This window comes from Mercenaria mercenaria, chromosome 15, assembly GCF_021730395.1.
Source record: "Mercenaria mercenaria strain notata chromosome 15, MADL_Memer_1, whole genome shotgun sequence".
NCBI classification, from domain to species: domain Eukaryota; kingdom Metazoa; phylum Mollusca; class Bivalvia; order Venerida; family Veneridae; genus Mercenaria; species Mercenaria mercenaria.
In genome coordinates, this window is record NC_069375.1 from 61,656,250 (window position 1) to 61,709,993 (window position 53,744).

General features: G+C 34.1%; 1 protein-coding gene and 1 long non-coding RNA gene across 2 annotated transcripts; one reads left to right on the forward strand and one right to left on the reverse strand.

Moving 5' to 3' along the window:
• Positions 1-20,569: 20,569 nt before the first annotated feature.
• On the forward strand, positions 20,570-25,018 carry LOC123540348 (uncharacterized). The gene is made up of 4 exons (XR_008367253.1): positions 20,570-20,824; positions 22,223-22,305; positions 22,848-22,936; positions 23,214-25,018. It is a non-coding gene; the product is annotated as an uncharacterized LOC123540348 (long non-coding RNA).
• Positions 25,019-40,318: 15,300 nt separating this feature from the next.
• On the reverse strand, positions 40,319-51,118 carry LOC123556438 (uncharacterized). The gene is made up of 6 exons (XM_053525401.1): positions 50,998-51,118; positions 48,376-48,949; positions 47,684-47,842; positions 45,950-46,363; positions 41,200-41,281; positions 40,319-40,365 (listed from the first exon to the last, which is right to left on the reverse strand). Exons 2-6 carry the CDS (start codon positions 48,934-48,936, stop codon positions 40,355-40,357), a joined length of 1,227 nt encoding a protein of 408 aa, XP_053381376.1. The 5' UTR covers positions 48,937-48,949; positions 50,998-51,118; the 3' UTR covers positions 40,319-40,354.
• Positions 51,119-53,744: the final 2,626 nt, after the last annotated feature.

Here is a 53,744-nt window from a genome sequence, read left to right on the forward strand (position 1 = left end):
TTTGCACCGCTATTTTGGGTGTTTAGGTTACCACCATTTGCACCGCTATTTTGGGTGCACTGATTTCCACCAATTGCACCTGTATTTTGGGTGCTTTGATTACCACCATTTTCACCGCTATTTTGGGAGCTTTGATAGCCACATTTAGCACCACTATTTCGGTGGCTTTGATTTCAACCATTTGCCTCGCTATTTCGGGTGCTTTGATTACCACCGTTTGTACCGCTATTTTGGTGCTTTGATTACCACCATTTGCACTGCCATTTTTGGTGCTTTAATTAACACCATTTGCACTGCTATTTTGGGTGATTTAATTGCCAATGTTTGCACCGCTATTTTGGGTGCTTTGATTACCACCATTTGCACCGCTTTTTTGGGTGCTTTGATTACTTCCATTTTCACCGCTATTTTGCTTTGGTGACCACCATTTTCACCACAATTTGGTTGCTTTGATTACCACCATTTGCACCGCTATTTTGAGTGCTTTTATTATCACCATTTGCATTGCTAGTTTTGGTGCTTTGATTACCACCATTTGCACCGCTATTTTGGGTGCTTTGATAACCACATTTAGCACTATTTCGGGTGCTTTGATTACCATCATTTGCACACCTATTTAGGGTGCTTTGATTTCTAGCATTTGCGCCACTATTTTTGGTGTTTTGGTTACCACCATTTGCACTGCTATTTTGGGTGTTTTGATTGCCACCATTTTCATCGCTTTTTCGGGTGCTTTGATTACCACCGTTTGCACGGCTATTTTGGGTGCTTTGATGACCTCCATTTTCACCATTATTTTGGTTGCTTTGATTACCACCATTAGCACCACTATTTCGGGTGCTTTATTACCATCATTTTTTCACCGCTATTTATTGTTCGGCGGGGCAGGAGCGTCAGGTGGGTTATGTATGCCCTGTTCTTTGACTCCGATGGAATTGTGACTCGAGTCCCTGCCCCTGGACACAGTCGTGTTATTTTTACAAAGAAAACGTCCTCTGCTGTTCTCGACCACTACACAGCAGAGCGTCTAAGGACAGTGACCCGTGGTATTAGGCTGCTACATTACAACGCCCTAGCCCATGGTTCAGCCGTAGTACAGGGATACCTCAAGGAGAATTATATTGAGGTTTTACAACACCCACCAGCCCTGATCTCTCCCTTTGTGACTTTTGGTTGAGCCCATGTATAAATTATGCTTAAAGGGGCGCCGCTTTGAAACGCACAGCGCAGTTGGAAGCGCTCTATACCAGTGTATAAACAGTATACCTAAAGAACGCTTCCAAATGACTTTGGCGCCTGAAAAAAATGTGTACAGTCAGGTGGAGAGTACTTTGAAGGTATCACACAGTCATGTCTTGGAAAATGACTGAGGTATGGATAGCTCGCTACTGTGGCCACTACTAAAAGCTCCTCGTATAAGGAGAATGATTTTTATGTTATTTTTGTATCAATGGAGAGGTTGAGAGCGTTATTATAATAGTAGCTCGATCTGGCATTCTGTATTGGCTCGAGTGAATTTTTGCCAGATCGGATCGTTCCAGGCGCGCAAGCGCCGAGTGTGATCCGACCGTGCAAAATCCACGAGAGTCGAATACAAAATCCCAGATTTTGATACTGTTATAATGACCATTTTAATATAAACATCCACCTTCTTGTTTGGTGTTTTGTTATTGAACGAAATCTTCAACGTTTATGGATGTTAAAATGTAACTTAGCGAAGTTTTTATGTGCGCTATTTATAGAACTGTATCAGGCCATAGGCATGTTAATGAAAGTATTCTGGTAACATACAATACAAAAGGTACAACACGGATTTTTTTCTGCCTTAACATATTTACTTGTGAAATACAAGCCGACCTTTATACGAAATTTATACAGGTATATAATAAATAGTCCGGAAAATCCACTGTTAAAATAGCCAATGGTAAAGGTTTCCATCATAAGTTAGAGGCGGTTAGAACCGGTGTTTTGGGGATGGGTTTTTTTGGGGGTGGGGGTGGGGTTCTTTGATTTATTGGAAGATCGCCCACTGTAGTAAAATCGTAGCGAGAAAAGGGCTATGGTACGGAACCCCGAAAGTGACACCCAACATTTTTAATTTAGATATAATCTTATTTGTAATTAAAACACGAAATATTATTTCATAAATACGAAATACAACTGCGTTTTTATGAATTATTACACCCGAAATTTAGTTCAATGTAACATCTGTACAAGTACAGATTATTTCGAACAACAATAGGCTATTATTATTTCTTAATGTTTTAAAACATTTTTTAACGAAATACGCCTCGTAAATAGAGGATATTACATGAGTGTCTTTTCATATTGAATTTATTAAACGAGATGGATAAAATGATAAAATGCGAGGCTCTGCCGAGCATTTTATCAATTTTATTCAACGAGTTTAATAAATTCAATGTGAAAAGTCACAAATGTAATATTCTTTTTATCACATGTTAGCCTTTCCTGTCGAAACCTCAAAAATTCTACTTTCTTTTACTATATATACAAGTCAATTTGACCAACGTCTCCGATACTATAAACGACGTGGACGTCAAAGCTTTATTACACTAGTGTATTATCATTTTTATTTCATGGCTTTATTACACACCCGCGGCGTCAAACATGTGATAAAATTGTTTACATAATCATAAATCAGTTTTACGAAATAATATATCTTATTCTGAAAATCATATTTCGTTTTTTATGAAATAAAAATACAAAGTGATATAAAAGTGTCCCCCTACTAAATAGCTTTTACAAATGTCCTTAAACCTCCATGTGTCTACAGTGACATTCCTGACACATCAGCTCATTTCTTCTATTTCGCTCCCTTCTTTCCTATCCCATCTTTTTAGATAAAGTCGTTACAGTTCAGATTTAAGTTGATTTAAACAATTCAAATTTTGTGTCCGAAAATGCATTGCTTTTATGTCATAAACAATATGGATAAACGAAGAAACTGCAAGCAGAACATGCACGAAAAATTATTCATTCAGTTAATCTTTGAAATTACATCATGTATAGGGAGAGAGTTTTTTTTTTAAAAAAAAAAAAAGCTTCTAGTTTCGTACTCAATCCTCTATGTTGATATTTGTAACTTTGTACCGACTGCATATTTATGTCAATAAAATATTGTTTAAACCAAAAGTGTCGCATGTCAGTTTAATAAGTGTTCCGTACTATTGAACAAAATTCGATGCGAATTTCCCATTTGGATCGATGGAACAAGAACCATTTGTAAATTAGAAAAAAAAAACCAATAGTTTTCTACTTATTTTTTACTTCGAAAACTGATGTAATTGTGAAAATATAGTGTAGTCCCCCAAAAAAAATTCATTGTATTATACACTAGTCAAAATTAAATTATTCAGGATATACAGGGAAACTAGTTGATATAGTTTTGATCTAAAATGGTATCGCAATGAAATTTATTTTCAAGAAAAAACTAAATACATAAAAATTACTATTGCAATCATAACAAATCCTATTTATTTATAGTTCTATAGACAATGCAAGATTCAAATCATAAACCGTCTGCGCCATCGGTCGATATCGCTTTTATCAGGTAGATAAATCCACACATTGGGCTGCGCCCTCGGTCGATATCGCTTTTATCAGGTCGATATATCCACATATCGACCTCACCGAAAGGCAATAATTGTATATTGTTCAATAAATACAGGAAAACTAGTTGATATATATGAAAAAATAAATGCACAAAAATAACTTTTTCAATCATAAAGAAATAATCATATTTATTAATAGTTCTATTGACAATACAAGATTCAGATCATAAACTGGCACAAAAATGACGAAATATCAATGACATATATCAATATCAATATATGTTATTTTTTATATTTTCGACTTATCAGGCCACTTAACATATATTTCGTATAGACCAGTCATATAGCACCCACTATAGACCGGCGATTTATATAAAGAGTCATGTAATAATTTTGACCGGCGAATAATAAGTGTATACCATAGATCACACATCAAAGTTCGTTTGGATAGAATATAATGTTATCTGTTCGACTAGTTGGCTATCCTAAATGATAAATAATTCCACTGTGTTGAAGATAGAAGTGTTTGCACATCCACAGTCGCACAGCTTTGGTAACTGAAACACGTTTTCTTAAGTAAAAAGTCTCGATACCGCTTAAAATGAAAACAATGAACATGTCGGTCTTAGTTACATGAAACTTTTGCACTGCCATTATATATTGCGTACCATATTTACATATTATAGAATACATTTGAAATCATAGTATGTCTAAGAACAAAACATTTCAATTAATTCGTTTGATTTTAATGTCCATAGGCGTTCTTTGAAGTCTCCGGCCAAACATAGAGAAACAATGTTTGCTCCCTTGAAATGTAGCTTATCAAATGTAGAGTTCATTAACTCACTGTACTTTTTCACACAAGAATGGCAAAATGCTTGTGCATGTATAATCATAAAACAATTGATTGGAATAGTGTATTATCATACATAAGAAACTGTCCGGTTCTCCTGATGCCCAGCGAAAGAAAATTTTCTCTGAGCCGTTTTCCAAGAACCACGGCGAGCTTGAATCCTTGCGATGACCATCGATAAAAACGTACTTGCTAAATCCCTTCAGGACAGCCTTGACATCCCCGTATTTCAAGTCGGTATCAATGTTAATCAAGTGGCCCCCGTCCTCTCTGCATTGCTTCTGCGCGTCATCAAATGTTTTTGCACTCACATACAGTTTAACACAGAATCCATTCGCCGTAACGTTATAGTCCTTTGGACAAAATCCCTCACAGATACTTATGTCCGTTTCCGTTGTTTTATTTCCGTGTTGCTTTGCGGACGGATTTCTTCCACACATTCTCGTACGTTTTCTGGTAGCAATATATCCTTCTGTAACCGTTCCACAATCTGACCACTGTGTCCAGTCATCGCATGGATGAAGGTTTTCAAGATTCCGTATCGCCATTCCAAGCAATGTTATCATCGGCTTATTAAGCTGTCTTCCAAGATTCAGCAATATTTCCCCGTCAATATCTTTGGCGGCAGTTCCGTTACTTTCCATCAAAGACGTAGCACAGTTTATTTTCACATTTACCACGGCAAATAGGATAAAACGCAAGGTTCCTTTCTTCATAGCTCCTTGTTTTATACACTAAATGATTGACTTAATTCGAGTTTAGAAATTGTTGTCTTCTTGTGTTTTTTTTGTGCATTCAATTCAAGCTCAGCATGTTATATAATCGAGTGAAATAGAACAGAATCCCTTCAAAATTTAAAACTATATGAATTGTTTTCACTTGAAATTTCTTATTACTTGTTTGCGCAAAGCTAAGTTCCAGACTATGAGGGTAGTAATGTTTAAACTTGTTTTTCTTGAGATGTTAGATTAAGGTCTAAATTAGATCAACTTAAAATAAGATTTGTTTACGTTCTTAAGTAATTTTGACTGTATAAACAAATTCTGAAACAGTAATTCTAGATCTGTTATTTTGAAGATTACATAATTGCCCCAAAAGAAACCCGAAATTGGCTGTAACAAATCGGAAAGATACCAGTACATCGTTTAATGTAGAATTCGGTTTTAATTGTATTGTGAGAAAGTTTCAGAAAAAGTCGTTTCCTAAGTTAACAGTTCTAATAAAATTACGGTTTACTGCGTTAAGTTTTATTTCCACAGATAACTCCTGAATAATTTTGCCTTGACTGTGTACATTTATGCAACTTTGCCAAATTTTTTTCAAACACCTAATCTCTAAATACTTGTTATGTTGCACAATTTCCCTCGACATATTAACCTGGCATGTTTGATGAAATGGAAAAAAGCAAGAACATAAAAAATGGAAAACTAATCGAAAACCAGAAGTAAAGTGTTTTCAGTAGTGTGTCTGTGTAGAATTTATAACAAACATACGACCACTATTTAAAAATAAGCTGTCATATAAGCAGTTTCGAAGTATGGTCACGTCGATTAAAAAAATAGTCAGGGTACAATTTAATTTATACATTATTTAAGTCGATAATAAAGGTAGTTATACAACTTACATTAATCACTCTCGACACCTCATTCCTGATAGAATCCATCGCCACGAGCGTATTAGGGAAGAGGTCAGTTTCAAACAAGGTCTGTAAACGCTGTCTTATAATGTCAAAATGTCTTTCTGATGAACTGTTATAGTTGGAGCCATAAAGGGAGGTAATAAAAAGCTATAGAATCAATAAAACATTCTGGTGTATTCAGCAATATTCAAACCTTCGCCAAATGTTAAAGAAAGCATTTATCGGAAATAGGAATAAGGATATTTAAAAAATCTGAACCAAAAGACCTCTACTAAGAAAATAACCAGCATTTACACAACAATTATGGATGCCACGATTACCAGCATTTGCACCACTACTTTGGTGCTACGATAACCACGATTTGCACCTCTATTTTTGGTGCTACGATAACCATGATTTGCACCACTATTTTTGGTGCTACGATAACCATGATTTGCACCACTATTTTGGTGCTACGATTACCACCATTTGCACCTCTATTTTTGGTGCTACGATAACCATGATTTGCACCACTATTTTTGGTGCTACGATAACCATGATTTGCACCACTATTTTTGGTGCTACGATAACCATGATTTGCACCTCTATTTTTGGTGCTACGATAACCATGATTTGCACCACTATTTTTGGTGCTACGATTACCATCATTTGCACCACTACTTTGGTGATACGATAACCACGATTTGCACCTCTATTTTTGGTGCTACGATAACCATGATTTGCACCTCTATTTTTGGTGCTACGATTACCACCATTTGCACCTCTATTTTTGATGCAGCTATTACTACTATTTGTACCAATATTTTGGTGCTACAATTGCCCCCATTTGCATCGAAGTTTTAAGTGCCACTATTACCACCATTTGTACCACCATTTTGGGTGTCCCGATTACGACCATTTACACCACTATTTTGTGTGCGAGGTCCACTATTTTTGGAGCCACGATTACCACCATTACAGCGCCATTTTGATGCCACTTTTAACACCATCTGTACCGCAATTTTGGGGACCGCTATTACTACCACTTAATCCACCGTTTTAGGTGTCACGATTACCACCTTTTACACCACTGTTTTAGATGCAACTATTACCACCATTTGCATTACCGGTTTGGAGGCAATAACCACCGTTTGAACCACATTTTGGGTGCCACGATTACCATTATTTGCTCCACAATTTAGGGAGCCGAAGTTATCACTATCTGCATTACAATTGTGAGTGCTACAATTACCACCATTTGCACCGCTATTTTTGAGCTGCAATAATCACCATTTACACCACAATAATGGTTGTCAGGACTATCATCATTTGCACCACAATTTTGGGTTCCAGGAGTAATGACATCTGCAGATTATCAATATTTACACTACTGTTTTAGGTGCCGCGAATACCAACATACGATTATCAACATTTGCACCACAATATTACATCACCATATTGGGTGCCATGATACCATTGTCACCACCATTTTGGGTGCTACTATAACCACCATTTGCGCGATCAGTTTAGGTGACACGATTTTGATATGTGCCATTGTTAAACTATTCATAACTAGGTTATCACGAGTCACGACCATTACACTGACTCGTATGCACGAACATATCCTTGTAAGCTTTGTTAGAAAGTTTGAATCCCGCTGTGGGACCTTGATTCGATTGTCCTCACTTTTAAACATGCCGTTTATTACACCAGGTACAGATGACTAGCGATTTTGATTCGCAAGTCAACAACACAGGATTTGTCAATATCAAGAAAAACAGTAAAAACCCCTTTCCTCCGGGTTTTATCGTAATTATTCACTACACTATCTTTCTCCCTAGGCCTAAATTATAATCTTAAGTTATATGCAAATTTCTTTACATTAACACTTAAATATCAAAAGAGACGAAAACGTTCTCTTTTGAGGTCATGTCATTAACTGTAGAATTCTGCAAAGTATAATATTTTTCTGATTCAGATATTTCGTATTTCAAGCTTTCTGCGGACAGCACGATTTCAGGTCTAAAAATTGCTTCCAGCTGTCGCAAATGAAGCAAACAAATGTACTAAATTTAAAAGTGTTTGTTTAAACATCACATGATTCCCCTTTGAGACATTTAAGAAAAAATATCTCTTTTGATTTAATTATTTTTCGATTTCATTGAGGTGTTCTTTTTGTAACTGAGCGGTTTACGATGATGCATCTTAATGGAGCGGTATTGTTATTCATTACAAGTGTTTTTGTTGAGATTTTGATTCATCGTCAAACGTACGTCTTCAACTGGTATATTCCATGAGGATATTTGTTTGAGTTAATATGTGAGTGTAGAGGAAGAGGGGAGGGGACAGTGGTAAAGGTAAAAATTGATCACTTGTTCCCCACTGCTGAAGGTTCAGTCGACGCCATAGCGACTTCATGTCCCTTTGTTTAAGCGTCATACGGTTAATTTGAGGACAGTCCATGTATCTGAAATAATGATCAAAAGGGTACTTGGGATCTTCGATGCAATCCTTATTCTTGTGACTAAGAAAACACCTATTAAAATAAACAGAGAAATAAGGTTAAAAGGTACATTACATTTGACAATGGGTTCATGAGTAAGATGTTCTTCAGGTCTTGCCCGGAACGGTTTTGTCGTTGGCTTGACAAAGTTATACACACTTCTTTCGTGTATACGTGAGCATGCAGTCGATCGGCTCGGGACCTTGATATATGATATGTGTACACCGATCATATATTCATATATTTATGTTTTCTTATGAAATGCGCACCCTTTTAGTGTATTTCTGCTATATAATAATGTAAAAGTGTATATGAGTGTGTGTAACTCGGGTTTAACGTCTCTTTCAACATTTTTTTCAGTCATATAAACGACGGAGTCTACTTGCAGAAGTGAGCACAATGCCCATCCATATAGTGCTTCCTTACTGAAATATCACGCCGAAGACACGTGACATGATACCCCACCCAGTCACATTATATCTTATTGCTGAGCGCCAAGCGTACCATTTTTTACGTCTTTATGTCGAACCCACGACCTCCCGCACTCGAAGTGGGAGCTCTACCACTAGGCTACCGAGGCGGTCTATAAAATGATCGAGTCTATAAAGATACATAAACGCAGATGATAGGGGACCTTCGTTTGACTTTGGAGTGTGGCGTTAATATGTGCTTTGACCCAGTCCCCAATATTAACACCCGAAAAGAAATGTTATTCTCAAACAACAACTGCTAAAACAGTAAAATAATATTTTTTAAAAGATAGCCGTTGCTGTGTTAACTCATTTAAAAGTGACAAAAGTTTTGTTCTATGCTATTTTTTAGATCAATTTAGTTTTGAGTATCTCGCTTGAGTTGCTCCCTCCTACCCTTGCCATTCTCCGCCGAGATTATATGCAATTTGCAGTACGCGCGCTTACCGAATGAGAGAGATCTAAGGTAACCAAACTGATTACAGTCTCAAAAGAGACTGGAGTAGCCCTTCCGCAGACACAATATCCGTCGTGGAATGCACGTGATTCTTTCCCGCCAAAATGCTAATAACGTGTCCACAACGTAATTGTTTTCACAAGCCTGCACAATCAATCTCATTTCAAATTTATCAGGAGTGCCCTCAGATGTTAAACAAGAGGTTCCTACAGTTTGGGATTTTTTTTGTGTGTGTGTGCTTCAGTAGCTTTTATTTCATTAGAACGGACAGCAATAAACAGCAGACAACTATGTGCAAATGAATAGTTTCTTGTTGTGTACGACGCTTTCTATAAGATAAGAAAACGGAAGGTAGGATTGGGTAGGGGGTCTGTAGGCATGCCCCACAGAAAAATAATGAAAATACATGTATATTCGTGCAATCTTATGCATTCCGGATGTATTACCATGTTTTTTTTTCTTTTTGGAGGAGAGAGTGGGGGAGGGGGTTGAGTGAAGGCACGGGCCAACAAAGCCTATATAGGGTACCACGCGAAAGTAATTATATAAAAATAGCCCAGAATCTCACGTTTCACGACATGAATTACAGAAAATTAAAATCCTTAGAATGAATGTTATTTCTCGTCGTGCTTATCATCCCAAACAGTGCTAACTGTAAAGCGTTAATATAATTCATCAATAATGATAAAGATTTTCTTTTCATTTTTTCCCTATAGTTTTGAAGTAAATGAAATTAAGAAAATAAATCTCCAAATGGGGAAATTTGTAAATATCACAGTCAATTATTCTTACGTACAGCACCTATGTAAGAATACTTGACCGTGATATTTACAAATATTGAGCGATTTCAATTCAACGCCGATTTTTCTAGTTAATTATCATTATAATACATCAAAATGATATATTTATGTTGAAATTTGATCATTCCTATCAAGATTTGGGTAGATTTGGGTAAGATTTGGGTAGATTTGGGTAAGATTTGGGTAGATTTGGGTTTTTCGTGCTGCCCCTCTGACATGCACTTTTCGTTGGCGTGCTCTGCGTTTTAAGTTCTTTAAGGAGGAAGTTTGTTCTAACGAATTCTGATTTAATTACAATCATTATCCTTTTTTTTTTTTTTTTGATATTTCTAGAAATTATTGGCAACATTTCGTCTGCTGCAATATCAATGTCCGATTTAAAGCAAGTCGTTCGCACATTTTTGAATTAAAGTGAACTTTGGTGTAAAGTCATCAGACTCCAAGGCTGAGTAATACTGTTAGGAAACCTGTCTTAGAAACAACCTGATCCTTTGTTAATTTCAAGAGGTGCTAAGAAAGAAAGAAAAAAACACGACCAGATGCCTGAATTTTGAAATTGATCAGAACCTCATACCGTTAGACTCGGGTTTCGTATAAGGCATTATTTTCTGGAACGTTTGGAGTATGTGTGACTTTAGCTGAAATCGATCCTCATTTGATGCAAAAACGAAATAAAAATCTTCAAAAATCCAAACAAGTTACAAGTTTTCCGGATAATAAAGTGCATCCTTATCTGTCTTTACGTGACTATGATAAGCCACTTGGAGCCTTTAAATGGCCCGTAAATATCACCAAATTATTATCAGAATAGCTTCTTTGTTGAAATTGGCAAAATAGAGAGCATTAAATTAAAAAATAACCCTTCCTTCAAAGAATCGTTCAAAAGCGTCAAGAAGAAATTTTTCCTGACCTATGAATCTAAGAGGAAAAACAATTTTGCAGGAAGGGTAAACGATATAAACAAAGCCACAGAAGAGGTATTTCTGCGATGTTTTTGTTTTCGGGCTAACAAAGGGGTATGCAAAGGAGATTTATTCTTTCCAAAATAACTGAAGATATCAACTAACTTTCTGTTACCATTTTTGGGATCTTCTTAGATGTTTCATTCCTCCACCCCCCCCCCCCACCACCCCCGATATTTGCGGAGGGGACATGGGCCAAAGTCACACGTAGCTGTTTTTTTACAGTTCCATATACATATTTGCCCAATATCAAAAACATCTCCCTGAAAATTGGCAGTTTAAATAAAAGCAAAGCATGCGGAGATGAAACTGAAATGGGCCAACGATTGGGCTCTCTTTATACAATTACAAAATTCACCGCGGATTATAAAGTGTATATTCATTTTTACAATAATAGAATTCCGCTTAAGTCGGTACGAGGGGACATAAAGGGTGTTGAACATTTCATTAACTCCCATGAACAGACTCAATCAAACCGAGTCTGCTATTGTTTTGCTTGATTGCGTTCTATGCTTACAAAGGATCTTCTTATAGATTTTATCATTTAATCACAAAATGTGCTACATTGTATTTATATTTAGCACTTGCAATTTGATTTTGCTTATATTTCTGTTTTTGTTTTGCTAAAAGTCTAAAGTACCTAGATCACAGGTGAAATTATAGCCAGAAACGAATTGAGAGTTGAGTGGGAAGGTCGAATCTATATTTAGAATTTATGCCATTTTTGGGGAACACAATTTTGAAATGTAAAATTTTGTACCCATTTGCCGCTAGACCCAAACTTCGCGAATGTGATAGTATAAAGGCAACATATTTACATAGAGATGATTATTTTGCGAAAGATTTTGCATTTGAGTTAAAATGAATCACTGTGTAATCAACATTCTACACAGCACTATTGACATTAGAACTGACATTATACTGTCATTCCTCAGAAGAAAAAAAGCTCGCAATGGTATAAATTTGTTGGGTAGAATAATAATGATAACGAGTCTGTCGATAATGAAATAAAATGTAATAGAAATTTCAAAATGCGATAACAAAACACCATTCTTATCAAATGTGACAAAACAATATTATCTTTTTCCCTCAGTGCTTCCAGTACACATTCTCATCCATCAGATGTTCGTCAAAATCCTGAGTTCATCCGGGGAACCATGGTAGACCTCTGGTATGCGAGAATGCCAGTACAGAAAGTAAACAATGACTGTAACTTAACAAATCAGATATAAATTTTAGTTTTGTATTTGCGGATATAAATAATAACTCGAGTGTTGACTTTATGTTCATAGATAAAGTGGTTCCCGTGCAAACACGAGGGCATGTTCATGTTATGATTAATGATAAAGCAACAATTCATATTACTTGTACATTTATTTGCTATTTAATATCTTTATTTTCCGCTTTAAACGCTAAAATATTATTAAGATAGCGCAGTCTGATTTAAATTTGTTCCTTTGTTTGCTTTGGGTTTTACGCCGTTTTTCAACAGTATTTCTGTCATGTAACGGTGGGCAAGTAACTAAATAGTGTTCTTGGATTCTGTACCAGTACAAACCTGTTCTCCGCAAGTAACTGTCAACTTCCCCACATGAATCAGAGGTGGAGGAATCAAATCGTCACGGAGAACATATGTCCGGCCCTCGGATTTAATAGTCCAGTCAGATAAAAATGCAAGCCCTATCATAGCAAAGGATCAATTCGTTTGTTGTTAGTTCGATTTTGTATTGCGGCGGTAAAACAACTTCCATATACTTGGACTCAGCGTTGTTATGTTTTGTAATCTTTCGTGATTATGGAGTTGCTGGCAATAGAGGGCGTGACTGGTGTTGCACATATCCTCTTACAGATTTTCTTTGTAATGGTTTTTTTTCAGGGATTTTCCTAGCCGTTTTCCTTATATCCCTTACATAATGTCTTTCATTTTTTTTTTCATTTTCATATTTTCATTGTTATTTCCTATTGATATATTTACCTCGTACATAAATTAAATGTATATAATTATATTTGATTTGATAATTCACTTTTCTCGTCTGTCATATCGGCTTCGAACATTTTTCACTCAGAAGCTGGATTCAGTGGTTTATTGATAACATGAAATAATCTTTTGCAAAAAAAACAACAAAAAAAACAAACAAAAACGCACACACTTTAAAGCAAGCTTTAATGTTTTGATGCAAAAAGGAAACTGCCATTGCAGAGATTACTGATATAGCGAAAGATATCGGTATACCTTACCTCCGAGCTCTTTTGTTAATTTGCTTTTTTATGTAGCACAATATACTTTCACAAATAATATTTTTTTATGAAAACAGGGTAAGTGGGAAAGTATAAGGCAGGTCGGATCACCTGACATCAAATAGATTCAGTCCATCTGTCTAATAGTAATATACACTTCATTTACAATATATGTATTCGTTTTTATTATATACCTATATAAATTCTGTAAAAAAATCGGCCTGTATTTCACAATTAAATATGAACAGACAGACACAAATTCCGTATTGTACCTTTTAAATTCCGTATTGTACCTTCCGTATTGTATGCTGCCGGACTGTTTTCATTAATATGCATGACCCGACACATTTCTATAAATAGCGCACATAAAAACTTCACTAAGTTCCATTTAATATCGATAAACATTGAAGATTTCGTTCAAGAACAAAACAAGAATCAAAATGGTAAAGGTATATAATAAAAGGGTCATTATAACAGTAGCCAGATCTGGGACTTTGTATTCGGCTCTCGTGGATTTTGCAAGGTCGGATCACACCCTGCGCTTGCGCGCCTCGTGAGATCCGATCTGGCAAAATTCACTCGAGCCGGATACTGCATCCCAGATCAAGCTACTGTTATAATAACCCTATTATATTGTAAAATCATAAGTACAATTGATTGAACAATCAACATCTTCTATTTATTTATAGGTCAATAAACGCTGTCCTAACATAGTGTCAAAATATTTTCTGTGTTCAATTTCAATCCCTCAAAACTAGAGATATTATGTGGTGCGCACGAGATAAGATGTCGTACGCTCGAGATAAGTTTTCGTGCGCTCGAGATATGATGTCGTGCGTACGAGATAAGATGTCGTGCACAAAAGATAAGATGTCACGCGCTCAAGATAAGATGTCGTGCACATGAGGTACGATGTCATGCGCTCGAGATAAGATATCGTGCGCACGAGATTATTTAATCTTAAACATATGCATGTCCTAAACATAGCACCGTACGTCTGAGCACTCTTGGTATTTACAAGATATAGAAACGAAGTTCGAGCGGTTCTTTTTACATTTCACCTTCTGTTGGTTCACTATTTATGTAGCACAATATACTTTTAAAAATAGTCTTTTTTTGTGAAAACAGGGCAAGTTGGAAAGTATAAGGCAGGTCGGATCACCAGACCTAAAGTAGATTCAGTCCATCTGCCTAATAGTAATATACACTTCACTTACACTATAATATGTGTTCTTTTATATTACGTGTACTAGTATGTAAAATCGTAAGAACATTAGATTGAACAATCAACATCTTCGATTTATCTATAGTCAATAAACGCTCTCCTAACACGGTGTCAAAATGATTTTTCTGTGTTCAGTTTTGTCCCTTAAAATTAGCAAGCGTATTGTCTTACTGTAATATTTCACACAAGAATGGTCTGGTGCTTGTGCAAGTAGAATCATACCAATATGAAGTGCTAGGGTGCATCATTATACATAAATAACTGTCAGGTTCTCCAGAATTCCAGTTGAAGAATCTCTTCTGTGAGCCATTCATCGCTATCCACGCTGAACTTGAATCCTTACGTCGGCCATCAATGTAAACGTAGCTTCCAAATCCCTGCAGAACCTTCTGAACATCGCCGTTTTTCAACTCTGAGTCAATGTTCATTACGTGGCCACCATCCTCTTGACACTGCTTTTCTGCGTCATCAAACGGTTTTGAGCTGACATACAATTTTACACACAATCCATTCGCCGTAATGTTATAGTCCTGTGGACAAAATCCCTCACAAATAGTTACGTCAGTTTCCGTTGTTCTATTTCCCTGCTCTAACGAAGGCGGATTTATTTCACACGTTCTTGTTCGTTTCCTTGTAGCAATGTAGCCTTCTTTAACGGCCCCACAATCTGACCACTGTGTCCAGTCATCGCAAGGATGAAGGTTTTCAAGATTCCGTATCGCCATTCCAAGCAAAGTTATCATCGGCTTATTAAGCTGTCTTCCAAGATTCAGCAATATTTTTCCATCAATATTTTTCGCGGCGGTTCCGTTCCCTTCCGTTAATGACGTACAGTGTATCCGTTCATGTATCATAATAAAAATGACAAAGAAAACGTTGCTTAAAATTCCCTTTTTCATGTCTTGTTTGTATACTTCAGAAACTGTTTTTCTGTTGACACTTAAGAAAGTCCAAGTGTTTGAAATTCAAGAAAATCTTATAATAAAACCAGGTGAACTAACGAAAAGACGAATTAAATATCTATATTCAACGATAAAAGTCTCTTTTCAGAAAATTTCAATTTCACTTATTTGTTCAAGTCTTATTTTCAGACTGTGAGATCTACGAAATTTTATGAACTTGCTTGTCGTGGGATTGTTTAGAATTCTGATTCTATTATCTAAATATAATTAACGTAAAGTAAACATTTTTAAAGGTACTAAATTGAAATTGCATAGACTGACGACAGACACCTAAAATGAATATAAGAAAAAATGGTACCCTTGCGCTGCATCATGTAGAGAACGAAAACAAACAGATTCAGATGATGAAACTTATCTTTTGCCTTAGAGCTGAATACGCTAATCTGGAAACATTTAGCGGCATTTTTTGCCCGATATCGTAGACCACAATCATAAAGAATATGTTACGAATGTGCGCTTCCAATCATTTTACGTTTTCAAATTTAATGTATATTAATAGAAAATTTTTATAGAAACCTTAAAAAATTATCTGTTTCTGATGATTTACTCTCATAATATGAATGCCACCTACATTGTTCAAGTGTCAAAAATTAATACAATACGGATACATGTAGTCAATATGTGATGTTGCCATTTTGAAACTACACGTGCTCGAAAATCGCTCGTCTCTAAAAGGCGATTGAAAAGCAATCTCTGAATCTGTTTGTGTGGATATCGGGTGCTTTTCAGATCAGGTGTTTTTGGCTTATGTTGTTTTCTGTTCTCCTTGTCCTCCCTCTCTTACCAAATTTTATAGAAGCTCAGGATGACCTACACTAATGTGACATTTTATCATTTTTTTCAGAGTTCGGATGTTTCAACTGTTCGTCTGCTGCTGTGGCAGTTTTGTATTTAAAGCGAATCGTTAACTAAATTTCTAGGAATGCTCGATGACTTTTCATCTGCCGCATTTCGCGCGTTTTGCGAGAATACATTATCATGGTATGTTTAGATTTTTAATTAGTAAATTTTATAATTAAAGTAATTGATACATCATATAGATTTCTTTCGAAGTATTCCAGACATGGCTCCATACCGCGAAAGTGCTTTTAACTACTGAATAAAATCAACGCTACAACGTTGTATTTCAACTTTTCATTTGTTATCAAACATTTCACCTCTTAAAGTGGAGTTATGCGAATTTTTCAAGCAGAAATCCAGCTGAAATAGATGTTTATGTAAAAATTGTGGGGAGAATTATAGCTTTTAACCTAATATACCAAACTCTTCCAGTTACTAGTACAAAATAATAACTTTCCAAATATGACTTTTCTTAAAGTCAAACTGCACGCAGGAGTTGCTTCCTTTCAACTTCAGAAATCTTTACCTATAGGTAAAGGAGACCACTGCGTAGAAGATCGAAAGAAAGAACTATTATTTTATTAGTCCGATTTCTTTACTTTATATAGCATCAGTTTCAAATACTTATGCGGCATTATCGATGATTTAATACATTTAAATGTACAGCAACCGAAAATTACTTTTATAGAACATTACCCAAAACACACTGTGTACAGTAAGATGCGCATCATGCCACTTTAATTATGTCTGTTCAAATGTTTGGTGTATCATTATATCGTGTCTGATTGTAAGTGTGAAATAACGGGAATTTTTCTAAAATATATTTGGGGATATTGTGATTAAAAAAGATATTTTTTTTCTGTTCTATATTGAAAATAAAAGATTGTATTGTTGTTGTCCGCTATTCTGATGACAGCTGAATCTTGTTTATATCATTAATAAAATATAGATATTGAACTTCATAATGTTCTCGTACAATGTTTATTGAAAAAAAAAAACGATTAAAAGGTGAAAAAAAAGTGAATTTAACAAGGCTCGAACCTCGCAAAGCAACGCCTTTTGGCCATGCATTCATTTACGTTTATTAATAAAACTATGTTCCTACCCTATTTTGGCAAATCAACTGTCCTGCATAAATTAGTCACGGTTCAAAAAACGTGGTCGACCTATACATGAACATTTTAATTGATTGTTGCCATCAGATCTCTAACAAATTGGAATGACTTTTAACCAACAAACATGAATTAATCAGTTAATGTATCATGACAGTACAAATAAATGTTCACATTTTTCTAAGATTTTTATTTTAAAATACACTGGTCAAATAGCAACAACTATAAAACGGCAATGTAGATATAATCACTATATGTGTACATATATTTAACAGCAATGTATGCATATGAAAAACATAATGTTATCTCCTCTGTACTCAACAATAGTATTAAACGGGAAAACATGACGTGTTCTTCGTTCCTATATTACTTTTTATAGAACAGAAGAAATATAGTTTTGTTAGAGACTAGAACATGGTACATCGTCATACATAATAAACTACATATCTTCATTACACTTATACTGCAGTGTGTGAAATAAATCTGAATTCCAACTTGCCCATAGGGCAACCTAGAACTGATTTCAACTTGCCCCCTTAGATTCCAACTTGCCCTGGATCTCTTCTTTAAAAACACGTTCAATCCCAGAACGTTCGGGCTAGTGCCTTTGAAATAGTACTAGCTAACATTCAAGTTAAATTTGCTAGCCTGAAAATAATTTGTATTTCAGCATTGTATGAAATGAAACAGCATTGCTTTGTCGAAATACATTCCTGTAAATGAATAGTCATAATATTTTCTTTATTAGTTATTCTCTGAAAGTCTGAATAAACGAAAACACAGCCTCCTCTGGCAACTCTGGCTCATCATAATCCTAATCATCAAAGTTATATTTCTCATTCACAGAAGGGCTTCCATAAGGATTCAATTTCACGGAGTCAGTACTGCCTAACATTCAGATTTTGCAGTCCCTTTTAAATTTTTTTGGAGTCCTATAGTATTACTTTGTACAATGACCCTTATCATCATCATCATTATCATCATCAGGAATATCATCTTCATATTTAATTGGTTCAAAACATGGTGTAAAGTAATAGAATTTAAAGAAAAGGACCCCTAGCATAATAAGAAAACATTATAGTTAATAAAAACTATTTTATAGTTTTATTATAAATATAGCAACAGTCAGCATTAAAATTAATATTAAAATCAACAAACCTACTGTTCTTCCTCTACATAATGAAAATCCACCAAAAACACTAAAGTACAGTTTTATACTCTTGATGTAGAATTATGTCAAATTACGTCAGTCACCTGGCAATGTCCAACCAGTTAACTTTCATCCCACATCAAAGAGCAATACCGAAAATCAATAAAGGAAAATTTGCCTTTGAAGTCAGCTGCCATGTGCTGGTGGTTTATTTCAGGCTGTCAAAATGTGTCATAGATACATGTGTCAGTTGTGTAACCTAAATAGGAGAGGATTGAAGTGTGTGTGTGTTTTTTTAGTACTGTAAAAGTAGGATTTATAATTTTCGAAATTTCAAAGTAAGTAGCAAATTTATTACTCATCGGAAAAAAGTTTTTAACTTTGACTTTGAACTGTCAATTTACTCACCAATTTGCAAATAAAATTTATTCATTTATCTTTTTTGTGCTGGAATTGTCGGTATCATTGCGACAATTATTTGTATTGTCTTCCGACTTCGGAGCAAATGACTTACCAACTTAATCCGAGCCAAATGCATGTACTTCTTTTTATTATCGGCAATCAGCGCCTTCTCAACATGACAGCTGATCTGAATGACGGTACATTTTTCAGATGGTCTCTTTATAAAACACGATTTACTTTATCAAACATGATGCTTTAGGAGCCAGTCAGACATCAAGAGTTAAACACCGCTTTGATAAGTTTCGGGGCGGAGCTAATCACATCATTAACTGAAGTTACGTCACAGTGTATTGATTTTGTTCTCCTTCGAAAACAAAAGTGTACACAATTGACATTTGTTGGATATTAGTGTCGAGCGTGAAGACTGGATTTTATACTCGATTGATCTGCAAATTACTCGACTCGGGCTTCGGGCTGGCGGTTTAAGTCAAAGACTATTTTCACAGCTTGCCCGTCGGGCAATTCAACAGTCAGTTTTACTTGCCCGTCATGGTTTTTTACTTGCCAGGGCAATCGGGCAGGCGCTTATTTCGAACACTGTATGTAACTGATAATATTAGTTACACTGCTTGTTGGTGACAGGATACGGGATATACGCCGTCTCGAAAATCCATATCAGGCTCGAGCGGCGTATATCCCGTATCCTGTCACCAACAAGCAGTGTAACGATTTTATCTTGCCGGCTACCTTTTACATCCTCACTGTACTGATTGACACAGATTTTATATTATAATAAAGCTACTTACAGTTACAGTGCAGACTGGAATCCTGAAATCTTCCCTGGTTTTCATGCTTTGATTATAGTTGATTAATACCAGCCATAAAATGAAAAATGAACTGTATTTTGACAGAATCACAAAACACAGAAGCTCATTTATACAGGTTATGAACTGGTTTTGAAAAACTGTTAGCCTACGTTCCATCCTTTCGAAAAATCATCAGATTAGACGATGTCAGAAAATTATGTCTTTTAAAACTTCCGCTTTAGTCCGTTTCCTGTTAATTCCTTTATCTTGCAGATAGATTAAATAATCCTACAACAAACTGCTGTCTTACAAATGCGTTAATTCCTTTGCTTTCCGATGATTTTACTAAAACAACATCAACTTGTCAACGGTCAAGGTCAATCGCGACCGTGCCATACAGAGTTACTGTTCTTCTATATATAATTTCTACTCATTTCACGAACCTAACTTAGATAGGAAAAATAAGAGCGGCAAGACAACACTATTTTTTTTTTATCTCGGAAATGATATCTATAGCTTGGGCTTATTAGTCCAGTAAAGCTAGAGAAAGGTTAGAACTAGTAATTGCAAAAGTTTGGTTTTTGGTGCATGACGAAAGTACATACTTATAGCTATTTTCAGAAAAAAATCGCCGTCCATAGGTGCTAGGGGATTTTCTCTACGGGTCATTAAACTTGACGTAAAAATTTGCATTGTTACATAGAATTCGGATTTTTTTGATGGCGCTAACTGTGCACCTTGGTGACGTCATCGGGTATATGTCAACAAGTTACAGCCGCCATTTTTTTTAAACTCCATGCATCCTTTGGTTCGAATTGCCATTTTCCAAAAGAATTATCGAGATGTGAACAAAGGTAAGTGTGTTTCTGACGTATTTATAAATAACTGACATGTGTGCAGCAGGATATCCAGCTCAATTTGTATTTTGTCCCGATTTCGCATTGTGTTTGCTGGTAGACTCACAGACACTTGGGGGTCAGTACCCCTCCCCCTCCCATGCCGCCCCTGACAACCTTCAGTCAATACATTTTTGTTTTTTAAAACAAACTGAGCACATGTCTTGATCATCCAACGACTTCTGTTACCATTTCAACATGTTTGAAAAATTCCCATACTCTATCAATGCTCAAAAAAACTAAAGACAACTTACTTCGCAATGTAAACACGATTTTCTTGTCCAAGGAATAGGAGAATAGATCCCAGCTTGATGTTGCGCAGTCAAATTTACTTCGCAGAGCCGGGACACAGACGATATTGTTAGCGGTTAAAATAAAAATACTTGCTTAGAAAGTCAACAGCCGCGATGGTCGAGATAGTACAGACGCTGGATTTGAAAGAACTTTTTTAGGCAGGGCCACGGGTTCGCTCCGCGCTTCGGACATTCTTTTTTTCCTTTTTCTAATATAACATTTTCATTTTCTTTTTAAACAATATATTCTCAAGATATAAAAAAAATACCTAAAAAAGGAAAAAAAGATCGCCCATAGCGCGGAGCGAACCCGCGGCCCTGCCCAAAAATAAGCTCACAGAACCAGCGTCTGTACTCTCTCGGCCACCGCGGCTGTTGACGTCATGGGCAAGTATTTTTATTTTAACCACTAACGATATTGTCTGTGTCCCGGCTCTGTGTAGTAAATTTGACATCAAGCTGGGATCTATTCTCCTATTCCTTGGACAAGCTAGTTTGTGTGGAAAACGCTCGGAGTAAGTTGTCTTTAGTTTTTCTGAGCATTGATAGCATATGGGAGATTTTTTAAACATATTGAAATGGTAACAGAAGTTGTTGTATGATCGAGACATGTGCTCAGTTTGATTTAAAAAGCGAAAATATATTGGTTGAAGGTTGGCAGGGGCGGATTGGGAGAGGGGACAGGTTCTGACCCCCAAGTGTCTGTGGGTAGACTATCGGCAAATGATACGATGGTAAATTTGAATTTGTGACTCTTGAATCCTTCCAGAATAAAGTTTCATTAAGTTGCTGACCAAAAATATACACCAGAAAATTCAAATATAGCAGTTTTTCAAAAACAATGTTAAAAATATAGAGTGTTCCCCTGTTTGATATTTTGTTCTACGGTAGCGGGTATGGACCATGATTGCGCCAATTTCCCGATTTTTATGTAACATCATTTGTAAATTGAAACCAGAGCATTTTTTGTCATTTTAAACAATTTTGTTTTGTTCTGTTAAATGTTTTTGATCAAAATACTATTTCATGATCACATTGAGATGCCTGTATACATTTTTTGCAGTTAGACTCTAGTTTCATGGTATGTGCCTATAAGATGGATTGGTTGGAGGCAAGTACATTTATGTTGCTGTAGATCTTTTCAAGGTATGAATTAAGTTTGATAAATCTCTTCATTCTGATCAGATTAGACAGAACTATTATTATCATATTAAAACCAAAATGAAGGTAAAATTTATGTCCCTGAAGTGAAGCTTTAATGATAATATGTATAACATAAATACAACCTAAGTACAAGATTTAGGAGAACAGTTTGTATAGATTTAATACTTTTATAGAATTCCGTTGTTTATTTTACAGTTTGATTACAATGTAGACCTGTGGTGTGTGAATGAATTCCAATTTACCGACAGTGTTTCTTTGGATCCTGCTATTCATATTATCCGTTAATTGGTCTTAAATAGATCACACTAAGCTTGATTTCACTTTTCAAATATTTCTATTTCATGTTATTTTTTATCATTAATCGGTGATTATTGAAAACAAAAAACAATATTTTGACAATAACAAACATTTACATTATTATGCTTGTAACAGAATTTAGATATAGGGTCGTGTAAAAACTTGCGTTCATTTTTCTCTGCAGACCTAGAAATCAAGAAACATATCTCAGAATTTTTATATTTCAGGATTTGTTCAGTTGTTGAGCCAGGTGGTATTTGTTGAGGTGATGCATACTCTAAGCATAATGGCAGAATCAATGGACATATCATCAGAAGTAAGAACACTCACAAGTCTTGTTGTATATCACACAATATCAAATACTCTACTTGAAGTAGAAACTCATAATAGTAACCCAAGGCATTGAGATTTATTATATAGATGCTTGAGTCATAAGAAATGATAGGATGATAGGTCTAATCAAGCGTCTTTCATTTTATTATTAATGAATTATATATTTAAGTTGTTCTGCTTTATTCAGGAATATATGAACTGATTTTACTGAAAAAAAAAAAACCACATTATCCAAGTAAAACTTATTTTCATTTTTGAAGGATGAAAGCTGCCCTATCTGCGACGAATTTTTAAAGAACGGATCGCCCATAGTTGTGATACGTGAAAAGGGAGCAAATAACATCAACAGAGCCAGTGCACAAAGTCGAATGTAACAGTGAAATCTGGTGATTCAGTTCAAAGAGACTGTAGAAGGGATTTTATAGACTTGAGAAATGTAAAAACTGATAATTATAGTGGATATGCATGTGACTCTTTGACAACAAGATCCAGTTGTACAACTTTTGATTTTAAATCTAATTGTTTCTTCTGCACTCATAAATGTAATAAAATATGTAGTGAAGTCCACAGAGTCGAACAATTTAATTTTACTGCAACTATAAAAGAGTTATGTAATGTAAGAAATGACTCGCATGGTAATGAGGTTCGTGCTAGGTTGGTATCAGTCCTTGATTTGCAGGCTGCTGAAGCAATTTACCATTAAGTGTGCAATGTAAACTTTCGTACTTTAAGCAGTTGCCTGACAGGTTTGCAAAAGATGAAAAAAAGCAAGAAATCACCTGGAAGACCACAGTGCACAGAATTGCTGGAAGGATTTTAGGATGTCATTAACTACATTGAAAGCATTGAAGGGGCAGCACTATTAGTCAAAGAATTAGTTCAAGTCATGGAAGAAACCTGTGGAGAGAGAGAGCTTACTCAAGTAAATATATGAAAAAGAAAATTATTGAACATTTTGGTGATACAATTACATTTGTTTCTACTCAAGGCCAAGAAGACAATATCATTATGAAACATACCGCATCTGATATCTTAAGCAAATTCACAAAAGAAAACTTTGGACTCTCAGAGGCAGAACAAAAACGTAATATTATTTCAACAGCTGCAAAACTTATTAAGTCTGATATTGCTGCTGTAGATGCATCAAAAACATTTTATCCTTCTGTTGGTATTGTCCAGTCAGCAGAAAGGAACTACCAGACACATTAGATTTTCTGCTGTCGTCAATGTTTTCAGGAAAGGACACTGAGATAAAGATTGCAGCGAATGACCAGTCAGTTATGCAGACCGAAGTCCTTAATCGCACCATTACAACTTGGTTTAGCAGTTCAGGTTCACCATTTATTTTCTTTCAGATTTCTCGTAGATGAACTTTACCAGATGGGATTTTCATCTTCCTAATCTGAGGTGCAACGTTTCCAATCCAATGCCGCATTGTCACTAAATGCTGTATTCACAGGATTTTTTCCATGTCAGTTTCTTCGATACGTTGCAGATAATGCAGACCACAACGTACGTACCCTAGATGGCCATGGAACATTCCACGGTATGGGTATGGTTGCTTGCTTGTCACCAGTATCAAATGTTGAGTTACCAATTCCAAGAGCAGATGTGTCAATTACAGATTTATCCAGAATATCAAGCATTCTAACACGATCCGATTCATTTTCCTATTAAACAAAGAAGGCAGAAAACAGAGAATTATTATACAACAAATCACTGTTCTGACGTCACAATTATTACGTCATGGCGTCAAACGGCATAGCGGCGCGCTGGAGAAGAAACCGATTGAAAGCGTGCAAATATTTAACGAATGTCGTCAAGGATGTACTTAAAAATCCTTGGTAACGTGTTAGAATCGAAATAATATATCTCATTTAGTGATTTGCTCTTGAATAAATCATTGTTTGTCGTTCAGATGCGTATTATTATATCACTCGGGCTGCGCACTCGTGATATAATTCCTTCGCATCTGAACTCTAAACAATGATTTATTCAACGACAAATCACTGGATGAGATATATTATTTCTTAATTAATACCAAATACTTCAAGGATCCAGAAAATGATTTGTCAGACGGATTTTATTTTCGGGACATAGGATTTGGAACTGAAATCTCAGATACATTGGTATGCATTCAGAATCGAACCGGTTAATCGGCCGCCATATTTGAAATGTTGTTTTCTTTACTGACGACATTACAAAGGTACTTCCAGCGGCGGGCTTCATTAGGAACTTACGGACTTATCGTTTTGGAAGCAATGTGATAATTGATAAGTAATATTTTGGTGTATTTTTAGATATATCACGACAGGCAAATCCAAGACGATTGATTATGTTCAAGTTAATGTGTTTTAGCGGAAAATACTGTGGGTGTATGTGCCAGTCAAAGAAATGTATATACATGTACGTTTATTGTTCGAGAACAATTAGCGGTTTTACAATATTGTAACCGGTTTTATACACTGGACTGTCCTTAATCGAAATGCTGATCATGTTTTACCCTCGTCTTATTCCCAAAAATGCTGGTGTAGACAGAACAATGTCAAACCATGTAAATACTTCTACATATATTATCTAATGGATTTTCTATTATTGCAGTATAAGGACTGTTTCAACAATACAAAGTATATCATATAATCCCTCATGCCTTTGTTATAAAATGCCAACATTAAAGTGACTTGTACTTTTTTCATGCATATAATACTCATTGTTTGCAGTCCTTTTAACTGGTACACCTCTTTAAATCGGTTAATATATTTCATGCATAATATGTAGCTGTATGAATGTATTTCATGATTAATGTAACTTACGACTGTAAGCTAACATGAACATATTTTATGTTTAATATAGCTAACGACTGGAAGCTAAAAATAAATTATATCGCTTTCTTGAATCATGGCTTCATTAAATAGTTAACTTCTATTCTATCGTATTTTATAGCTGAGGCCACACCAAATTGATAAGTTGTTCATCGGATTTTTTTCTGAAAAATTTGAGGCGGCTAGCGAAAAAATAATTTAAATATTTTTTTTGGTTTTTGAGAAAATCAGGAGCGAGCGAAGAGCGAAGAAATATATTTGTCTTTATTTGGCTCTCGACTGACTAATAAAAACCTTAAAATAGAATGCATAGCCCTTTTAAATTAAAAAGTAAGTCCCCAGGGTTTGAGAAAATCTAACCCGCAGATGCACAACAAAGCGAACTCGTGAGAAAAGGTAATAACATTGTCATACAGTACACTGTAATCAAATATCGAATCGACTATTTACTGCTATGAAAATGTAGCATTCTTAGCTGACTTTACAAAGTTTTTGATACATCAATTATCTATGTGAGTGTTGCTAGATCTATTAAAGCTTCTGATTTGAAACTTAGAACAGTTATTTACTGTCAAAGTCAACACCAGGAGAAACAATACTCTTAAGTCTGAATCTAGACAGAGTTATGCCCCTTTTTAACATAGAATATTTTTAATTAACTTTTATATAATGACCAATAGCTCTGTACTTTAATAGCTTCTATTATGCCCCTTTTACTGGCAAAGCTCTGATTTAGAAAAGTCGAGCATAATGTCTTATGTACAGCTCTTTTTTCTAACTTTAAACTTTCATAACATATTAAATTTGTTGAAACAAAGTCTCAATTAAAGTCTGAAATGGAGATTAACGTGCATTAACATTAGTCTACTAAATGATTGGAAAATCTGAAAATCAAAACTGTCCTGAAAACAACTTGTAATGTAAATTCCTTACCACACCAACTTTCCTATGCAAATGCTGATCATGACAGGAAAAAACACAAAACAGATAAGTGACATGCATCAATAAGTATTTACCCTTACCAAAATAATGTAGATTGATGTTATCAAACAAATTAGTATGTTTTTCTTCATCCAGTTTTCAATGAAATAAATCGATTTTTGTAGTATTTAATTTGGTAAACATTTGAAGAAAATGGCGTAACTGCATAAAGGGGAAATAACTTTAATGCAACTAAATATAAGTATTATGATTTATTATAGACGATGTGTGTGTAGTATGTATTTATTTAGATTAAAATCCATTTGAGAACAATCTGGGACTGGAAGTATAAGCATTTATACACGTTTACGTTCGTAAAAAGTAGCGCACCAAAAAATTTTGGATTGATTTTTTTCAATGGGGCGAGCGCAAGCCAAAAACAAAAAAAATATTTTTTTGTGTTTCTGAAAATATACGAGCGGCAAATCCGATGAACACCTTTTTAATTTGGTGAGGCCTGATAAGAAGGGCACAGTTTTAAACAGTATTCTGTCTTAGTTTTAGTACGGTCTGTAGACACACGCCATACAAAGAAAATAGAAGTAAACAGCATAGATTTTCCAACATGTCATTTTCATAAAGGATATTCTTTATAGAGCAGAATTAAGACAGTACTAAATGCTTGTAGCACCTAATTCACCACTGACACCAGGCCAGAAGGAAAACGCTACTAAACATGTTATACCCTACCTCTAGGTATTCTGTCTATAAGAACCCTGGTCAAGAATGAGAAAATATACTACCCAATTTCAACCGCGCATTTCTCACCTAAAACACGCTGTTCGGTACAATTATGTTAAATATGGATATTGAACAAGTGGTAGTTAATTATATTCAATATTGTGTACTGTTCATAATCCTTCAACAATTCTCATTTCGGAGAAACACAGTCATGTAGTTTACAGTTTCATCAACTTTTCAGGAAAAACTTAAATGAACTTCCCTTATGATTACAAAATTATTCTTATTGGCTGATATATATCATGTCATGGGATACTTCCGGTAACATAGTTGCATATAAATCTTGCAAAAAAAATGTAAAACTGACGAAAAACTACATCTTCACGACAGATTCGGCTTATATTGTTAAAGAACACTTAACATGTAGACAAACAGAGAAGTAAACATAATGAAATAATAGCCCAAAACCATGGAAAATTGTGCTAATTCCTGATATACAAGTATCCGCAAGTAGTGTGATGTCCGGAAACATATACTTTGAACTGTTTACTAAAATCTAAGATAAAAAAGAAAAATTAAAACTTTAGCCAACAAAGTGGTACAGAAGAGATATAGCCATATGAGAAAAAATATATGAAACGAAACAAGTTAGATGGGTCCAAAAAATAGAAGAGAAACAGTCCAGAAAAAAACAGAAACCCCCTGTCCTAGACAAAGGAGTAGGTCCACATCAACAAAAAGAAAAGTGACTTCTCCTGAGGAAAGTGTAAACTCTGAAAAGAAATATAGACAGTCAGGAGAGTCCAATAAGTTAGATCAAGATAAAAACAAGAAAGAGAGCATGGATTCAACTAACAGTAATATAAATATGAATGAGAGCTCTCAGTGTGAAACTCTAAATATAGGTGAAATGCAAAATTCCCAAATACAACACATCCCCATGTTTCCTCACCCACCAATGTTTAACCTTGGACCTCCACATATGACACAACCCATTATGACCTCTCCAATGGGCTCAGCTGTAGTAAATGCTAGTTTATCAGACCATGATATAGTAAGAATAGCATCTGTCATAACAGAGGCTCTTAAGTTCATTAAATGTAGAAAAGCCTTAAGAGAACAAAAGGAGAAAATTTATATAAATGAAGACTTAACAAAATGTAGATCTGACCTAGCATATGAAGCTAGGATGATGAAAAAAGATCCAACTACAAATGTCAAAGGAACATGGACCTATAATGGAAACATATATATTGAAACCAAGGCAGAAGAAACCATTAAAATAAACTGTTAAGCTGACCTCATGAAATATCAATAGTAAATCAGCCTGTTAACCAGGAGGTTATACACTATATTTGAATAAGTATATATGTATGTGTACGTATATATATATATATATATATATATATGTATATGAAGGTATGTGTGTATGTGTGTATATGAGTATGTATGTGTGTGTATATGTATATGTGTATATATGTATATATATATATATATATATATATATTAAAAAAAAGTCAGTAAAATCCTTGTGCAGGTATAAAATATATAAAAGTTCAATTTGTAAGGAATAAACAGCAGCAGACTTCTGTGTTTTACAATTATTTTAATTCTTCACTGCAAGCGCTTTCAATACACATATCTTCAGGCAGTTTACATTTTGAAATAATGTACAAGGACGTCACGTCATAACAAAAATTACGGGAAACGTCGTAAACAGACGTTGCGGCAAACTTCAAGAAAATGTATTATACACTCAAGAATACCCTTTGTATGTATGCACACAAAACTTGAAACGGATATATTGTACCATTTAAAAGGGAGTTAATAACTGTACTTAAAACATATTTATGCTCGATATATCAGTTAAGAAATAATATCAAGATGATTACTTAAAAAGTAATAATAGCTTAAAAATCAATAATTAGTATAAAGAAATATATATAAGAAAATGATTTAATTGTACATATCTGTATACTGAAATGATAGTGACTGTTGATAATGATGATGATGATGATATGGTGATGTTTGATGATAATGATGTGATAACATGGTTGTGTTTGATGCTGATGATTATGTTGATGATGACAATGATGATGAGTGTGATTATAGATATTAGTATAAACAAATATATATATAAAAAACGATTTAATTGTTCACATCTGTATACTGAAATGATAGTGATTGTTGTTGATGATGGTGGTGATGATATGGTGGTGTTGATGATAATGATAATGATAAGTGTATATTTTATTCATAAGAATAAACTGCTGATTGTAAAAATGATGAAGATGATAATGATGATGATGATAATGATGAAAACATACAAGCACATAGTGGTTAGTGGAAAATTTTGCATGTATAATCCTGTAATTATCTACAATTACATTACTGCTTGAAGGTGATGATGATGATGATGATGATTATGATGTTATAGCAGTGTTTAATGATAATGATGATAGTAATAATGATGATGTAACCAATAAATGTCAAGATCAAACTGCTGATTGTAATTATGATGATGATGATGGTGATGATGATGATAATGAGGAGAACATGTTTAGTGAATAATTATACATGCATAATAATGAAATTGTAAAAACTTAAATCGTGCTTGATGGTGATGATGATGGTGATATTGATGATGATGACAATGATGATGAAAGAAGATTATGATGCTAAGGTAGTGTTAATTGATGAAGAAGATAATGATAATGATTATGATGTTGTAATCAATAAATGTTTGTAAACTGCTAATTGTTAAGACGATTTTGATGATGATTATGATGATAATGATGATAATATACAAGCACATATTGTTTAGTGAATAATTATGCATATATAGTCATAAAATTGTATACAATTAGTTTCCTGCTTGATGGTGGTGATGATGATTATTATTATGATGTCATGGTTGTGCTTAATGATGATGAAATTAATGATAATGATGATGATGGTGTGAATAATTATACATGCATACTGATGAACTTGTATACAATTAAATTGTTGTTATATGGTGATGATGATGATGCTATGGTAGTTTTAATGATGCAAAAGAAAGATTATGATGATGATGGCGTGATGGATATATATTAAAAAGAATTTGATATATAAAGTAGATAAATATAAATATATACATATATATCTTCTCATAATAAAACTTGTGGTTGATGATGATGATGATGATGATGATGATGCTCATAGGAAGTGTTTGATGATGATGATGCTGATGATGCTGGTTACAAAATGATGAAGACTATAGTTGAAGAAATGTAGATTAAAGCATAAGAATGAATCTTTTCTGCTTGATGATAATGATGATATGGCAGCATAATAATGAATAGTTGAATATGTATAAAAATGTTACTTAATAATGATGATGGATGTGTTTGATAAAAATAATAAATACATAGAATTTTATACAAGTATAAATAATCATTATCAGCTACACTATTTAGACAACATGAAAATTATAAATATAAAGTACTCTCACTTATACTGCATACCCTCTGTAAATATTCTGTAAGAGTAGCAACTGTTTAAGACTTTCACCTGCGAATCATTATGAGAAATTTATTGCCATCTATGGTATATCATCTGCAAAAAGTTGATGTTGCAGGAAAATTAATGCTGCATTTGTTGAAGTGTATTCTTAATTACAAAATAACAAAATGAAATTTACTTATACATAAATTTTATCCATGGACAACTTTATCCATACACAGTAACATTTCAAGCTAATCTAATCAATGTAGAAAATCATTTTGAAAATGATAAAAATTAGGTATCAGGATAAATTGTTGACTACCTATGACTACCTTAAACTTATATATGACTCAGGATTACCTATGTTGCATAACATCCAAAAATAGTATCTTAACACTATCCAAACACAATTGTATTAATGTCTGAAAAATTTTATTAACTTGAAATTTAAAAATCAAATAATTATTCTAATTATTTTAATGCTGACTATGAGTATTGTCACCTGCAGAAATGTCCATGTTGTTGTAGTTGCTGTTACTGTGTACTTTTAACCTCACTATGAGAACATGAAATTTAAATGTGTATGTATTTTTATACTTTTTACCTATGAAAAATCACCCATGTAAAGACCAGAATTCTTCTGCAACCAAATCACTTCTAAACTGATAGACATTGAAAAATTCTCTGACCAGTATTAGTAGCTCATTTTTGCTTTGTGATAGAACCATGCCACTTTTATACCATATTGTAGCATGCACATTATTATTGTTGTTTATATTTTAATCATGATGATATTTGGTACACATGAAATTATGTTAATTTGTATATTAGTTTTAAAATCTAATTGTTGTTACTCCTGTGTATTTTAAGCTACATTATGCATGAAATTTACATACAGATTTTTCCTACAAGGGAATATCATACATAAAGATCTACAGATCAAACAAATTCATACTATGATTTTACTTCTGCTGCATTATACTATTATATAACTGCAGAATGAAAACTATTATTTTTGTGTGCATTCCAATTATGTACAGTATGTATTAAATGCATACAGATGACACTATATACTATTTGGTAAAGTTGTTTCTTTTTTATTCTAAATAGTAGTCTCAGACAAGATTCTACATATTATGTGAGCAGAAAATGTTAATCAAGGTCATTACAAGTTATTTTATTGTTTAATTGTTGCTTTGAAGAATATATTATATTTTTTGTACTTAACTTAAACCTGCCAATATATGGATCAAAACAATGATTATGCTTGCAATTTGTTCATACAAAAATGGTTGTAAGATTTAAAAAGTATTATTTAAAAATAGGTCTGTTACACATACTGTCTCAATAATTGAATTCATATTTTAGAACACATGCAGTTTAACTAATCATTTGAAAGATAACAAAAAAAAAAACTTCTAACAAATGTTACTTACTGAACAATATGCTGATTTTATGTCTTTGGTCCAGCATCCAGCATGGTAAATCAGTTCTCTCACAATATATCTCTTCTAGTTTAATATCCAGTTCAAAATAATCTTTGTTTTATATTCTCAAAACCCTTAATGAATTTAGTAAGGCAGCCAACACCAAGTGAAAACATCTGTACTTTTTTTCTCAATTTCAGCACAGTTCATGGAATGCACAAGTTATATCCCGAATATTTATTTTGTAATAATAGGACTAGAATTTAGTACATATTGTCCATGTAAAATTAACATAAAATGCCTTAAAATACATCCCTAAGTCACAATTTAGTTATATTTACACGCTAGTAAAGTTTTCCATTCATAAACACGTGTTATAAACAATAATTATCCTGTAAATCGTGGAAGCCAATGAAATACACACGTATTATGCTTGCCTAAACTAAATGACCAATCAGATTTCACTATGTCCCATCGATGTCAATCAAGTCCATATTAGGTATACATAGGGGTGTCAAGGACATGTACACGTTGGTGATATAGCACTAATTTGTTTACTATACAGTATCAAAAGGAAGAAGTGAATCTTGTCGTGAAGTTTACGTTACACATACAAACAAAAATGCGCACTTGCGATCTACTTATCTTACAAATCATTACTTTTCCTTGCCAATCTTTACTCCTACTTTCTTTTCTTTCTCTTCCGATAGGTCACTTAAGATTATGGATTACTTCGCCCTATAGTATATTCTGCCCGGGTATAACTTAATGTCTGTAGATTTAATTTTATATAGGGCGAGGGTAGGACTTTTTGTTGGACTCCAGATGAAGACTAAGGGTCTAAGGCGCTTTACAACCTTTGAGCTGATAACCTGGATGGCTTTGATTCTCCTTCTAGCGGGCGATGTTCATGAGAACCCAGGACCTAGCTCAAACGGTAGCCAACCTTCTTCTTCACTGTCATCATCTTCCTTGTCGTCTACTCTTGACATCGTTGATGGTTTTAAGAAGTCATTATCCTTCGTACATTATAATGTTCAGAGTTTTTTTCCATAAACGAGATATATTACAAGGAGAACTCCAGCATTTCGATGTCATCTCTTTTACTGAAACCTGGTCGAGTAACGACACTGAGTCTGATTGTATCACGTTTGATAATTATGCTGCACCTTTCAGAAAGGACATACCGGGTGATTCCCATGGCGGCGTTCTTGTGTATGTTAAAAGTCATACCCCTGCTCTCAGGGGAACTGATCTAGAGATTGTTGGAGTCGAATGTATATGGATTGAACTTAGAATCATGCATAAAAAATTTCTTTATGGTAAATTTTATCGCCCTCCAAACTCATCCCCCCTCCTTTTGTCAAACATAGAAAACTCAACCGGACTTGCCTTTGATACAAACATCAATAGTGTAATCGTCACAGGAGACTTTAATTTAGATAAGTTAAAACCAGCAAGATATAGAAAATTAAATGACATAGCATCACAATACAACATGATTCAGCTCATAAATGAACCAACTCATTTTACTGAAACATCTCACTCTCTTATTGACATTTTTCTAGTATCATCTGCATGTAGTGTTCACACATCTGGAGTAGGAGATCCCTTTCTTGACCAGAATCTTAGATTCCATTGCCCCGTCTATTGTTGTCTTAATTGCTCCAAACCTTATTTGAAAAAGTATAAGCGTAACATATGGAAATTCGACCAGGGGGATTATGACAACCTGCGAAGAGAAGCAGCAACTATTAATTGGGACTCCCTAGCTGACGATGATATTAATATATATGTAGAAAATATTACTGATACAATTCTATCAATCTCTAAAAAGCACATTCCAAACAAAATAGCAACAATAAGACAATCAGACCATGCATGGATGCATAACGAAACATATAAGAAAGAGAAAGAGAGCTTATGACAGGGCCAAACGAATCCAAAATGAACATCACTGGTACATTTACAAACAAATAAGGAACAAAACTACACAATTATTGCGAAATGCAAAAACACAACTTTCAGAAAAATTATCAAATAAACTAAAGACTGAAAATCTTAAAATATCCGACTATTGGAAGATACTAAAACAGTTTATATCACCATCCAAAAACACGTCAGTTACACTATTAAATGACAATGGTACTCTTGTAACAGAAGATACAGATAAAGCAAACTTGCTTAACAATTTCTTTCAGTCTCAAACATTACTAGATGACAATAACAAAACACTGCCACACATGCAAACAAATACAAATCATCCAACACTAGAGACAATTATCATCACAGAGGAAGAAGTAACAAAAACACTCAAATCACTTACAGTAGGTAAAGCTGCAGGACCTGACAACGTGAACAACAGAATCCTGAAGGAACTCTCTCAGGAACTCGCAAAACCACCCTGTCAACTTTTTAACATATCTATCAGCACTGGTCAAATGCCATCCAAATGGAAGTTGGCACATGTATGTGCTGTTTTCAAGAAGAATGACCCACAGCTAGTCTCAAACTACAGGCTTATATCACTTCTAAGCACAATCAGCAAAGTACTAGAAAAAATCATTCATACGCATATTTTCAATTTCTTTTCAGCAAATAACACTATCTCAGCTCTCCAATCTGGATTTGTCCCAAATGACTCAACTACCAACCAACTAGTTTCTATATATAATACTTTTTGCCAAGCATTAGATGAAGGTAAAGAAGTCCGTGCAGTTTTTTGTGATATATCCAAAGCTTTTGACCGTGTATGGCACAAAGGTCTCTTGTTCAAGCTGGAATCTGCCGGTGTATCTGGAAGCCTGTTAAAATGGTTTCGTGACTACTTATCTGAGAGAAAGCGGAAAGTTGTTCTTCCTGGAGGTTCTTCTGAAACAGTTTTTATCTCAGCAGGTGTGCCACAAGGTTCTATCCCTGGTCCTCTTCTTTTCATCGTCTTTATTAATGACATTGTTCTTAATATCAGTTCAAATATCAGACTCTTTGCTGACGATACTAGCTTATACATTGTACTGCAGCCGAAACTCTTAATTCAGACCTCATGAAAATAGACGAGTGGGCAAATGAGTGGCTTGTAGATTTCAACCCTAAAAAAAACAGAATCACTTCTTATTTCTCGTAAAAATAACAAACCCCTGCATCCTCCTCTGTATATGCATGGTGTTCCAATCAACGAGGTGACGTCTCACAAACATCTTGGTGTTGTTTTTTCAAATGATGGAAACTGGCGCGAACATGTAGATAGTATCAAAGAAAAAGCATGGAAAAGAATCAACATAATGAGAACCTTGAAATTTATTCTTGACCGCAAGTCTCTTGAAACTATCTATTTGTCCTTTATTCGGCCTCTCCTGGAGTATTCTGATGTCGTCTGGGATAATATAACCCAGCACGATGAATTTGAACTTGAGAAAATCCAACTTGAAGCATGCAGAATTATTACAGGAGCCACCAAACTTGTTTCTTTTGCCAATCTTTATAAAGAGACTGGCTTCCAACCCCTTAAAGTCAGAAGGCAAAAACATAAACTCACTCTTTTCTACAAAATGAAAAATCATTTAACTCCACAGTATCTTTCTTCATTGGTACCTGACACTGTTTCACAAACATCTGTATACAATCTTAGAAATGCCGGTGTTTCCAGAAACCTGCTTTGTCACACACAGCTCTTTGCAAACTCCTTTCTTCCATCAACTGTTAGTGACTGGAACCAACCTCCTCTAGATCACAGAGATTCTCCAACATTGGGCATCTTCACAAGACGACTTTATTCTGATGTAACGAAAGTTCCAACTCATTATTATGTAGGTGAACGTAAATTCCAAATTCTTCATGGCAGACTTAGGACACATTGTAGTTCTCTTAATGAACATCTATTCTCTAAGAATATCGTAGACAGCCCACTGTGTGTATGTGGCGAGGTGGAAAGTACACATCATTTCTTTTTCAGCTGTCCTAATTATCAGAGAGAGCGCACAGAACTACTTAACTGTATTAGGCCAATTACCACTGTTACACTAAAAGCACTGTTACATGGCGATATGTAATTCCTTTATTACTTTTTTCTTGAACACTAATAGCTGTAATACTAGCTTTGAATTCCAGGTTCTCTGTCAGTTTAGCCCTTCTTTATAGCTGTGACGAAAGTCCTAAAACTCCATGTGTCTTAAGTGACATTTCTGACCTATCGACCTCATTTCCTCTTTTTTTCTTACTTCCTTCATACCTTTTTAGATATTATTGCAGGATAAAGCATTTATAATTTAGAGTTAATTTCATATAAACATTTTAATTTTCTTATCCAAAAATCCTTTTTGTCAATCTACTTTAAAAATACAGTTGATACATTTTGTCAGATACCATACATAAACGAAGAAACTGCAAGCAGAACATTTATGATGGATTGTTTATATTGTTACCATTGAAATTGTATTATTTATAGGGAGAGCGTTTTAAAAAAGCTTATAGCTTACTACTCAATCCTATATGTTTGTATATTTGTAAATCTAGTGTAACAGTTTATCTCAATAAAATACTGTTTAAACCATCTATCATGTCAGTTGTCGTTTTGGTAACGCTAAAATATGTATAAGCAGCATTAATGAATTTCATTATCATTTCGAGTTTTATTGAATAACTTTGAATATTTTGCATTATGTTTTTATTTGTTTACATTTCGATTAGCACGCGACCATGTGACCTCTAGACAGGATGTTCAATAGTGAAGTTCACGCAAGTTTTCTTTCTTATTACGTTGACAAAAGCATTAAATAGGTCCATGTGGAGTGTGAAATATTGTTAAAAATGTGACTTGTGTAAATTAAATATAAATTACTGCTTGTTAAATATGCTTGGTACCCATTCATCAAACTGCACGTTTAGATGAGAAGGGTATAACAGAAATGGGTTAGTGCATAAAATGCATTTTCTCGGTTATGACAATAGTTCTTACAGTGTACCACAGTGTAGAATATAACCACAGGAATCTGAACTTCTTTCCATAAGCCAACACAAGTTTATATAAAAAGGAGCCCCCTCTATTTAGAAAAACACCAGGCATGCAACGCTTTCACATCCACCCCACTACACGAAAACCTATTTCCATTAATAAAGTTTCAATTAATATACCCATCTAATAAAACAAATATTTAGCCTACTTATGTTTGAAAACCCAAAAGATGGGAAATAATTCGATTTTTCCCGAAAGCAGGGAAGTGAATCGACCATTGACAGAACACAAATGTATTGCCGCAGAATTGCTTTCTGCATGTATGAATCTTTCTTGATTTGAGTTACAGATCATTTAACTTTTATAAATTTAAACGTCAGTGTTTTTTTACCTATACCTTTCCGGTTGGAACAAACGCATTTTTGTCAGCTGTAGATAAAGGTTTATAGAAGTCGACATTTTCAAAGCACTTAAATCATTGATTTTTCAATAACTGAAAATGCATAAATGATGGACAAAGACGGCAGACCACGATGATATGTATTAGCCACATTGACCCTAAGTTTCTCAATATATAAGTTCTGTTTCCGATGAACGCAAGCATTCAAATATTTCCCATGATGAACTTGCATACTTAAAGGGCCTGTCTCATGACCAAAGTATTCTTATCAAAAAAGCTTATAAATCAGTTTAAGTAGTAGTTATGAATGGAGAAGACTATATAAAATAAGTTCAGAGGCAGTTGGATAATGATCAGTATTATGAGAAGATACAAACTGACTTCTCATCCGCAGCTGTTCTGAATGTTATCAAGTGTGAAGAAGAAATTTAAAAAAAGTCGAACCTAACATTAGGAATGCATTTGATGATTTTCCAGAAAATCTGAGGACACCACAATTTTTCATACTGCCAAAAATACTGGTACATAAAACTTTTGATGAAAATATACCTCTTGGTTACCCTGGCCGACCTATTGAGCCTGCATATGATTCATACACGGTTCATATATCTAAATACATTGACCATATTCTGCAAACATTTGTGCAGTCCCTGTCGTCGTATGTAAAGACATAAGTTACTTTATTACAAAGCTTAAACAGCATAAACTAAGCAATGATAAGACATTTCTAGTAACTATAATGGTAGACTGTCAGTGGACAGTATATGTAAACTTGTTCAAACTGTATAAGAAAACAACTATTTCCAGTTTAATAATAATGATAATAATAATAATCTACAAAAAAACAGCTATGGGTAGTCCCATGGCTCCATCTCTTGCTTCGTTATTCATGGATAAACTTGAATAATCTTTTCTAAATAGTTGTGAGTTGAAACCAGATGTATAAATTTTTGAATGATATATTTATGCTCTGGGGTTATTCTCTAGATGAGTTTAAGAATTTATTGAGTTGTAAAATACAGTTCATCCAATGATTAAGTTCACATATAATATATAACATATCTGAATCTGAAGTATCATTTTGAGATGTAGATGTTAGTATAGATGATAAACATTACATCAGCACAAATGTACATGTTTAACCAATATTCACTAGTATATTGATTATAGTTTGTGAATAAACATCATTTTGATATTACAAGTTTTATGGATCCTGCATTTTCTAGTCATGTAGCAACTCATTTCAATCAAGATGGCCTTAGTTTAAATGACTTTAGCTTTATGCCTACTAATGTTATCCATGATGATATGAGGAAGCTTCTTAAAGAAAAACTAGATACTATTTTTCCAAAGGGAATGAATTCAAATTTAAAAGTAATGTATAATTTTTCCTAAGTCTCTTTACTTCACTTCAAAGTGTTTTCTGTTATGTAACACCAATTGTGGTATTCTTAATGTCAATTAGTATTGTTTTTGCTGGTATTTTCTCTTTTTTTTGTCTTTAACACAAGTTTCAGAGTGTTTCTGTATCTTTGTGTTCCTTTACTAATCTTGCTGTTATTATCATTATTAACATAATTATTTTAAATAATGTTTATAATCTTACTATGTATTAAGTAAAACCACTTTTAATTTTCGTCACAATATACCTGAGCACTTGAGATCTATATATATTTGTGTATACATTATGTAGTCTTTTGTACATTGTAGTTTTTACGCCGAAATGTTTGTAACATAACGTCATCTTTTATGACGTCATATATTCGTGACGTTGTTTATTTCATATCATATTTGTTGACTTCCTGATGAAGACAAAATAAATTGTCGAAACGTCGAATGAAAATGTAGTTAGCCTTGTAATTCTCCTGACTTCTTTCATTATATAACAGAAATTGACTATTTGACTTTGCATAATTATATTAACCCACTATACACTAAATCCCCCCTCCACACACACCCCCATCCCCCTCCCCCAAAAAAGAGAAAAAATCTGAGGTGTAGGAAAAAGTCATTTAAAGATATTTCTTTAATTTAATGTCATCCTAAAGGAGCCAAGTCCCCATTTAAACAAACATCAATCAGTTCAAGAGAAGAGAAGAAATTATTTAGAGGGTTTTCTGTTTTATTTTAAGCACTAGCGCGACCTAAAACACGCCTCTCGCCCATCCCGCCTCCCCTTTGGGCAAATTTGGCAGAAGCGACGGACCAATTTGGACAAATCTGAGATAAAACTTTATCATGATTCTACGAATAAAGTTTGATGAATATTAACCACATGGTTCTCGAGAAGAAATCGTCTAAAGGTTTTTATATATTTTCATTTCTAGTGGCCTGTATGAGCCAAGTGCCATTATTTAGATAAACTCGTGAAGGACCTTATAATGATGCTACAGATCAATTTTGATGAAGATTCCGTAATTTGTTCATGAGAAGAAGTCGTTTAAATGCTTAGTCTGCTTTTATCTCTAGCGGCCCCTAAAATGGGTTAATGGGTTTGAAAGAAAGTTAGGGAGGACCTTACAATGTTGCTCCAGAAGTTTAATGAAGATCCGTCTTGCAGTTTATGAGAAAAAAGTCGTTTAAAGTTGATCCTTGAATCTATCTATAAAGTTATCCAATGATCATCTTTCAATATGGTATTTTATCTTTAGATTTACTTCCCCCCTAAAACAAACCAAGGGACCTGATTTGAAGACAATTATAAGAAAAACTTATAAAATGATGCAACAGAAGTTTGTTGAAGATACATGCAGCGATTCATTAGGAAAAAAATCCTTTTTTGTAGGCGGCAGCGGACGCTAAAAGGGTTCATGCGCCTTCATTTGAACAAACTATAGATAGGACCTTGTCGGGATGCTAAAGACCAATTTTAAAATCGATTTTATGATACATGTATCAATAAATAAGTTAAAATCGTTCATTCTAACACGATCCCATTCATTTTCCTATTAAACAAGGAAGGAAGAAAGCAGTGAATTATCATACAACAAATCACTGTTCTCACGTCACATTTATTACGTCCTGGCGTCAAGCGACATAGCGGCGCGCTGGAAAAAAAAACCTATTGAAAACGGGCAAATATTTACTGCATGTCATCAAGGATGTACTTTAAAATCCTTTATAACGTGTTAGAATCGAAATAATATATCTCATTTAGTGATTTGCTCTTGAATAAATCATTGCTTGTCGTTCAGATGCGTATTATTATATCACTCGGGCTACGCCCTCGTGATATAATTCCTTCGCATCTGAACTCCAAGCAATGATTTATTCAACGACAAATCACTGGATGAGATATATTATTTCTTAAATAATACTATTATGTCTGATTTTGTTATATCCATCAGCGATATCATTAACTACACTATATTTAACATGATAAAATAATGTGAAAGACTATGATCATAAATTAGTTAATGACATTATAAAATGAATTAAAGATATCTAAAAATGAGAATAAATGGTAAAGCGGCATAAAACCGTTGTAAAATATATTACCTGCTTTTTTCTTGCTAGTCTCTGCTTCTTTATTAGTCTCAGCGGTACTCGTCATTGAACTTTCAATCACGTTTTTGTGACTCTGCATTAGATAATTAAGATAGTCCCATTATCTATGGTTTAAAAGTTGTTTATGTTTACATGATAGATAAACATATACACAAAACATCCACAAAAGAAAAGTTCAAAAAGGGTCTGAATAAAGTTAAATTTCTACGTTATGAATATGTACCGTAAAGAAATATTTGTATATAAATTTGATGAAACAGAAGTCTTTCTTAACGCTTAGATTCATCATTCAGCATCAAAAGCGGACTGGCTGTTTGGATCGTCTCTCAAATGATTATGCAAAATAATGTTACGTTTTCTTCGACGAATTTGCATGCTACTATGCATATCAAACAGGGGAAATCCTAACCTGATTTGAATTTTTTCGTTAACAACTATATTCAAATGTGATTGTTGACTGCAAATGGCTATATTAAGATCTTTCCATACAAATACAAAAGACAGAATTCCAGTAAGTTTTTTCGTAAATAAGATTTCTAGTTACTCAAGAGGAAAATACTTGTAAACTAACAACAAGAGGGCTATGATGGCCTTAAATCGCTATTATGAGCTACGTTGCTTGCATGACCAGTTTTGGTAGATAGTAAATAAAGGAAAATTACTGTAAAATTATATTGAAATAGTGCCAGTGTTTCCTGACAAGAATATTTCAAAGTTTCTACTAAATAGATATGTGTGTTTGGGTCGGGAGGTGTGATAAGAAGTTGAAGGAATAATGTAATATCAAACAAGAAGAGCTTTCCATTACATGCATATAGGGAAAAGTGACCACACAACCTAGCGGTCATATTTTTATTTCTTATGTTTTGAGGAAAAGTGTGCCTGGGGCCGTATTCATAAAGCATCTTAAGTATAAGTATAAGAAATTGATTATTTACTTAAGTATTACTTAGGTAAGACATTTATTTTACTTAAGTATATTTGTTATTCATAAAACAACTTAATAAGTAATTCTTGGCTTTTATTGTGGAAGAAAACATTAAAAAACAACATTAATTTCAGACAGATACAACATGCACAATTATGTTTAAAGTGCTTTTATCTGAAAAACAACTCTTTAATCGTACTCACGACGCCATTTTGTTTTCTGACTTACGGTATTAGGCCCCTAATAGTAATGTTTAAATCAAAGCGCTCAAAGCGCTGATGGTGGCTGCTAATCAATGTTTAAAATATTACAAAGAAAGTGACAACTGAGGAATTGTTAATATAAACTATAAGAACTTTTTTTGCATTTTTTTAATATTCGGCTTTGGTTTCAAAATTAATCCTTTTTCTCTGCCAGTCATTGTTTACTTACACACTGATACAGTCTTTAACGAATAGTTTTGCTTATTTGTCAGGAAAACGACAACATAAATTACATTGAAAATGTTTTACTATGAATAAATAATATAAGCTTTTTCTCCAAATCATTCAGCTTTTAAGATTTCTTTTTAAAGCTTTTGGGCAGTGTCTGTCATGAATTATTATACACACTGATTTAGTCCGTATCAGATAGCTGTGGTTTTCATGAGACTTTTGTGAAAGAAAACAACACAAACATGCACCACAGATGCACCTCAGAATGTCAGTTCTGCAGCTAGTGTACTTTAGAGGTGCATTAATTATCACTCCTTGGCAAAAATGCTGGACATTAAGTCAGACAAACTTACAACTTTAGTCAGACCGAGAAAAAAATCGAAAATATGTAACTGGCGAAACGAAACCGTTTTACTTTTTATACATATATTTGTATCCAGATATATTGAGACGCACCATGAGAAAATCAGCATAGTGCGTTAGCGAACAGCAAGGATTCTGACCAGAGTGGTGTATGAATCCGCAGTTTGATTTGGGCCCATGCTGGTCACAAATGCACTATGTTGTTTTTCTCATGGTGCGACTCGAATGAATTTAGCTGAAGTGAGCAGAATCTGTCTTGAAACAATTCAATTTTTAAGTTGGTCAAATCTTTTATCCGACGACTTGCTACAGTCTGACACATTGCCTTTTCAAAAAGGCGAGTATTAGTATCATCGCTGCGCCCACTTTTATGGGCTAACAAGTTGATGAAATCGTGATACAGTAGCACCACTTAGTCAAAGCGAGCTTGAAACACTTCTCAGCTTGGGCGACCTGTGGGTTTCCACGTTGATAATTCGTGTTTTGTCTGACGAAATTATACCGAATACATGTGTATCTATGCATACATATAGTATCTTATATTGTACATTTGCTGAAGGAAGATTATCCGTGAGGGAATATTATTTAGAAAACATACATGTCTTTGATTCTCACGGCAGGTCACATTGCAAACAATATCGAATGAATTTTAACTGAATGTTCTTTCATTTTTGTTCACTCTCGTATTGTAAGCATGTTTTAGTATATTTTGTTCTTGATATAACGATGAACTGTACATCTTCAAGTCATATCAATAAAGTACTGTTCTGTTCATAAATCATCTCACTAAATTTGCGCTAATTAGTGTTAATTGGCAGTATCAACGCCTGAGGAAATCCATATCACTGCTGATTATCGATTTTCTATAAATAGCCTAATCAACATGCGGTCATATTTTAGCGTGCTTGAAACGAAAACGAGACAATGCAGTCGAAAATTCAGTAACATTCTTAGATCACTAGGTTTGCATTAATATAATATCTTACAATTTGATAGCTATGACGAAATTTAAGTTTGTTCTGGCATATTTGAAAAGTATTACAACTTGCTGGAAAAGCTATCAGCAGTACAAACTGGTATTGTCTATGGACCGGAAATGTTTGGAAACTTTTCCGTTGAAATTCCGTTTCTATTTTTAGCCGCGGATTATTGCTATCAGAAGTCATTGTTCTTTATCAAATAAAGCCTTAAATTTCGGAAGTTATACATGTGACACTGCGGTTAGGAAACATTTTTGAATTGTCAGTCTGGATTCCCAGGCTAGGTTTCTATATACATAAGCTACCTTTTTCAACGTTATAAGCTACGTGACCTCTGGGGCAGTACTATGCAATAGCTAATCAATATCATCGCTCCAGTTAGGTGACATGAGGTCATCGTTTATTCACGTGAACATAAATTTGCATATTTGTATTCATACATGTTGTTGTTTTAATTAAAACGTTTACCTCAGTTTGTATTGATTTTAGTCGCCGAATTTACATTAAAAATGGTATTAAGGCATATATTGTAGCTTTTCAAATTATGCACGTTGTGTAGATAATTGTTTACCTAGAAAGCTTGGAACTATTTTTGGTTGTGTTGTTAGGATTGTCTTAAGAACTGACACGATTTTTCAAACGGAGTATTCTTTTTGACACTGGTGGCAGCTAGCAGCCACCAAAAATGGCATTTGCTGGGAATATTCTTACAGTTGACCGTGCTTCGCACTTAGTTGCAAATTTTTAAAAACTTTTACCGTGCCGTTTTTTATAAATTTTGTGTAATTTATGGTATTTCATCAAGCTCAAGTAGAGATGAATTTAAAAGTGGTGGCCTTTATCCAAAACGTTTGCAAAGAATTAATTATACCATTATTTTTTATGAAAGAAACATCAAACTATTGGTAAACAATTATAAAACTTACAATAAAAACTGTCAATATCATTTTGCTAGGGTGCCTCGAGTAAACGGATAAGGAGACAGAATTGTAACTCCAACAATGAAAAATTAAGGTCGAATCCTGCGGGTCTGTTTTGAATTTTGCTCACTTCATTCAAAAAAAACATTGGGGCAGAAGTAAAACCTACCTACATTTCTTCTACAATATGTAATCTAAAGAATGAAGGCAAAATTGAGAACTTTTACCGTATGTAACTCAGTATTTTTAGAGATGTCTAACTCTACCCCTTCTGTTTCAGAGGTAAATTCACTTTGAACAGCAAGAAATCGCTTAAAAAATCAATTTTTTTCCATTTGTGTACAATAAATCAATTACAAGTCTTGAAAGAAGTAAAAACTTACTATAAAAAAAGGAAAATAAGGAAAAAAAAATTTGGTCCCAGTGGGGCTTGAACCTACGCCCCCCTGAAAATTGCAGTCAAAGTAGGTTTATGATAGGAATTGAATACTCTTCAAAAAGGAGGTACTCTAATACGGGCCTAATACCTTAAGTCATTTCTTACGTATCTTAAGTTTAAGCTGTTCTATGAAAAGGACTTAAGTTTTTCACTTAGCCTTAAGCTGAAATCACCACAAACTTAAGTAAAATCTTTAACTTAAGTCAAAACTTATCCTTAAGATGCTTTATGAATACGGCCCCTGGTAATTCTGACAGGAACATTTTCAAAGTTTCCAATATATACATATAGGAAAAAATTGACAACTCCTCGTGGCGGCCATGTTTTATGACAAATCAAAATAATTTAAACAATCTTAGAAGATGGTCACACAAGGGTGAAATTATTCTAAAATAGAGCCATCCGTTTTATACAAGACATTTTTAAACTATCTGCTACTTATTTTCCCTTCTTACATTAAGTTAAAGTGATCTCGCCCTCTGACGGCCATGTATTTAACGAATCAGAATATTTTGAACAATTTTTGTAGAGGGTCACACTGCATTTTCATACAAGTAGATTCTAAATGAATATTTATCTGATATTTATCCCGTATTGCTTTTAATTAATTTTTGTAATTCTAGTCCATTTTGATTTGTTTATGAAAGAATAGTTCAATTTCATTTTGATATTTTTACCTCTAACTGCGCTTTTGATTCTTGAAGTTTATGCTCTAGTTTTTCTTCTGTTTCTACCCGTTTTTTTGTCAGCTGTTTTTCTATGTTTTTTCCTTTCTTTTCAAGTTTCTTTTTTGACTCATCTTCTCTCATCGTCAATTCCTTTTTGATGTTCTCTCCTGTCTGTTCGAGTTCAGCTTTTTTCATCATCATCTCCTGTTTTATTTTCTTCCTTTTCTGCTCGAGTTCAGATTTAATAACTAAACCTTTCCCTCCAAGCTTGCGTTTGCCTTCAGTAGCTTTTGTTCTTAGTTCATTTGTTGCATCTTCTATTGTTTGTTTAAGTTCTCTTTCTTTCTCGTTGATTGCAGCCATGGCAACACGACGGATTTCGGCCTCGTCTGTAGTTGATATGATAAAATCTTCCTGCTTTAGCTGTAAATGTGGGTTTAATAAACATTGATTTTTCAAAACATCCTGATAATAAAATTCATCGTGCATCCAGTAATAAGAAAGGGTCGCGTGATTTATCATTAGCTAGACTCATCTGGAAACTCAAGCAGGTTCTCACAATGGCGGCATTAGCAAAAAGCATTTAATTATTTTAAAAACATTTTAAAGGTCTATGCTATATATTTAATGAAACTCATCACAGTTCTATATTAACTTATGTCCTATTGTATGATTAAAGTGTTTAGATTTGCGCATACTTATTTGTAAGATATTTGCAAAGATTTAAAAGATCAGAAATAGTCAAGCTTATTGTAAGACATGGAATCATTTAACGTGACAACCACTATCATTCTTTAGCATCTTTAGAAAGATAGTAATAATGCCAGTTTTATAAAATCAAACTTATAAATTGCGTTATAAATAATATACTTCTGGGGCCGTATTCATAAAGCATCTTAAGTATAAGTTTTGACTTAAGTTGTAGATTTTACTTAAGTTTGTGGTGATTTAAGCTTAAGTCTAAGTAAAAACCTTAAGTCCTATTCATAAAACAGCTTAAACTTAAGATACGTAAGAAATGACTTAAGTCGGAAAACAAAATGGCGTCGTGAGTACGATTAAAGTGTTGTTTTTCAAATAAAAGCACTTTAAACATAATTGTGCATGTTGTATATGTCTGAAATTAATGTTGTTTTTTAATGTTTTCGTCCACAATAAAAGCCAAGAATTACTTATTAAGTTGTTTTATGAATAACAAATATACTTAAGTAAAATAAATGTCTTACCTAAGTAATACTTGAGTAAAAAATCAATTTCTTATACTTATACTTAAGATGCTTTATGAATACGGCCCCTGATCTATTTGTAACACTCTATTTGTAACAAAGCAAAAGCCAACCGCAGTAATTAAAATACATTTGTGCGAAACAAAAACAAATGTGGCAATCTTAAGAGGAATTATGTGTGAACTTACATAAAGTTATTTAGATAGCCAGCTGGAGAGCACTGATGTAATCATTGACTGGAATATTTTATCATTTATAGATCTCGTACATAATCTAAATTAATGGTCAGTATAAATGGTTTGCATTAAGACTTATTTATTACTAATTCATCTGTGACCAATTCAAGAAATGGGACTACTTTTTCGTAGCACATGAACATTTTTTGATGTTATTTGGAATAAAATATTTTATGATCTCAGAAGCACACTAATAAATTTGACAGTGAATAAAACCCGCTACTAAGTATTATAATATGAAGAGTGTTACATGCGTTGATACATAGATAAAATTAGTTTACCTCTTGAAGATTTTTGACCGCAGTGACAGATTCTTGTCTGTGTTTAATTTCCATTTCATCTTCCAACAGTTCTATCATATCATCTATGTAAGATTTAACATCAGTGTCGTCTAGTTCCATGTTATTAGAATGAAATATAGCGTTTCTAGACATGCGTACCTGTATAATATAAACATTTTATGATTATATGAGTAAAACTGTGACTAACAGTGACAAATGATATTCCTGAAACAAATGTATATGCGTACCATGACTACATATTCTTTTCTTTGAATTTTACTATTTCAGCAAAGGTCCCTCAATCCTCCTGAGGACACAAGTAACATAATCATATGAAATTTAAGACCTTTATGGACTTAATTCAGACTACCTGCACAATACACCCGTAAAGCCCTATATGCAGAGCCGCATCAGCAGTACGATTTATGACTTAGGTAAGTTGTGCCCCGTAGATGATTGTAAACCATGACTTAATGTATTTCAGAAATTTTGGTATTCCTAAGCGGGTTAGCAAAACTGAATAAGTAGCCATAGAAAATGAAAACGAAAAGTTCTTCTACCATTGATGAATTGTTTTATTGCTTTATGTAATGAACATTTAGTAGAACTTTATTACTTGATCTCACATGGTTTCTGTAAACAGTGTTTTACACTTTATATCAAGCAGCAACATATAGGAGATTCATATTTACCCTTGAGAAAACATCTGTACCAGTTATTGCACACTTGATGTGTTGCTGAAAATCTATGTTGTTAAGCAGCACATGCAACAAGCCAGGAAGGTCAAACTCAACTGCTCTTATCTTCTGTTCATATCCCGGCGCATTTATAAAACATTTTGCGACAGCCCACGATTCAGTACACCACTGCTTTGCATCGGTGTTTCTCCAGTATGGCGCTGGAGGGGTTGAAGCATGGAGTTGAATAATTTCATCATAGATGGCGCCACATACCTTGTTTGGACAAGAAATTTTCCCGCGGGGATGTTGGCAGTTACAGTTCATTTGACCAAGAGGACACTGCCTAGTTTTTGTTTGGACATGGTCAGGCTGAAGTGTGCGTACATCGCAAAGTCCACATGACACTGCAGAAAGATTGTGTTTCTGTTTGACTTTATCTAAGATAGCAATATGCTGCTGGTTGACAAGGTGGTCACAGAATGGTTCCAAACCTTCTTTTACGTATTTAATGCCTAGTCCTGCCCTCACCCAGTTCCTGTATTTCCTGTTCTCAAGCTGCGCCCTGTGTTCCATTGTTCAGCTTTATCTGTAATTTTGTAAAAAGGAATCAATATGCGTATATTACATGGTATTATGATGGCATTCAGTACACATTATTTCGCCACTGTTGCACATAAGAGTTACCATTGATCATAAAATGTGTGGTGAGATGTAACCTTCCAACGAAAGTTTAAGGGAAAACAACTCTGAATTGGCCAAAACATTGAAGCATTAATCGTCAAATATGAAAGAAAAACTATACAGACCTTTTATTCACACTATTGTTCAGGCAGACAAAATACTATTTATATTTATTTAAAACTCTGTAAAACTTTGTAAATGTATTGACTAATATGGAGTGTCTACACCCCGTATTAGACCCTGACTTTAAACAAATTGAAAATAAGAGCTCCGCCAAGCGGGGTTATGTACACAAAAAGTGATATATCGGCGGAAGATGGGGGCAAAAAAGAGTGTATAGTGTTATAAAACCATCGAATTAATTATACGCTGTCATAACACGCAAACATCCGTTGGCATCGTTGTCTTGAAGATGTTTTAATTAGAAACAGTATTATGGCATTACAACCTGATGCTAAATATGCAACTGTTCTGTTAAGTAAAACTGCCTCATACAATATAAGAAAAACACTATGGCAAGTCAGCACCCCGTGAAAATTCATTATAACAATAACACACGGTTATATCTTATATACTTTATAAAGAGTTGTTAAGCGAACTTACAATGTTTTAAATAACGTTGTATTTTATGTTCTGGGCAAACTATCTTATGTTATCGGTGAGATATTTTGTGTTAAGAGATTGTTTGACAATTATCTCAATGAACATTTCAGTTAAATATGTAAACTCATACACAGAATTTACACTCAAATCGGTCAATAATTTGTAATGCATACAGTGCTTTAGGGTATAGCGGATTTTAGGGTATAGAGGATAGGTTGATAAATTTTATATTTAGACTTGAATTATTGTATAAATTTTCATATCATTCTTTTACTGGCATGCAAACAGACATTCTGACATACATTTTAAATATTTGCTCGTTGTGTTATTTTTCATATGTCATCAAATATAAAATAAAGCTATCCCCTATAGACTAAATCAGTGCATATGTAAAAAACGTCAGTGAATGAAAAGTGTTTGATAGAAATTTAAAAAGCTGAATGTTTTTGAAAAGAGAATACATTATTATTCTGATTTATAGTAAAGAAGCCTTGGAAAGTTTGTTAAGATGTGGATTTTAAACTAATAATGTAAAAAATGACCAAAGCTATCCTGTACACCCTAAATCAGCTCATATGAAAACAATGGCGTGGAGAGAAAAAAACACATGAATTTCTATGAAAAGCTGACTGTTTTAAGAAGAATAGATGTTTTCTGTCTGATATACTAAAAAAAAATATTATTGTCATTTCTTTGAATTGGAATGCAGGAAAATTAGTTAGCTATCCGCTATACCCTAAAGCACTGTAATATTTTTCAATAGTTTGGTACAAATAAAAGATAAACTACTTTCGATTTAATAATAATATATTAACTGATCTTTGGCAATTAAATAAATATAATTTCAGACATTATTAGATGTTGCTTAATTAAATTGATTGATTGATTTACAGTAAGATATTATATAACAAAGTAAAACTATTTACTCATTTTTTTGTCAATTCCCGGGACTCATTTCTGCCATGATAACAAGGAATAAAATGGGTTATGACCCGACTATATTTACTTCCTGCTTTAAAAATACCATTATAGAAGCGCCGGAGCGTAAAGTGTAAACAAAGATATTTAACGATTTTCACTGTGGCTTTTATCTGAAGCCGAAGTGTGTAATTGTTCGAATATGTACTGATTCTTTTAATATTTCAATACAAGATACTTTTTATTCAAGTTCTTTCGGTTTCGATTCGAACGTTCGTTAATGTTCACTGTAGTTAAACTCTTTAACTTTATACCTTGCGACTATTCACCATTATTTTATGTAAATATCAGAGGAACTGAGTCACAAAAGTATAATATATGTGTTGACAAATTTATATGAGTGGGCTCCAGAAAGAAAATTTATATATTTACCTCAAAATATTTTAGATCTACTCTCCAGGACTCATTTCCGCCATGATGAAGAGCAAAAATGTAACAATTTAATACATGCGCATGCGCATTTTTAGGGTGCGGCTAGATAGCCTGGTTCCCGTCATGTACTAATAGACATTTACGGATTAAGTCTACGTGGACAGTGGACACCTAAGGCGATAGATTTTTCATGGGGACCGTCTCAACATAGTTTAATTATATTATGCGTGATATGAAAAAGAGTTTATAACGGCAATAGGGTTTGAGTTATTATATCATCACTGTGCGGTAGGTGATATAAAATTTGGATGTGCCTGTTTTTAGCTCGACTTTTCGAAGAAAAAGTAGAGCTATTGCATTCGCTCCGGCGCCGGCGTCGGCGTCTCCGTTGGTTAAAATTTTTGATAAAGTCAAATATCTCTGTTACTGTCAAAGCTATTGACTTGAAACTTAAAATACTTATTTACTATCAAAGTCTACACAAGGAAGAACAATCCCCATAACTCTGATTGTTTTTACAGAATTATGCCCCTTTCTAATTTAGCATTTTTGGTTATAGTTTTTGATAAAGTCAAATATCTCTGTTACTATCAAAGCTATTGGCTTGAAACTTATAATACTTATTTACTATCGAAGTCTACACCAGGAAAAATAATCCCCATAACTCTAATTGAATTTTGATAGAATTATGCCCCTTTTAACTTAGAATTTATGGTTAAAGTTTTTGATAAAGTCAAATATCTCTGTTACTACCAAAGCTATTGACTTGAAACTTAAAATAATTATTTACTATCGAAGTCCACACCAGGAAAAACAATCTCCGTTACTCTGATTTGAATTTTGATAGAATTATGCCCCTTTTTAATTTAGAATTTTTGGTTAAAATGTTTGATAAAGTCAAATATCTCTGTTACTATCAAAGCTATTGATTTGAAACTTAAAATACTTATTTACTATAAACGTCTACACCAGGAGAAATAACCCCTATAACTCTGATTTGAATTTTGACAGAATTATGTCCCTTTTTAACTTAGAATGTTTGGTTAAAGTTCTTGATAAAGTCAAATATATCTGTTACTACCAAAGCTATTGACCTGAAACTTAAAATACTTATTTACTATCAAAGTCTACACCGGGAGAAACAATCCCTATAACTCTGATTTGAAATTTGACAGAATAATGCCCCCTTTTAAATTAGAATTTTTGGTTAAAGTTTTTGATAAAGTCAAATGTCTCTGTTACTATCAAAGCTATTGACTTTAAACTTAAAATAGTTATTTACTATCGAAGTCTACACCAGGAAAAACAATCCTCATAACTGCGATTTGAATTTTGATAGAGTTATGTCCCTATTTAACTTAGAATGTTTGGTAAAAGATTTCATTTTTTTATTTAACGTCGCACCGACACATGATAGGTCATATGGCGACTTTCCAGCTTTAATGGTGGAGGAAGACCCCAGGTGCCCCTCCGAGCAGGCACCTGGGTAGAATCGCCGACCTTCCGTAAGCCAGCTGGATGTCTTCCTTACATGAGGAATTCAACGCCCCGAGTGAGGCTCGAACCCACATCGATGAGGGGCAAGTGATTTGAAGTCAGCAACCTTAACCACTCGGCCACGGAGGCCCCCAAAGGTTTTGATAAAGTCAAATATCAGAGGATGGGAGCAAAATTTAAAGAACTTTACTGTTGAAGTCCTAAGGAAAATGACAACAAAGGGAAGAAATTCCCCGAAAAACTCTCAGTCCACTAAAATTATTAACAGGTACAGATGTGTCAAAATACACCTTAACTTTGCAGGTACATCCATGTTGTACCAAAGAAAAGTGGTCTCGGTTTTTACCTACGGCTAATAATAAAAAAGTTACAAAATAACCTATTTCTAGTAACATAAAAGGGAAGTATTTCAATAAAAAATATTGTAAGTGAAAAAAAAAAGAATCTGCCAAATAAAAACAAGAGCACCACAATGCAAAGCACAGCAACATAAACACAAAACAAAGTCATGTGACCTTTAACCTCTAAGTGTGACCTTTACCTTGAAGCGAGCTATGTGCTCTGCACGTCGTCTCAATGTGGTGAACATTTGTGCCAAGTTTCTTTTTAATCCTTCAAGCAGTTTAAGAGTTACACATCGCACTCGAAACAAAGTTATATGACCTTTGACCCCTTAGACGGACACACAGACAGACAGATAGTCAGACGAACACCATAATATGTTTCTTCGATCGGGCGTATAATAACAACAAAGGAATGGAGACGCAAGATATTACGTTTCTACAGTTTTCACAATGTTTTACCTGCTGACCTACATTTTGATCCCAGCTAACCCAGTTAAGATTCATTTTCATTTCGGACGACGACGACGATGGAATACGGATACATTGCGAACAGATAAGCTCTTCTTTTCAACTTTGTCGCAGATGCGCAACTTATAATATTGAAGAACCTTTCGGGAAAGTGTTAGGACACTATATCAAATACTTTTTGCGATATGCATAACAAAACACCTCTCTGGCGAACAGACAGACGGACAGACAAATCCAAATCTTATCCTGTGCGGTAACATAATAAGCCAGACCTTACCATCATTATTGGGATGTTTTCCTACCACACATAAAATAAAATTATCATGTTGAGACGGTCCCCTTGAAAAATCGATCGTCTTAGGTGTATACAGTCCATGTAGACTTAATTCGTAAATGTCTAATAGTGAGCAGTTAAGGCTTAACTACACTAAAGGAACC

Bases quoted from the DNA above. Each gene is read 5' to 3' on its own strand.
- LOC123556438 (XM_053525401.1), bottom strand. From the start codon at position 48,936: ATGGAACACAGGGCGCAGCTTGAGAACAGGAAATACAGGAACTGGGTG. The intron at 47,843-48,375 runs GTAAATATGAAT...TATATTATACAG, and splicing joins GTACAGATGTTTTCTCAAGG to GTACGCATGTCTAGAAACGC. The intron at 41,282-45,949 runs GTAAAAATATCA...TATCTAATGCAG, and splicing joins AATCAAAAGCGCAGTTAGAG to AGTCACAAAAACGTGATTGA.